Below are 67,857 nucleotides of genomic sequence, written 5' to 3'. Positions count from 1 at the left end.
CCAGTGCTCTCCCAAGGGTGGGTGAAGGGGTGCAGAGAGAGAACCTCTCGGGGCAGTGACTTGAGGTCACCTGCTCCTGGTGGCCTGAGGCCCTGGGTACTTTGGCCTCCACAGGGGCTGGGTCCCTTGGTCTCCCCTGCAGGAAGGCCCCACAATGGAGGAAGTAGGAACAGAAATGGGAAGTGGGAGGGTGTGGTGGGGACCAGGAGGGGCTTCTGGCCTTGCTTTGACCCTATCTCCCTGTGTGACCGTGGGCAGATCCCTTCCCCTCTCTGAGCCTCATTGTTCTCAGCTGTAAAATGGGACATTTCATTAACAGACTACTCCTCCTTGCTCTCAAACGTCAAGGGATGATCCAATCTTCCCAGTGAAGGAACTGAGGCTCAGAGAGGGACAGCGTCTCACCCAAGGTCACACAGCTCTTCGTGGAAGAGCCAGACAAAGATCTGATGCCGGACTGGAGAGGGGCCACCTGTCCAGTCATAGGCATCCTCTCACGGGCCAGTTCCAAGACAGCTCTGCCACCGGGCCGGGTTCAGCCCAACCTTTGGGACTCTCCCAAGACCTCGCTTTTCCCCAATCAAGCCTGTGGCTTGTACCCAACATTGCGCAGGTTGTAGGCTTGCGGGTGGACCCCCAGATGCCAAGAAGGTTTTTTTTAATGGGGAGATGTCAACCAGCCCTGCAGAGGGACCCTGGTGACCGAATCAAAGGGGCAGGAGTGGCTCCAGCTGGCTCCTTCCTGGCTCCTCCTCTGAGCACGGAGAGGGTGCCCGGCAGCGACGGTGCCAGAAAGGCTCTGACAGAGACTTCACAAAAGCCAAGGGCAGGGCCCGGGCTGGGGCCAGGCCCGAGACCAAAGGACTTTTAAAGCCCTCCCTGTACCAGAGCAAACAAAGTGCACTGACAGCCCACGTTAAACACAATGTTTTTGCCAAGAGTTTTTCAAGGGATTTTTATAACTTTGTTCTTGGCATTGTTTGGCTGCCAGGCGCCGACTTAATGGGCAGCTGGCTATGCCTTCGCGTCCATTCCCTTGCCTCCTCGGGAATTCTGACCAAGTGAGAAAGCGGAGCTGACAAATTGCTTTCAGGCATAATGACACATTTATGAATACCAAATGTAGTCATTAAGGCAGTTGACCTAGTGTTACATTTTGTAGACATTTAACGTTTATTAATTTTGATTTCACAGTTTTCTTTTCCCATTTGGTAGCCAATAAATAATTTAAGGTCTCAGATATGTTTGCAGGCTGCTTAAAAGCTCAGACACCCCAAGCCCTAGTGTGACTTTGCATAGGGAACGGGACTTCCCTGGGCCTCAGTTTCCCCATCCTGCTCACCAGCAGTTGGGGGGAGCCCTGCAGAGCCGACCCGCCCCGGGAGGAGCGTTTTGGAACCACAGCTGGTCAGGCCAAGGCCAAGGCCGACAGGGGCTGCCGGCAACGCCCTCACGGAGAGACGCTCAGAACCACACGAAGACAGAGACGAAAACCTGTCTCTCACCCTTGAAGAGCAAAGCAATAAAAAATGTTATTTTGCCAGTCGGTTGAATTCCATTTGCGTGGTTTGGAGTGTATTTTCTAGTTAATGAACCTGCCACATTTATGACTTCTCTTTTTCAACAGAGAGAAAGGGAGGAAGAAAGGGGAAGGCTGCAGTATCTCCCCCGTACATCGGGTGGCTGCCCAAGGCAGGGCGGGCAGGGCCAGGCAGCTGTGGACCTAACAGCCTGGTCACCACGAGCTCTGCCAAGAAAGCGTCTGTGCAGCGCAAGCACAGAGCGCCCTGGGGTCGGCCCCAGGGAGGGGTCCTGGCATAAGCTGTGGCCCCAAGGGAGCCGAAGGGCCCCTCCCCGCCCCCGAACCCGAACCCCACCTCCGGGTATCTGTACTGGGGCTGCTGCCTTCCTCTGCCAGGTGGGCTCCGAGGTTGCCAGCTGACCAGAGCCTGCTACCCTAGTCAGGTACGTTTGGGAGACAAGGCCAGAGAGACAGGGACACACCCAGGGGAAGAGGAGAGGAAGGGAAGCCCCTGGCAGACTTGCCCACCCACGAGGGGCATAGTGATTGGGTCCTGCACTGTCCATGTTGGGGGACCAGTGACTCCAGCCACAGACACAGCATCCCCTCTCCTTCCCCCGGCCCGGTACGGCCCCCTGGGCTATTTAAGAGGCTGGGCAGCCTTCCAGGGAGCTGCCCAGCCCAGCATCACCCCAGCGGGGGCCATCTCTACCCACACCAGCCATGAATTGCAAGAGCAACTCACAGGAGGCGACTCTGCAAGGCTGCTGGGGGGTGGGCTTTGGCAAGCAAGCCCCGGTCCAAGCCGGAGAAATCCCTTTTCCTCCCTGAGCTCTGCATCCATCACTCCTGTCTCCCTCTGGCCTCCGCCGCAGGCCTAGCTCAACTATGCAGAAGTGACTCGTGTCCTCCTCCACTCATTTGTACACATTTATCCACGTCTGCCATGTGCAAGCACTAGGCACTGGGTGGAAGGGAGACAGCCATGAACAAGGCCGACCGCAGCCCCTGTGCCCTTAGAGTTCACAACGCTACTGGAGAAACAGACAAGGGCAGCAGTCACAAGAGAATGACCCACGCTCTGACGGGAAATGCATGGTAGAGACACCTCACCAGGACGGATGGAGTGTTCAGGGGAGACTTCCTGGAGGAGGCGACGGCTCAGCTGGGAAGGGAGGAGGAGACTCCCGGAGGGAGCCTAGAGCCAGGATGGCCCATTCAGCTCCACCAGAGCCCAGGGTGGGCAGAGGCTGCCCCAGATGGGCGGGCGGGACAAAGGAAGCCGGACCTCGAGGCCTCTACCCGCAGCACCCACGTGGCCACTGGGAAGGAGGAGGGGAGCCGCCAGAGCGAGTCTAAGTCCTGATTTCAGGCTGCCATGTCCTCAAATCTTCCACTTTCCAGAGCAGCCCGAGAAACTGAAAATGACCCGTGCCTGGACCTCCCCGGGGATTTGCCTTTTGAGAGGGATCAGAGTCTGGAAAGCCCCGGGTGGGCTCCACTCCATTCTCCATCCTCTGTCCCAGGGAGCCCTCTGCCTCCTCTCCCTCCTCACCCTGGTTTCCAGGCCCAACTCCCAGGCACCCATCTTGTGGGTGATCCACACGGGGGCTGCTGTCCCCCCATCAACCTGGAGCACACCAGGTCTTACACAGCCACCCCCACTCTTGGCTAAGCCAGGCACTGAGCTCAGTGTCCCCACGGCGCTATGGGGAAGGAGGGACACTAGGCCCTCCCGGCTGAGTCCTCCCACGGGCCAGTAGGGGCCAGGAAAGGAGGAATAATGGATCAATACACCCCTGACCTGGTAAGAAGGTCACATTTTAATAGGGGTGTGTAGAGACAATGCCTTAGCCCCGAGGAGAAGAACTAAAGATGAGGTTGAGGAAACTGAGGCCCAGAGAGCTTGGAGACCCAGAGCTGGTAGTCCCTGCCCCAACCTGGGTCCAAATCTGCCAGATTCGAGAGTCTGTGCAGCTAACCACTAGACCATCCGGCCGCAGAAAACCCCAAGGCCTGCCTGCAGGCTGGGCGGGCCAGGAAATGGGCAGCATGTGGGGGTGGGCACCGCAAGGAGCTGGCACGCACAGGCCCCGTCCACAGCGATGGCCAAAATTCAGCTGGGGGTGACAGCTGCCATGTGGGAATGTAGGGCCTTGTGTTATGAGATCATCAGATTTTTCCAGAAAGCAGAAATTCAGGTTCTTACATGAAATACCCTGACTTGTAAAAGCCATCTAATTAAAACAGGTCAAATAGGACATATCTACCTCCAGCTCGCATGAATTCGTTAAATAAATACTTAATTAGCACCTATGATGTGACGGGTAGGGCGACCAAATAGTCCCCATGTGTCCAAGACTGTCCCAATTTTAAAACCAAAAGTCTCGCATCCTGGGAATGGCCTCGGTCTTTCAGGGAGATACTACGCTACGCTTTGGTGCTACAGGGGCGGGGGCTGCGGGGACAGAATGAGACAGAGCCCCCACCCTGTAGGAGTCACACAGTGGGAGGGAGAGATACAAACACATACCCAGAATAACACAAGAAAATGATGCAGGGTTGGGAATAAACTCAACAGTGACTTGGGGAGGAGAGTGGTCACTTCGGCCAGCGCAATCAAGGGGGACCGCTCTGAGGAGGTGACATTTATTCCAGCTGAATCCTGTATAATAAGAAGAGTCAAGGAGATATCTGTAGTAACAAAGATACATTGGCAAAAATATGAAAAGATGTTTGCATGAGTTTATTTATGGCAGCTCTATTTGTAAAAGCAAGACTGGAAACCACGCAAATAGCATCTCAGGGGAGGGGCTGGACAAACACTGGCTCGGCCACACACAAGCCCCGCGCAGCTGTAGAAAGAGACGTGGAGCATCTGCCCAGCCCCCCACGCAGGGACCAGTTCTTAAGGATACATTGTTAAGTGAAAAGTTTATAGTAAAAAAGTGTGTACAATGTGCCATTTGTCTAAGAAACTGTGTCTGTGTGTGTGCTTATGTTTTTAATAACTAAGCCCAGGAAGGGGACGTTCAAGTCCTGGCTCGAAGCAGGGCTGCCAACACCCCCTCCGCCCCAGCAAGCCCAGCGTCCACAGACGGGGAAGCACTGTGTCCCCACCACGAGGCCCCAGCCTGTGTAGACATGGACTTTCATACAGAGAAATGGGGAATTGGGACCCACGATTCAGTCTGCCACAAAGAAGCAATGCTAGATTAGGACAGGACTTCTCAACCTTGGAAATACTAACTTTTGGGCTGGGTAACTGCTTGGGGACCGGGGGGTGTTGTCCTGTGTATCATGGGATCCTCTATCCACCAGGCACCAGTAGCATCTCCCCATTTGTGACAACCAAAAATGTCTCCCATCATTGCCAAATGTCCTTTGGGGTGGAAACCACCCCGGCTGAGGGCCACTGGATTAGACACCACCATTATAGGATAAGTTAACGCACCTGTGCAACGTCAGTGCCGGCTAAACTCACACGAAGAGAGAGCCGGCTACTGTGAGCCTCCCCATGAAAGCACCTGCCTTACCTTCGATGTATGCCTGCAAAATATCTCACCTGACTCTGATGAAGCCTCTAGACCTAACTGGCATTTTGCAGGAGCAAGGGACAGGAGAGCACATTCAATGACACATTGGAGATGCATTCAGCAAACTCCAGACCGAAGCAAACTCCAAAGCATACACAGCTGTTTCGTCGTCACATCAGTGGCAGGATGGGGGTGCAGGGTGATGGGTCAAATAAAATTTAAGAGCCATATCAACAAATTGCAACATCTGGATTATCCAAAAAACAAAACAAACTGTTAAAAGACGATAACCAAAAGTTGGACGGGAAGAAGGGAAGCACACTAGGCACTGCGGGAAACCAGATTGGCCGTGTAGGAAAGAGAATGACACAAATGATACACATCACAAATTACTAAGGCTTTAACCTAATAGAACGTGCGTTCTCAAAGAACACAGAACAGATGAGGCAGAAGCCATAGTCAAGCGTAAAACGGAAGAAGATTTAACTGCACGAAGAATCCACCTGACTCCGGAGAGGGGCAGGAGCCCACCGTGTTCCAAACAAAAAGTCAATAAAAATAAATGGAAACTTTGCCATTAAAAAACTGTATGGGCCAGTGGGGGAAATCTGAACACTGACCAGATGTTGGATGATATTAAGGGAATATGGTTTATTTCTTAGGTGTGACAAGAGCGTTGTGGTTGTGTTTGGGGGAAGAGTCTTTATCTTTCAGAGATGTGCTATTTAATAAAATGTCTACAGACTAAATGACAAGATGTCTGGTTTTTGCTTGACGACAATGCAGTGGGGGAAGTGGGTAAGGCTCTGAACAAAACAAGATCGATTGGCCGTGAGTTAAAGGGTGATAAGGAGGGAGGAGCTTCCTTGTTATATGGGCTTTCCCATCCTACCTGTTTGAAAGTTTTCCATAATAAAAAGTAAAAACAAACACAATAGGATGGAGGTGAGAACTTTCTAGACAGGGGTATCAGAGGCCATTGCCAAGGCCCCGAGGCGGATATGGGTTTAGCCAGTTGGAGGGCACAAGCAAGGCCCGGAGCATCGGCCATGTCAGAGGCAGGGAGGGGCCTGCCCTGTGGAGCCTCAGGGCCGGTGCAGGACAGTGGAGTTTGCGCTGATTGTCAAGCAGCGCTTACAGAGCTGTGGGCAGGGACCGACCCGTCCCGCCTTCAGAAGAGCCTGTGGATTCACAACATGTGGTCCACGCACACCATGGACTACTACTCAGCCATAAGAAGAAATGAAGAAATGCTGCAACCTGGAAACATCGTGCTCAGCGCATGCAGCCAGACACAAAAGGCCACATGGTGCGAGATTCCATTTATAGGAAATGTCCAGAACAGGCAAATCCGCAGGGACAGGAAGCAGGTTAGTGGTTGCCCGGGGCTGGGGAAGAGGAGAATTGGAACCGACTGCTAATGGTACCAGGGTTTCTTCCTGGCGGGTGGAAATACTCTAGAATTAGATAGTGGTGATGGTTGTGCAACATAGTGACGATACTAAAAACTGCTGAATTGTCCCCTTTAAAATGGTGAATTTTATGTTATAGGAATTACGTCTCAATAAAAACATTTTTTTGAAAAATGATCCCTTTGGCTGCTGTGTGGAGAGTCAGCGACAGGCGGGGAGCCTGGAATCGGGAAGAACAGCAGGAAGTGCCACGGTCGTCCCTGTGAAAGGACAGGGCAGTGGGGCGGGGAGGTGCCCCCCATTAGTTCCCGGGGACTGTCCGGGGGGAGGAGGCGGAGCAGGGCTGACTCCCAGGTTGGGCCTGAGCACGTGGGTGGGCGTGGCAGGCTGGGCTTGGGGGAGGAGCAGGGTTTCCTGGCCCCCCTGGGGTGGGGAGGGGCCGTGTGACCAGTTCTGGCCAACGAGTGGTACGTACGCTGCTGGGATGTGCAAAATGCTGGGCGAAGGTGTTCAGTTGCCGACGTGAGATGTTCTGGAACTCTCTCCGTGGCAGGGTGGCCAACAACGTTCACGGTGGTGACCGCTCCACCAACCTGAGTCCTGGAGTGAGATGACATGAGCAAAGTCCCCAGCAGACCCACGATGACTATTTAATGAGTGACAAATACGTCTTTGTTGTTGTAAGTCCCTGAGATTTTGAAGTGGCTCTTGTCACAGCACGACCTAACCCGCTCTGACTCACACGAAGCCTGCACGACACTGTCCCAGGTTCCCCGTGGCTCCGCTCCCCAGCGCCAAGGGCAGCGTCGAGCACACAGCAGAGGCGGGATGAGAGTCCCTTCAAGCCCTCAGCCTGGTCCCTCTGTGCCCAGGACAGGGCACGTGTGTAGAAGGGACCCAAAAAGCGCTGCGGCATGCAGTCCGGGGGTGGTGCCAGAGCAGGGCGGGGTTGAAATCGGGTGGAAGAGAGAAAGCAATTTGAGAAAAAGCAAATAACAGGGCTCACCCAAGTGCTGAGTTGGATATAACCAACTGCCACTGAACGTACCCCATGTCAGCCGTGGCGCCACAGCCGTCCAGGCAAGGGACAGCAGGTGGACGGACCCAGGGGGAGGGCACGTTAAGGGGGGCAGCAGGCGGCACCAGCATTTCTGGGTGCAGGAAATGCAGCCTCATCAGGCAAAGGCAAGAAGGCTGGGGAGGACCCGAGGAGCCAAGGGAGGTGACAAGACTCCCCCAGGAACGGCCCGGCCTCTCTGGGATCTTCCACGAGCCAGGCCCCTGCAGGGAAGAGGAATGTGTTACTCTCCTGTCTTCAGCCCTGCCCCTCTTCATCTTTGGGGTATGACAATGGCTCTAAAAGCCCCTGTTACCATGTACACTTCTTGCTGAGAGGGATCCAGAGCTGGTGACACGTTAGCCCCTCCCCCTCAACACCCCCGAGAGACCAGGACTCTGAAGAGCTTGGGGAGAAGGGGCAGCCCTGTGAGAGCATGATGCCACCGAAGACCAGACGTTCGGCTCTGCCTCCAGCCGGGGGCAGAACCAGGTTCTTAGCACCAGCCCCTCCACCTGCCTCTCTGTCCTCCCCGCTCCTCCCCGCCCCCACAGCTGTTTGAGTCGGTCACAGGCAGGCCAAAGCCACCTTGACGCTCTGCACCACCCACCCTAAGGCTCTGCTTTTGGGAAATCAGCCAGGCCCCTGACCCAGCGGCTCTGAATGCCGCGGAGGGAGGAGGCATGTGTCCAGGCAGCAGGCATTTGCCACCAGCAGTTGTCACTGCAGATGGCCTGGGAGGCCCTGCCTTCCCCAGGAACAGAAGAAATCCAACCCCAGCCCGAGGCACTCACCCTCCAGGGAAAATTGTTGCCAAGAGAAAATCCCAACCCCACCACTTCCTAGCTGCACACTCCTTGGCAAACTACATCATCTTTCTGAACCTCAGTGTTTATATCTGAAAAATGGGGATTAAAAATATATACCCACCCCAGGAATATTATCCAGGTAAAGCTCCTGGCATATAAGCATTTTCAGTACGTGTTGTGGGTGGTGCTGTTGTTGTTATAATTATCGCTATTAATGTCTAAGAGGAGCCTCTCCTCGCTGCCGGACTCCATGAACAGCTCCACGGCGCTCCCAGCTGGACCAGGCTGGAAACAGGCAGAGCCAGGTTCAAGCTCAGCTCCACCGTGACTGATGAGTGACCTTGGGGCAGTGGCTTGAACTCCCCATGCCTCCTTCCCCACCTATGAAACAGGGATATTGACAGTACCTACCTTCCAGAATTCACTGGCTCAAAGGAAGCGTCGAATGCCTACCGGATAAATGAAAGAAGGAACGGAAGGGGGTGAGCCAGTCGGTGCTTTCTGTCACCAGCAACTAAAGCCCAACCCCAGCCAGTCCGTGGGGAAAGGAATGTAGCAGCTCTGATCACTAAAAGGCCAGGATGACAGTGCTGGCGGCAGACACAGCTGGCTCCAGGGACTAGACTGCTTCCTTTGACTTCTTAGTGCCCGTTCTCTCTCTCTCTCTCCCCCTCCCCTTTCTGCACATGTGGCAGGGGCAGGGTGAGGCCACAGACAGCTCCAGCTCATGTCATCCCAGCTAATGGCTTCAGAGGGACAAGAATGCAAAATCCCAGAGAAGAACTCGGACTGGCCCAGCCCGGACCTCACAGCTATTGTGTAAGGAGCGGGGGGTGCAGGGAGGAAGAGCTCCCACAGCCAGAGCAGGTGGGGGATGTTCCCCCAGGGGAGGGGGTCCTGTCACCAGGAGCAGCGGGAGGAGAGATGCAGGGTACACACAAGCAACATGAGTTTGTCAGGGGTTCCCAGGAGGGTGGTCGGGCAGATGCCAGGGCAGGGCTGCGGGCAGTGACCACAGAGGGAGATGAGAGGGGAAGAAGAGAGGGGAAGGGAGGGGATACAAGGGGGAGGAGAGGAGAAGAGAGGAGGCAGATGTGGAAGGGAAAAAGGGAAAGGGGTGGGGCCTGGACCCCCGGGGCTGAACCTCTGAGCTCAGCATCTGTATAGGACCCCAAAACACACATGTCACTGTGTAGCAGCCACCCTGTTTGCATGAGGCTAACACCACTCTAGCCCCAATCCCCCTTGCCACAAGCTGACCCTTGCCACGGTGATTAGATAGACCAGGTCTGAGCTGATCCATTTGTGTCATTCTCCAGGCACAGGTATTGGCTCTGAAGTGGGCCAGTCAGCCCACCTCATGGCTGAGGACTTTTGCTGGGATTCTGAGACATAGACATCTCTCTCCTTCTGGACTAGGAGGTGTGGCTGGAACTATGCAGCCCTCTTGCCACCATGAGGAAGACATCCTCCAATCAAAACCATACCAGGAACAGAAAAGAATAGAGAAATGGGGAAACAATTGGGCCCTTGATGACACTATTGAGCAGCTGAGGCAAACAACGCTGGAGGCTGACTTACCACTGGACTCCCAGTGACACGTGCTCAAGTCCCCTTTGTGGTTTAAGCCACTATGAGCTGAGTTTTTCTATTACATTTCTGCATGGGCAGCAGGAAAGCTGAGGGAAATGAAGATGAGCTGCCACCCCCTCCCTGATGCCACAGGAGCCAATGGTTGGGGGGCATCTGTCCTAGTCAGGTTCTGCAGAGAACCAGAACCCATAGGTTGTGTACACATGTGCAGGGAAGGAGGGAGAGACACTGATTGATTAAGGAATTGGCTCATATGATTATGGACTCTGGCAAGCCCAAAATTTGCAGGGCAGGCTGGCAGGCTGGAGACCAAGAGAAGAGCTAATGCAGCAGCTCAAGTCCAGAGGCCGTGTGCTGCAGAATTCCCCTCGCTCAGGGGAGGTCAGTCCTCTGTTCTATGCAGGCCTTCAGCTGACTGGATGAGCCCCACCCACATTATGGAGGATAATCTGCTTTACTCAAAGTCCACCAAGTCAAATGTTAATCTCATCCAAAAACATCATCACAGAAACATCCAGAATAAAGTTTGGCCACATATCTGGGCATCGTGGCCCAGTCAGGTTGACACATAAAACTAACCATCACAGGGTCCCCAGATGCATCTTGTTCAACTCCCTCATTCGTAGAAGAAGAAACAGAGGTTCAGAGAGGTCCAGGGGTCTTCCCAAAGTCTTACAGCAATGTAACAGCAGATCCTAGCTGCCTCCATCCTGACCCCCAGCTCAGTGTCCTCTGGACAGCCCCCCTGCTCCCGCATGGCTCCTAGGAACCCAGGGACCATATGAGAACAGCAGCCACAGGCGACACACCTGAGTACGTGGCCTGAAAGAACAAAAGCAGGCTGGCAGGGAATTTACATATCATTTACATGTTGTGCTCTAAAGTTCAACATATACAGAAATTCCCCAGTTCTGCCTTTTTCCCTATGGCCTCCTAGTTTCAGCTGCATCTGTTTGGAAGGACCCCAGGGAGCACTGATGCTCTGGGTTGGTCACCAGCCACCTGCCGGTTCCTGTCCCCTGACGCTGGCCCTGAGGCTGCATGAGCCACAGGTCAGAAAACCCTTTCTTCAATCTGATCCAGGCTTTCTGCTGTGCAAATGCACCTCCACCCCGTGGGAGCTGCTTTCAGGTGGTGCACGAGTGGACATTTGTTATTTTAATAGTCATGTATTCATTTTTATGTTGCTCTGAATTTATGACTGGGGATGCTGGTTTCCCATGTACGGTGGTGGTATAAAGATTCTCTTTAAACTAAATTTCAGTTTTTAAAAGTGAGTCAATGGAAATAAAAATAGTGAGTAAATAATAGGACAGGCAGTATGTCAATATGGCCAAAACAGAGATGAAATGACTGAGATTTTTGGAAATGCTGGACCGGTTGAAATGTCTCCTGCCACCATGTCAACCCAGTTCCACGTGACCTCTCGTCAGTGGGAGTGAAGGCAAGGGGAGGTGGTCGCACATGTCGGGAGGAAGTGCCTCGTCAGCTTTGAGACACCTGGCCCAGGCTCCATGGCATGTCCAGCCACCCTGCCCTAGAATGGGGGAGTCCCAGGAAAAGGGTCCCACCACCAGTTCTTGGGATCCGGCATCCACCAACGGAGCATGTCACCAGGACCCACTTCGTCCCATGCCTCCCAGCAGCGGAGTCATATTTTCCCACTCAGACCACCCACCAACACGGAAACAAGCCATTTCTCTATACATAAAAGCCTGCAAGGTAATTAATATCCCCACCATTTAACTCGGCTGTAATACTCTCACTGTTAATAAGCTAGCTAAGAGCTCCACTTGAAATTAATAACTTGCAAATGACCCAAGAGCCCTAGTTTCATACCTTCTTTTTTATAAAAAAAAAAACAGAATTTAAATAGAAAAGCAATTTTCATTTATGAGCCAGTATCATTATTCATAACTGGAGAATTGTAAGGAGTAAAAGCCTCTTCCACTTAATTAGAGTCTCGAACATCACAGGAAAAGGGGGCAGACCGTATCTAGCACCGGGGAGAAGGAGGCAAGGAGTACAAACCAAAAGGAAAAAAATCCTCCCGTGTCTACGCGGCGGCCTGAGGAGCAGGTCCCGGCACCTGTCCCTCTACTGCAGGGACGGAATCTGGCGCTTGCAGTCACCGCAGGGCTGAGGCTGGCAGGGGAGAAATATGCAAAGATACCAGCATGTCATACCCGTGTCCTGAAGTCACAAGCGATAAAGTCTAATCTTAAACTACAAGGGAAGCTGGAAGGCGGAGGCGGAGGCAGTGAGTGGGGAAGCAGAGGTGAGATTAGGGGCTCCGGGAGGAGGAGGGAAGAGCTGAGGTGGGGGGGGAGCAAGAGAGACAACCGCGTGCTCTGTCCCATACCGATGGCCTGCCCCCCCCCCCCAGCCACTTTGTCCTGGGTGCCGGACACTTGGCATGTGTGATCTCCTTTAGCCTCACAGTAATAACCCATATTTGGTACAGGTGAGGAGATGAGTCTCAGAGAGGTTAATGAATTTGCCCTGGGGTTGCCCAGCCAGTGAGCAACAGAGCTGGGAAGCCAGCCCAAGTCCCTCTGATTGCCTGCCAGGCTGAGCCACCAGCGCCCGCCATCTGCACAGCAGCTCTGCTAGGCTCGTCCTCCCCTCTGCCCTCAGGCGGTGAAGCAGCCTTCATCATCCTCACACTGCGCAGATTTGGATACCGAGGCTCAGAGTAGCCAAAGGCGAGTCTTGGCCAGGGCCAGGGCTGGGAATTGAACCCAGGCCCTGGGACCCAAAGGCCCGGGCTTGCCTCGTTCCAGGGCACAGACGTCAGCAAAGTTGATGGTCGAACCAAAACACACGGGGTTCGACTGAGTCCCTGGGGGCGGCATCTGGGCCTGGCGCCCTGCAGGTCCTCTGTCCCGACGGGTCCCTGCCAGGCTCCCCAGGCCTCTGTCTGTCCCCCATGTCACTGCCCCACAGCTGGCTGGAAGGTCCAGAGCCCACCTGCACCCTCCCCCTGGAGCTCACGGGAAGACGCGTGGGTGACACTGTTGACACACAACCCACGTCAGCCACACACACAGCGACACCACCTGCTGCTGGTTTGAGTCTTTCCCACGGGCCAGGCCCCATCTAAGCCCGTCACCCGGATCACCCCGTTAAAGACTCACTCTAACCAAGTGCGTACTGTCCTCCTTTCAGAAGTGAGGAAACTGAGGCACGGGGAGGTCAGGCTACAAAGTCACTCGGCCAGTCAGCGGCTCAGCGTCCACAGCCGGCTCATAGCCCCGAGTGTGCGTGGCCCCCGCACTCATCCTGTAACAGAAACAACCGCGGCCAGGTGCCCGCCGAGCGCCATCTATGCCCTTCACCTGTGTCGCCCCGCAGTCCTCACAGGACCCCCAAGGGAGGTGCTGTTGCCATCCCCCGTGTTATAGGGGAGGACTGGGGCACAGAGAAGGAGCGTGGCTGGCTCAAAGCCACACCGCTGGAGGCAGAGCTGGGATTCAAACCCAGAGAGAGTGGCTCCAGGGTCTGTGTTTTTAGCCCCTTCGCCCTCACGCAGGGACCCTGGGACCCTCGAGTCATCCTGTGGCCCTCCCAGGGTGTCCAGCCGAAGCATTTCTGCTCACCCGCCCCTCCCCTCCTGAGCTCTTGCTCCCCTACCCCTGCCGGCCAGCTGCCCCCTGGCTCCTGCAGGCTGAGCCCCTCCGCCGCCGCTGCCCTCCCTCCCTCTCCCGTGTGCCCCCTTCCTGCTGCGCCCCCTCTAAGGACTAGAGCAGACTCAGAATGTCTGAGCTACAAAGACCTGGCAAGTCTCCACACCCGCACCCATTCTGCAGGCAGGAAGACCAAGGCCCCAAAGAGGATGACCTGACTTGCCGAAGGCCACATGCCGCTCCCACTCTGCTGGACTCAGGCAGCTTGCTCCACAGCCTCCTGGTGCCACCCGAGCCGGCACCCTCATCTTCCCCACAGCTCCTCCCCGGCATGGCGTGGAGTGAGACCTCCTGCCAGGGTCCCAGGAAGAGCTCCCAGCAACAAGATGCTCCACCAGCTGGCAGGGCCAGGTCCCCACATGGACCACCTGCCGCATGAGGCTCGCGGCCCAACCTGGGCTCCACAGCTATGGTCTCTTCCCAACTGTTTGCAAGACATGCCCTGTTAGCTCTCAGGCTGGCAGGGGAGGCACGCCCAGATGCCTCAGCCAGGAATCAGTTCCTGTTCCTTTTGAGGGACCAGATTCCTTAGGCGGTGGTTCCCAGGCTCTGAACCAGCTACCTTGGAATCACTCCTCAAATACAAAGCTTCCTGGGCCCCATTCCCCAAAGAGTGCGATCCAACAGGTCTAGGGGAGGGCCCAGGAATCTGTATTTTAAAAGCCCCTGTCACCACCCAGGTAATTCTGGCAAGTGGGCTTTGGAACCTCTGCTCAGAGCTCTTCACTCACAGAAGGTCAAACTTAGGGGCAGTTTAAGGACCTTTTAGCCTAGCCCACCCATTGTACAGATGGGAACACCGAGGCTCGTGGGGCTTGTCCTCAGCCACCAAGTGACTCAGTGACAGGGCTATGACCCAAATCTAGGTGTCCTGGCTCCCAGGCCAGAATGCTTACCCTTCTGTTAAGACTTCTTGGGGGACAGCAAGAAAGTCCTAGCTCAGGGCAGGAGGTCATGCTTGGCATAGAGCAAGACCTTCACAGAAAATTGTCACACAGGAATGGAGAGCATTGAATTAGGGATAGATGCCACCTCTTTCTGCTCATCTCTCCCCCATTCCATGAGGTCCTAGTGGAGCTTAGTCACAGTGCTCTGCACAACCCATTCATAGGAACACATGCTGTGTGGATGTGACCCTAGGCCAGGCTGCACAGAGCTCTCAGCCCCAATCACACTGATTGGCTCAGGCACGAACACCTGACCCAAGAAGACCAATCAGAGTCTCTCCTGAGATTTGATATTTGAACCCTGGCAGGGAAGATCTCTCTTCCTTTTGGGGAACAAGTTGTAGGGGTGAGACTTGGAGCTACTAATGCCCTTCTTCCCTGACACTTGGAGAAAGCCCATGTCAGAACACCCACAGGGAAGCAGACTCAAAATATGGAAGATGGTGTGCTGAGAATAGCACCTGGGCTCCTGGATCTAACCTTGCCTGAAGCTGCACAAGCCTGAACACTCAGTTACATGAACTGATAAATTCACTTTTTGGCTTAAACTAGTTTAAGGCGGGGTTTCTGTCACTAGCAACCGAAAGAGTGCTGACCGACAGAGAGGCTCTGGGCAGACCTGTTCGGAGGCAGAAAGTGGGGGCAGGAAGTTTAGTTGCCCTCAGCCTCCTCCCACGTGACTTTCTAGGGAGACCCTCCACCCCCCGCGCTGGTGAGGCGTGTGTCGGTCCGTGAGGAAGGCACGGAGTCTTGGGAGACGCCACCTGAAGACAGACGGCCAGAGGGAAACGCACCGGACTGACAGCCAGAACCTCTGGGTTCCTCCGCTCCTAAGCGGCGTGACCTTGACCCGCCACGTCTCCGTGTTAATCATGGCTTTCATTTGCCGTGCTCTGATACTTTGACACCAGGGCCCCTTGCTGACCCTGGAGGGTTAGCCAGGTCCCAGAGACTGCAGACAACTTGCCCGTGAGCCCACGGCCTGTAAATGCAAACCGACCAGTCCAGAGCCCACACCCTGTCACCTGCTCCATCAGGCTGTCATCCTCCAGACCACTGTCCACCTGCCCTAGTCACCCAGGGCCAGCCCTCAGACAACGAGGGGCAGCCCCTGTGCCCCAGAGCCCACTGAAATTGTTCGAAGTAGCCAACCGTAGCCGGCTTACCCTCCTCATCCGTCCCTCCCCCCGGAAACCACAGTAAAGGCTCTCGCCGCAAATGCCCCCACCCCCTCTGCCTCCTGGCTGGCCCCGGTGCTTCCCTATGCGGCCCCCCATGGCTACAAGTCCCCTCCCTTTGGGATCTGTGACTATAACACACTATTCTGTCAACGGCAGTTGCCTCCTAATCTACTGGCCTCACTATACCTGAATAGTAATAAAGCCTGTATTTGTAAAAGTCCTCTGAACCTCAGTTTTCCTATTTATAACCCAGGGTTGCAGCCACCCACCCTCCTTCATACAGTCTCGGCAGGAACCAGGAGTGATAATGTCGTAAAAAACCTCAAAACTACTACGGAGGGCTCTGCATGCGAGAGATGGTACGTTCAAACCCAAAGACGGTCTTTCAAGGAAACCACCGTCAGATTGCCTTTGGAGCAGGTAGGGCTGGAATTATCATCCCACTCTCCAGATGGGTAAACAGAGGCACAGCAAAGTAAATGATGTGCTCAAGGACACACACCTGGTTTTCCAAATATCCAGGACACGGGAGAAAGTGTAATCGGGGCCAGCTGGGGTTAACCAAGGAGAGCATCTTGGAGGAGGCGGAGCAGTGGGTAGACAAGCACACGCCACATGCATGCACATGCATGTATGCACACACACACGTGTGCACCCTCTCTTCTGCCAGCCCTGGCTGAATTAAGAATGCATGTGGTGTAGAGCACTGGCTAGACAATTTCCCTGTCACTCCCGCTCCTAATTTCTCCTGCCTCGTCCTTGGACACAAATGGGAATCTCTTTTAGGTTCACAATTAGGCCCCTTCTGCAACGGGCATTGTTGCCACAGCTTCCCACGTGACCCTCCCTCTCCCCAAGCTTCTCGGTCGCCGTTCTCTCAGCCCAGCGAAGCCTGACAAATCCCTCCTGCAAACGTGCATGTCTCGGGCTCAGCATAACCTCCCAAAATAAAATACAAACCCTTATGAAGTGATTTCAGGTGACTCACAGGGTTCTGTTCGCAGCGGCATTTCTGGCGTTGCTTTCTCCCCAGATCATGAACATTCCTCACCTGCAGCAGCCATGCAAGACAAGTCCAAAGACAGCCAGGGAGGCCTGCTGCTCCAAAGACCCCAAACAACCGGACCCCGATGATGAGACACTCCCCACCTTCCCACCAGGCATGTGTTGGGGGCCGGGGAAAGAAGACATCCGGTGTCTTGTGCAGACAGAGAGTGACACCACTTATAGTCATCGTTGGTGCAGGTAATCGCTGCTTCCCATACCCCCACACTGTTCTAAGCACTTTGCATTTCTTCGCTCATCTAGTCCTCACACCAAATCAGTGGGACAGGTATTGTTACTGTGCCCATTTTACAGATGGGGACACTGGCAAAGACTGAGACATTCTGACAACCCAAGATCAGCACCCTCCCACGGCAATGATCACTGGAGCAGAGAAGTGGCTGCCCCAGTGGGTGGGGCATGCCATTCCAAATTGCCACAGTCCCCACCACCCCCTATTGTATTACACCCGTCTGCCTGGCTCATTTAAGTCACTTGCTCTGGCCCCATGGGTGTCTGAGTTTGCAGCCCCTACACCACACTGCTGCCCCCCGTGCTTCCTCCACTCCCATCTGGATCTTAAGGAATCAGAATTCAGGGATGCAGATCTATAGAAAGCTCCACCCTTCCTCTTCCTCAGACCAACTCCTCCAGGAAGGCTTCCCTGCTTAGTCTTCCACTCCACAAACGTCTGAGCTGAAAGAACTCTTGGAGGTCGTCTAGTTCTGACCCATCAGTGACAGATGAGGGCACTGATGCTCAGAGAGCCAGGAAATGCTGCTCCCCTTGGCCACACTCCTAATGGTCATCAAGTCCTGTCCACCAGCAAGGCCTCCGTGCCCATTCCAGTCCGTGGGGGAAGCAGGGCTGGTGTCTTTCTCGTGCCCATTTTACAGATGAAGGAACTGAGGTAGGACACTGGGTCTCTCTTTGCAATGCTTGAGGCTGCTCTCGCTTCCAAGGGCCAAGGCTGTTTTTCCTCCCATCATTCCCGGATCGTCCATCAGTCCCTGAGCTCTAGGACCAGGTCTGGGCCCCTCAGCTCGCCTGACAGAGGGCCTCAGGGAGCCCTGGCCTGGTGTTGCCCCTAAGGCTCCCACCCAATATTCCAGCCTGCCGTTCTACCTCCTCCTTGTCACATCTGCCCCAGCTACACGCCCCTTCCGGGCCCAGGTGGGGCCTGGATTCTGCCCCTGATTTCCCAGCTGAAGAAGGAGATCCCAGAAAGGCTAAGTGTGACTCAAGGTGACACAGTGACTTCTGGCAAAGCTGGGATCGGTACCTGACCCCAATCCCTGTCTTACCATGTTTTTCCCTCCACTCTGTGACCATTCCCCCTCCTTGGACCTCCCTCTGGGGACCCTGACCACCTGGGAGATGTCCCCTTTTCTGAGGTGGGCAGTGGAGTCTTGGACCCACCCCAAGATAGTCATAGTCATTCTCTTAGAGCGTTTGATACACATGCCCTGGAGGGTCCCTCAGCGCCCCCTCCCTCCTACTCCCAGCACTCTGTCTATCTCTGGATACCCCCAAGGCTGTCCATACAGCTGTGCATGTTGTGCACTGCTCGCCCAGCACGGCCACATGCTGCAGTGCTAACTGTCACTCATGAGGCATCACCACACGTCCTGTGCGGTGCAGCTGCCAACTGCAGGAAGTGCTGCAGCAGCAGCTCGCCGCTCCCGGGGACCAGGGAGCCTCTCCTTCCCCACCACGAAACTCCCTCCAGCAACCCAGAGGGGCCACCAGGACTGGCAGGAAAGGTCCCCTGAGTAGGGGAGATCTTGCTTGGCCATAATTAAACTCCACTGCTGCGCAGGCTGCAGACAAAAAGGAAGCCATAATGGGATTACAACTCTCATAAATTAAAATCATAAATTCAATAAAAGCCTCCTCGGCCTCCCTCTGGAAATGATTGGCCCACAGCAGCTGGCTTTGATAGGCATAATGGAGGGGCCGAAGGAAGACAGGTCAGTGCCACCAGGCGGGCTGCAGGCTCAGCTGCTGCAAGCCCAAACTGGCTGGCGCCAGGTCAGGGGACCCTTCTCCAGAGCACACTCCCACAAGGGCGGGCCACGACAGCCAGCAGTGCTCCAGAACCAGCAGTGGCTCCCTATCACCCCTCAATTTAATCCAGCCTAGCTCTTTACCAACTTCCTGCCTTAGGATTTGCTGGCTCACACCTCTGCCACCCATCACCTGGGCATCCATCAGATGGCCTTTGGCCTCAGATGTATGGGGTGGTAGAAAAGGCATATTTGACACAGGTAAGTTCTGGGTTTGAATCCCAGCTCCAGCACATGCAAGTAACAAGAGCCTGGACAGGCATGTGTGTCCGGGAGCATTCTCCCTCCCACCCTCCCTCCTGCCCCGAGAGCACCACCCAGCCACCCTTTGCACGTCCTCTCACCCTGCATTGTTTTTGGGTGCCGGCGTGCGCAGACTCCACGCTCATCACTGGGGAAAGGGCAGCGAGGCAGCGAGCTTGTGCCGCTGACGCTCCAACAGGGAGACAGACGTAAATCCATGAATAACGGATTGTAATGGCCGAGGGGCCACAAAGGAGACCCAGCCAAGTCGGGAAGGAGGCACGTGGTGAGAGAAGATTTTCGTGAGGAACTAAAGGCTGGAGCTGAAATCTGAAGGATAAGCCAAGACAAAAGGGTAAGGGGGCCGCAGAGACTCTCAGCCCGGGGAGAGTCCGTGCAAAGGCCCGGGTAGGAACTGCAGAGGGTCCTCGTTTTGTGCAGCCTGAAGTTTATACAGCTTGGGTGGGGGGCGAGGGCTTTAAAAAAAGAATGCAAAATTAGGCATAAAAGTTAATGCTTGCTTAGAATGGAAAAGTGTTAAGAATTATTTTTTTTTTTTTTTTGAGATAAGGTCTTGCTCTTTTGCCCAGGCTAGAGTGCAGTGGCATCATCATAGCTCACTGCAACCTGGCACTCCTGGGCTCAAGCGAGCCTCCTGCTTCTGCCTAGGACTACAGGTGCTGCCACCACGCCCACATAATTTTTTATATTTTTGTAGAGATGGAGTCTCGCTCTTGCTCAGGCTGGTCTCAAACTCCTGGCCTCAAGCGATCCTCCCGCCTCGGCCTCCCAGAGTACTGGGATCACAGGCGTGAGCCACCGCGCCCGGCCTGATGATACATTTTCTAAAGCTGACAAACACCACAAAATACAGAAAAAAATTTTTTTATTAACTGCCTGACACACTTCTTTTTTCTTACATTTTGGCTGCATACTCTTGGATTCCCTCTTGAAATGTCAAGATTTTGTAATATTATTTTCTAGAGAGACAGAGAGAGAGATAGAAGATAGATAATTCCTCCAGCACGGTGGTGTGAAATACACACACATGTATATATAATACATCTACATACATGTATAATAAACATATTTCGTTATGCAAAATGCACAAAACACTTGGCTTCACACACAGACGCAATTTTTGTCGGTAAAGCTGCTCTAGGTTTGCGCCTGACTGTGGCTGGCAGCATAATGCTCCCCGAAGCAGCCCACACCCTAATGCCCGGCATGTGTGAGTCTGTTGGGTGACACGGCACAGGGAAATTAAGGCTGCAAATAAACTGACCTTAAAATAGGAAGACTCTCCTGCATTATCCAGGTGGGCCAGTGTCATCACAAGGGTGGGTCCTTAAAAGCGGAAGAGCGAGAGACGAGGGAGAACCAAAGAGATGGCGGCACGAGAGGGACTCAGCCCAGCGTAGACGGAGGTCGGGCCCCAAGCCAAGGAATGCAGGTGGCCTCCAGAAGCTAGAAAAGGCGAGGAAATGAATTTTCCCTTTAAAGCCTCCAGAAAGAAACGCGGCCCTGCCAGGGCTGGCGCTGTGGCTTCAGCCCGGGGAGACCCATTGTGCACTTCGGACCTGCAGAGCTGCAGGTTAACACATTCGCATTGTCTGAGCCCCCGCGTGTGTTACAGCAGCAGTAGGAGCCTAACACACCTACAAATACGGGAATTCTGGTCAATCCCATTTTACATGATTACCACTGAAACAAATTATATATATCTCACACGTACGCTTGTCCATGACGCATCCTCAGCTCCCGTTTTGAGGAAAGCCCGATGGGAACCAAATCCTGCAGTTGCAAACGTCCACGGTGACCAGCTTCCCAGTCCATACGCATCACCCCTTCTGGGCCAGGCACCGCAGGACATGATCACCTCGTGCATCGACCCCCGGCCCTGCGTCTTCGTGTCCTGGCCTCGGGCAAGTCACGGGTGGCTGGTAGGAGCCCTCCTTAAATAGAGTCGGGGACTGTGACCCACATACGTTATCCTGTTGAACCTGCACTAAATCAATCCCCAGCTCAACTCTGCCTTAGATGGACTTGAAAACTGTCACGGTCACTCTAGTGCGCCCGACCAGATGGCACTAGAGTAAAGGTGGGGGAGGACGGTGGAGAAGCCTGCGTGGACAGACAATGGTCTTCACGGGTGACATTTGCAAATTTTGCAAACACACACGACCTTGTAGACCCAACGCTAGGGCTCCTCTCAGGGCCTCGGAAGGGACCTGTACAACAGAAGGCCCCTGCGCCTTGAGGGCCACCAGAGTGTAGCAAAGCCACACCTGCCTCGTCCAAATGACCCGAAGCAGGTGTGGTGTCAGGGGCACAGAGCCTCGAGGGGGGCCGGGACCAGACCAACCAGGGCTTCGTAGCTCAAAGCGGGGGCTTGGCCCGTCCGATTCCCCAGTGGTGAGCGGGGCAGTGCCAGGCTCAGATGGCAGCGGCTGCCAGGTGGGTGGGCTGGAGGAGAGGGGTGGACGCTGGGCAGGTCACTGCGGAAGTCCCAGCGAGGGCAGGGGATGATCGGGGCAGTGGGGAGGGTGAGGAAGGAGAAGCATGGAGAGCCACCGAGCAGGTGGCAGCCACAAGACTGTGTGACAGGCTGGAGGTGGGCTTGGGGAGGGGCAAAGTCATGGCTGACTCCAAGCTTCTGGCTGGGAGTTGGGGGGATTCCAGGGGTGGAGTGGGTGGGGGCGCTGAGGGAGAAGCCCGCAAGACAGAGACAAGCAAGTCTGTCCTCACTTCCCCACTGCGCCAAACCGCCACACTGGGACAGCACGAGCCCAGGGACGCTCCTGCAGGACCCCACCGGGCCCCAGGCCCCTGCTCACCCTGCCTCTTCTGCCCACCACCCCAGCTCTCTGGGGGGTCTCCATCCCTCCCACCCCAATGCCCAAGCCAAGCCCACAGTCGCTGTGAGCACTTATTAAGCCACTAATTAATTGAATTTTTCCCCCTCATTGCATGCTGTTAATTAGTTTCTTGTAGTAACAGAGACTATTATTCTTGGAAGTAATAACTTGGTCCGGGAGGCAGTTTTAATGCTACTTATAATTACTGGAGGAGGCAGGGCCTGGGCTCAGGTAGGCAGGGCTAATTCAGGAAAGAAAAGCAGTGAAGGCAACACAGTTCTCTCTTGTCTAAAAGATGACTTTCATTTTGTCTCAACATTCTTCTGCATTTTCCAGATTTTCTCCAGTGGAAAGCATTATTTTTATAATATCAAAAGTAAATTTTTTTAAGGCAAGGAAGACCTTGCCAGAAAAGGTGTCCAGAAAAGTTGTCCCTTGGAAAATGGAACTCCAGGGGGCTGGGTTGGGGCCAGCGGGGAGTGAGCACCATTTGCTCCACAGCTTCTGTTCCAGGCTGTCCTTTCTGTTCCCTCCCTGTGGTCCCACAGCTGGTGGGCACCAAAACCAGCATGCAAAGTCAGGGCTCTGGCTCCAAGTCCGGGGACCTACCACTGACGCTGGCTTTCTGATGGGTAGCGTGTCAGGGGAAAATCCAGTGGGAGTGAAGTCTTGCCCAGATCAGACGTCAGGAGGCCATGGGGAGGAGATGATGAACAAGCGGCACCAGAAACGGCAAATTGCAGGGCCAGCTCGGTGACTCACACTAGTCATCCTAGCACTCTGGGAAGCCAAGGTAGGACGATTGCCTGAGGCCAGGAGTTAAAAACCATCTCTACAAAAAGTAGAAAAATTAGCCAGGTGTGGTGGTGAACGCTTGTAGTCCCAGCTACCTGGGAGGCTGAGGCAGGAGGATCACTTGAGCCCAGGAGTTGGAAGTTGCTGTGAGCTACAATGACACCCCTGCACTCTACTCAAGGCAATGGAGTGAGACTCGTCTCAACAAAAACAAACAAGGCAACTGAACACCCCTCCTCACAACTCCCCACCCTTAAACAAAAAGAAACAAGTCAACAGAAAATAATCTAAAAGAGAAGATCGTGGGGGCAGAGAAATGCACCATAGATAGGATGGTCGGAGTCTCCTGGAGGAGGTGATGTTGAAGCTGGGATCAAAAGGATGAGGGAAGGAGAAAGAAACACCAGCCACATAGAAAGTGTGTTTTTGAGGAAGGTCTGTGTCAGCCTCTGAGGAGGGGCCTCGCCGGCCCGGCCAGGTCCCCGCCTCTTTCCCAGAGCCCAGCGAAACACACCGCTCACACCGATAAAAGCCCTTGTTAGCCTCCAGCGAGACCTTGATTAGTAACAAGGCCTTCACTTCATCATTAACCTGGGCAGTGGGGGGGTGGTGGTGGCAGGGAGCCACATCTCATTCTTAAAACAACCTGTGATGTTAAAAAGTGGCCAGACAGGCTGAAAACTCCCGACTCCTCAAGGGGAATTAATCTAACTCTTCCTCAGCTCTTCCAGAACAAAGCAGCCCCCTACCAGCAGCAGGGGCATCCTCTGCTGCTCCAGTAAGAGCAACCGTCCTTTGCTGCTGCTCCAGAGAGGAGCATCAGTCCACGCGCACAGGTGCAGCGGTGGCCGGTTGTGCTGAGCAGGCAGCTCTCCAAAGGGGAGGGGCCTGATTGGCAGCATCTGCCAGTTTCCACAGTGTAAATGCTCCCACCCCAGCCAGCCTCAAACTACTAACCTGCAGTCACAGGAGACAAGCGGAGAAGAGGTGCACGCTGGTGAAGCCGGCCCCAGCTCACCACTGCCTTCCCTGCACTGCACTTTACAGATGTGGGATCAAAGGAGGTAACGCAGGTAACCGTGGCGGAGGGCCCGGCCCCCAAGGAAAGCACAGGAGTCCTGGAACAGAGTTGGGAAATGTCCCTGGAGCATTTAGGGAGTGAAAATCTTGTTCAACCCTCTGGGCAGAGGTGGGATGGGTGAGGTGGGGGTGGGAGGGAGCAGGACAGAGAAGGTAGGAATCTATTCCCACCCCCAGCCGGCGCCCAGAGCAGCCTGCCCTGCTGGACGGTGGCAGAGCTGGAACCACGGCTTAAGCTCCCAGCACAGGGACGGCTGGGCGGGCGCACCCTGCACGCCCAGCCCCCAGCCCAGCGCGCAGCAGGAAACAGCAGCTGTGCAATAAATGTCTGCCGGATGAATGAATGAAGGAATCCCAGCGCCCTCTCCAAACGGAGGGGGGCCGCCTCCTCCCCTCTCTCAGCATCCCCAGCACACAGACCTGCCCACGCATGTCCCTGTCGGGAAGCCTGAGTTGTGGGCCGGGCTCTGGAATGATCTCCAGGCAGCCGCCCCCTGGGACAGTGGGAGAGTGTCTCGGGGCCTGCCACGGCCAGCGGTGCCGTTGGAGAGCAGGTTAGAGACAGCCCTGTGATTCATGGCAGCAAATGCCTGGGAAATAAATATCACAGTGCCCCAGCCCTTCCCACCTCAGCCTCTAATATCCTTTCCGCGGGAAGAGGCCTGATTATTCAGTGCCCGTGGTGACAGCTAACGAGTAAATCAGTGGCCTGGAGATGGCTCCCTGGGGAAATTGGATGTGGCTCCTGGTGACAGCCACTCCGCAGAGCTGCGAGGGAGTAGGAGGGGTCCTATGGGGGCAGGAGTGGGGGCAGAAACCCCCGTCTTCCTGCTTCCCATGAAGTGCCCCTCACTCCACCACCCCCAGTGTGGTCACCGTGAGCAGGAATGTCCCCACCTTTGTGCTGTCAATGGCCTTCCGGAGACGGAACCAGCTCACAGGTGAAACACAGAGGCACAACTCAAAGGGGGCATCATACGGTCTTGTGGGCGCTGGTCCCCCAGAGCCTGCCCCCCGGCCCCAGATCCTCCCTCCTAGGCCGGGTGGGTGGGAACCAAGTTCACCGGTGACGGTGATAATAGGTCACATCTGCTTTCCCAGTGTGAACACCTTAGTCTTCACTATTTGCCTGGCACGTAATAGCCCCTCCATAAATACTTGCTGACTAAATAGATGGATAAATAAAGGCATGAAGAAACGGCTACAGAACAGAACAGGCTTGGGTGTGCATTTTTCATCTATTTCTCTGCCTTTATGTCCCTAATCTTCCCAAGGACGCACCACCCCTTTTCTTCACAGCAGCAATGTGATTCACTGGGTCATACTAATCTCTTGCTTCAAGCGCTGCTTGGTTCTTCTTCCCCTCCTCCTCCTGTCAAAATGACACTCCCCTGACGTCCTCTTCCCCACTCCTGATGGTAGGCATCCTCGGAAGCTGACCCCTGTGTCCGCTGACCTCCAGGACAGCACAGTGTCTTTCCACGTCCCTGGAAGGTCCCTGGGGACAGCCTCGTGGTCAGAAACCCAGATGCTGGGGCAGGCAGGGAGACACTCTGGGGGCGAGAGGGCTTTCCTGTTGCCTTGGAACCTCACGCAGGAGTGAAGTTCTTGGACCAGTGCCGACAGGGCTTTGCGGAGAATAGGAGCCATGAACTTGGTGAGAATTAAAGGCCCAGTTCCAAGCCCTCCCCAAGGTCAGCAAGACACAGGAGCACCAACCCCGCTGCCTGCCACTCCGGCAAATCTTTCTCCTAATTATATCTGAATTATGCAAATCAATACCAATGTCGATAGACGATTTCCTCTAACAAGTTGAGAACATCCAAGAAGTGAAGACCCGGGGAGACAGAAACCCACCTAATTAGGAGTGAGTTTCTCTGGTTTTCTCCTGGCTCAGGGAATAAATGGCCGCACGACAACCCCAGAGAAGAGAGGCTCAAGGATGCAGCAGGGCAGAGGCCACACAAAACATGAAGACAGGCTGTGGGGCGGGGCAGCAGAGAGACCGGGGCCATGCTGAGAGCGTGACAGTGCCGCACCAGACACGGAACAAAAGGTGATCTTGGAAGCTCTTTCCACTGAGCGGTTTAAAATGCCCCAAAGCTGGACGTTGGGGGCCCAGGATCACAGAGCAGGCACAGTCTCTTATCCCTGGATGTGGGCTGAGAAGGAAAGAATGAATGAATGAATGAATGAATGAACATTACAGCTATCATACGCTGGGCCTTTGCTATGTGCCTCTACTAAGCACTTACCTCCATGACCTCACTTGATCCTCAACACTGAGCTAGGTGTTACTGTGAGCCCATTTCAGAGATGAAGACAGTGAGGTCAGAGGTGAAATGTCCTGCCAAGGGCCCGTGGCTGTCAGCAGCAAAGCTGGGGCACCAACGGTGGCTGTGCAACTGCACCCCACTGCTCCATGACGTGCAACTGGGGGATCACACGCAGAGCACGGGACAGGCAGAGAGTTGCCTAAGGAGGGATGGACGAGGGAACAAAGACACCCCCCTTAAAGCCCTGGCGGCTTAGGGCAAAGGGGCCTCCTCTTGAAATCTCCTCGTGCAACAGGGCAGTGCCAGGACCTGGTTCCAGGAACAGGAAGGTCATCCTGAGACCCAGCTTAACTCCCCTTCCAGTTTATGTCCAATCCCTCGGTTATGGCATCTCCTCCCGGGTAGTGACCAGAACACACCTGACAAGCCCTTCATGTGTCCTGTGAACTAATATTGTCTATGCTGAGGGCCCTCGAGGAGGCGTTACAGCATAGAGGTTAAGAGCCTGGCCTCTGGAGGCAGACGGCCTCCGTCCAAGTCCCAGCAAGTGCTCAACAAATGTTAGCTATTGTCACTGCTCAGGGCAAAGGACTGGGTCTCAGAAGAACAAGACACCATCACTGTCCTTGGGGGGCTCACAGTACACAGAGAGCAGGGGATAGACAGCCCCCTGGCAAGTCAGCTACGGAGATAAGCAAGGGACAACGGGAGACCAAGAAGGAAGCACTTCACCTGGCCTGGGTCAGCACTTTGGAGAGGCCCAGGGCGCTCAGGGAAGGCTTCCTGGAAGTGGTGACACTAGGGCTGAGTCATGAATGATAAGTGGTGCTCACCAGGTGGACAAGAAAAGCCATGGCTTTCCAGGCAGAGGACTCAGCCTGTGCAAAGGCCTGGGGGCATTCAGGATGTCTGCAGCAGGCAGCAGCGAGAGCCAAAGCCAGAGAGGGAGGCAGGGCCTTGCCTTCCAGAGGCCTCGAATGCCAGGCCAAGAGGTTAAGATTTCACTCCAGAAGGACCAGAGAGATCCTGAAGAGGAACAAATGAGTCCTGTCCTTTGGAAAGGTTGCCCTGCAGGTGGGTGGGGGATGGTGCAGGGGTGTGGAGGGGGCGAGGCAGGAGGTAGAGTCCTGGAGCTCAAGCCCCAAGCTCCCGGCTCCCAGACTCCCTCTGTGGGGACGGCAGTGGGATCCAGCGCTCAGCGGGACCAGAGGTTATTAATCGCTCCACGATGCTGCAGGCCATGGTCCATTTGCTGCTTTTCCTGGTCTGTTTTGAAACTGTGAAATGAGCCCCAGTCTTCAAGGCGGCCGTAATAACCACCCCGATTCTGACATTTAAATTACAGATGGCATTTTCAATTAAACAGGAGCTCTCAGCAGGTTTAATTTAGCTATCAGTTCTGGTCTGTTCTTTAAGTGCTTAAAAAAAAAGGCCAGCAGTGAATTCTAGGTCTCCTTCCAGGAGTCGGGAGGAGGGAGAGTCTTCAAGATGTGACACCAGCTCTCCTCGTCTGGCTCCCACGGGGACACACACGGTCCCCTGTAAACAGTCATGCTCCACTAAACTCACCCTCATGCGCACCCAGAGGCACTCACAAAACCAAACCTAACGCGGATCCAGCCCCCCAGCTATGAATGTCAGCAGCTCTGAGGTCATCATTGCCCCAAGTGTTCCGAGGCTGTGCCTCTCTCGTCTGATTGCAGAAACAGCAAGACGGAGATGCTGGAGCCAGATAAACCTGGACTGAAGTCCACGCTCCGCCACTAACCGGCTGTGTGACCTGGGCAACCTATTTAACCTTGCTCAGCCTCAGCTCTTTCCGCTGTAAACTGAGAATAAAGATGAGGCCGGGTGGGATAATGTCTGAAAGTGCCCAGCACCAGGGCTGATGTAAGCGCTGGCAGCCCTTGTGCCTCCCCTCTCTCCTTCCCTGAGGGCAGGGACTGGGTCACCCCTGTCCACCTGGGGCTCTCCCATTCAGGATTTCTGTTCCTCAGGTCCCCAGGTGTTGTGGGCTGGCGGGGTGCTGTCCGTGGTGCTGAAGCACACGTGTCTCTGGTCTGGGTTCTAGATGGGTCATCTCCCTCCTCCAACCTGGCCAGCTCACTCTATCATCTCACCCCACCCAAGGCAGCCACTGCAAGTGACCTGATAGCAATGGCTCAGGTTTTTCCCTAAGGTTCTGCCTCCCCACATCCCAAAGTGACTAAAACCCGGGGGCAGAGGCACCCAAAGGGAAAGCATCGCTGGTCCCTGACCTCCGGCCCGTTTTTTCAAATGAAACCCCTCACCTTCAGCTAAGCAGAAGTGTGGCTTCTGGGCTCCAGCAGGTTCCGTCTGAGGTTTCTGTTGCGCTGGGCTGATGCCTGCCCTCCTTTAGGCTTCTGGACAGGTTGTACACGGGCTGTCTTCTCTGGCCACGGTGTGCGCTGAGTCCCAGTATCTCAGGGGGAAGCTGGCTTTGGAGAAAGCTCAGGTGGCCACTTAGTGTGTATCTGCATGGCCTGCCTGTCCCCTCACCCAGACCAACTCTTGTTCAGGCAGAATTAGGGCTGAGGGAAGGAGAAGGTAGGATTATCACCTTCACGTTACAGTCTGGCTTAAAAGGCCCAGAGAAAACCAGAAATCCACCCAGTGTGTCAGGTCTAGAGCCCCCACCCACCCCCAAGGCTAGCAGACTGAGTGAATGTCCTCCCAGAGAAATCGGGGGCTGGGGGTGGGGACACGAGGCTGCAGCCCAGAGTCTGGTTAAAACCATATCCCCGAGTCTCCATGTCTGGGGCATGCTCGGAGTGTTGACAGAGGGTTTTACAAGTGAGAAAACTCTGAGTCTGGCAACCTTGCAGCAGCTGCATGTGGCAAGTACGACCGTCCCATTTCACAGGGAAGGAAGCTGAGGCTCACAGAGGAGGACTGACTTGCTCAGGGCCTCCCTGGGGGAAAGCAGCAGCATGTGGACCTGAACTCCGGGCTTGAGACACCCCATTCTCCTTGTTCCCAGGCCCCAGGCCGCCTGACTCAGGAGGGAAGGGGAGCTGGGGGGAGACAGGGGAGCCAATGCCCTCTCAGGGCACAAACACGGGGGCCTGAAACTGCAGCTCCAGGGACTCAGGCCCGACTCAGGAAGGCAAACGGTGTGTGCACCCCCACCCCTGCACACCTGCAAGTGAAAAGGGCCCTGTGGTGTTTCGGGACTGGGTGCACCTGGTCTCAGGTAAGGCTGAAGCTCTGTCTCCCCAGGTGACTCACCTCCTTCCACCCTCTTGCTGACCTTTCCAGCATTTCTAATTCAAGCCTCAGCCCTCTGCTCTCCAAACCTCTGCGCCAGCTGTGACCAGCAAGGCTCCACCTCCCTGCCGTGTGCTGCACCCCGGAAGGGCTGTGACCCCCACTCTGCACACCTCCAAACCAGATCAATACCAAAGTCGTTAGGGAGTACCTGGTGTGCGCCTGAAGTTTTACACAGAATAAATTTAACCCTGTGGGGTAGACATTATATGTCCATTTAAGAGAAAAAAAAATTAATTGGGACTAGGAGAGGGACATAAGCTGCCCGAGGCCCCAGCTTGCCAGTGGCAGGAACCAGACGTGAAGGCAGACACCTGCCTGCACCTTCTGCAGCCACAGCTGCCGCCCACCAGTGCCTGGGAGGTGGGGGCCGTAAGAGGGGGCTGAGGGGATTCTGGAAGGGCTTCCTGGAGGGAGCACCTGTCCAGTTCCTCCTGCCTGGGGCCCCACCCTCCTGGGACCCATGGGTCTGCCCTGCTCCAGGTGAAGCCTCCCCTCCGCGCCTCTTCCTCCCGGGGAAGGAAGCGGCTGGGGAGGGCCTGGGAGAGGCGTGATGAGGGGCGCAGAGGCAGGAGCTGCTGGGGGGCGTCATGGCAAAGACCTGAGACACAGGGCGGGGCGGAGGAGGGAGGAAGTGAAGTGCAGGGGCCGCTAAGAACACCAAGAAAAAGGAGTTGGGACCACCCTTAGCAGAGACACTCTATCTTCCCAGAGGGTTCAGGGACGTCAAGGAAAGATGGGAGGGGGCCATCCCCCCAAAGCTCCCCCAGCTCCGCCACCCCCTCCCTCCCTCCAGCCCCTCCCTCCTCCTCCCTCCTCTGATGCGCCCCCTCTGCCTTCCCCCACTGCCCTTGTCCAAAGTGGAAACACTCCCTCAAATTTCCAATAGGCAGTAAGAGGGTCCCTCCTGAGTCCCTTTCCTGTAGGTCCTGGGTCTGGGGACAGACAAAGCATGGCCAAGGGCTTGGCCCTGCTGGCATCCCGCAAAAGCCCTGTGGGCCACAGGAGGACGCCCTGGCCACCCCTGCTGCCTGTCCATCACAGGGCCTCTTGCCTGCGCCTCTCACAGAGCAGCCTCTGCGTTTCAAGGGCAAACGCTAATAAAATCTAGTATGTGTTCCGACCACTGCCTGTGCCGGGGCCGTGCTGAGTGCTTCACACCCCGTGTCCAGTTTCACTCTGGTGACTGCCCAGCGAGCAAGGGCCAATCCTTGTCCCCATTTCACAGATGAGGGACTCATGCTCAGAGAGGCCTGAAGCCTGTCCCAGAGTCACGCAGCCAGGAAGACACGGAGCTGGCCGCTCCACACCCAGGCCTCGGTGGGCACGTCAGTGCTCTGCTGCTGCCTCTCGGAATCCAACTCCTGGGGATTCTGTCTCCGGGGGTCCCCTGTTCCCTGGTGGGTAGGGTCCAGGCAGTTGGATCAGGCACCTGAGGACCCCGGAGAAGCCATGTCCCTGCTGGCTCTGCCATTTACGACTTCATTTCCTGCCTGGCTCCAGAGCCCTCCCGACGCCTGCACCCCAGTCCCCAATCTGGGTTCTTCTCCCAGCCCCTCCCCTCCGCACACCCCATGCACACGCACACGCACACGCACACGCACACACACACCACACACACACACACACACACACACACACACGCCTGGCGATCCCACAGCCAAGGGCAGGACCCAGGAGCAGGCTCCCAAGAGCCCCGTGTTCATTCCTCCCCCACACAGCCTGGTGTCCAGGGGCAGCGCAGGGCGCAGGAAGTGCAGGTCGTCAGCAGCGAGTGTGCAACCAGACACTCTCGTTTCCTGGGTTCCATCTTCTTCCCCCTCCTTCCTGATGGCAGGGGGCGGACATTCAAGCACAGGGTAGAGCAAGCCGGGATCTCTCTGGATTGGCGGGGGGGGGGGGGGGGGGGGCATGTAATATAAAAAGGCAAGTGCAATGTGATAACATGACTTTATATTGGGGAAAAATAAGCCAGATCCCCAGGTTTTCACAGCACAGGCTGGAGATAATAAAGCTTGGCAAACTCATGTTGGCCATTGGGGACATTTCCTGTGTGAGGAGGAGGCGGCAGTGGAGTGAGCAGTGCCTCTGTGGGCTGAGCCAGCGAGCTGGGGGCACAGGGTCCCCCATCACCCCCTCCCCAGGCTCCCGCTGACTCCCCTCTCACTGGACAGACCTCCAGCCCCTGCAGAACCAGAGCCCAGACCAGATGCGGCCCCCTTTCTCCCTCCCTCCCTCCCTGGCGACTCCCTTGGCCCCAGCTCATTAGCCCTGAAAAACCTGCTCAATCCAGGGGGAGGGTTTTCAGCTAAAATAGCTCCATCTCGGGCTGGTTTCTTCCTCTCTTCCCCACATCATTAGTGAAACTGCAGCCTCTGCAGCTCCCAGGCTGTGTGGGGTGAGGTGGGCCCCCCCTCCCTGGGGACCCCTGGCCAGGGAGAGGGCTGAAGCCCGGCACCCAGCCTGGGGAAGGGGCTGAGGGAGCAGATGCAGTGGAGGCCAAGGGGGAGGCAGGGGGAGTCCAGGGGGAGCCCTTCACACCTGCCCAGGGGGACGCTGCATCCCCCTCAGTGGCAATGGGGACAGCCATTGTCAGTGGCTGGCTGAGGGCTTGCCCTGTGCCAAGCACCAAGGTGAATACCACCCGTCCATGGTCGGGGATTTGAGGGTGGGACCTGTGTTGAGTTTCTGACCCAGCACCCAGTCCCTCTTCTTCGAGCCCCACCTCCTCAGCCCCCTTCTCTCAGCCACATGGCTACGTGGCTCTCACTGGGTGACCCCGCCAGGCCTTGCCATCGGGCACTGACTCAGAGGTTGTCTCATGAACCCACTGGGCTTAATGTGGGAAAGATGTAGGCCTGGGGGTGGCCTATCCCTTCTGGAGTGGGTCTGCCTGCGATGAAGCCACATAGGGATGAGAGACAGAGAGAAAGTTCTGAACACAGTGTTGGAGCCTCTGGATCCAGTGGTACCTGAAAGAACTCTGAGATGAATCTATACTCAGCTTCTCCATTATGTGAGCCCAAAAATCTGCTTTTGGAAGAAACCACTTTAAATTGCCTTCCTGTTATTTGTAGCCAACAAAGTAGCAACCGGTACAAGGATTATAGTCAAATCTGGATCAGGAGATTGAGGCCCAGAGAGGTTAAGCTACTTGTCCCAGGTCACACAGCTATGGATGGGCAGAACCAGTGCTCCAGAGTGGAAAGCTCCCAACCCCAACTTGTTCAACCTGGGGTTCCCTGGGAGCAGGGGAGCATTTTCAGCAAGAACCAGAGAACGGGGACATAAAGGTAACAGGTTGCCATGGCTACCAGCTCACTGTGTGGCCTCAGACAAGAAACTTCGCCTCTCTGAGCCTCAAGCTGGGAATAAAACATCTCACCCCTGCAGAGTGCTGGGGACCTGGGGCAGGCAGGTTGGCCACATCTTGCTCCCCACCCCAGAGGACTGGGGGGGGAGGCTGGCAGAAGCCCCATGGCTGTCAGACGCCCCCAGCAACACACACACACTCCACCTGGCTCAAAGACCAAATTCAATTTGATATAACTCCGCCAGCTCTGCAGTGCAGAATTCATCGGATGAGGAGCCTGCTTTTCAGGGAATAATTCATTTTTCCGGTGTCTGAGAGGAAAGTAATTGATCCAGGGGGCTGACACCGCCTTCCCTCCTTCTCTCCCTCCCCAGGATGCTCTGATTCCAAATGCAGACCCAGCACTGTTAGGTCAAAGTCACAGCAATAATAGGAGGGGGGCTCGGCTTTAATATATTGGATTATTCCACTTGGTGGTGACGAAAAACAAGATTTAATTCCCCGAGAAATGCCAGCCGAGAAAATCATTTTCCCTGCCTGCTTCTCCCTTCCTTTTTTTTTTCCTTCTTTTTCTTTTTTTTTTTTTTTCCAAAGATGTCCTTGTCTTTGTGAGGCTTTGCCCCACTGGAGGCCTCCCCACACGCTGCCCACAGCAGCTGGGACCCTGTTCTTCTGTCTTGGGAAAGGTAAAGGACCCCTCTCCTCCCACTCCCCTAAATCATGGGTCCCTGAGGACAGAGATTTCTATTCAAATCCAGATGCCACTGTGGTTCTTAGCAAATCGATAAATTATGACAACAAAGACCAGTTAGAACCGCAGCTCCCACTGACGGCACAGGGAGCTCAGAGCTGGCTTGGGAAGCGGTTCACCCTCCTCCCGTCCCTCAGGTGAAGAGTCCACGCACTGCCTCCTCCAGGAAGCCTTCCCTGACCAAGTCCAGGTCGGATGTCTCTCCTCTGAGTTCCCAAAATATAACAGGCTTCCCCCTCATAGCCCTTTTACCATCAGACTGTAGTTCCAGACTTGTCCATTTTATTTATTTAACAAACTTCTATGTAGCACTTTCTATGTGCAGGCCCTGATCTAAGTGCCTTACAAATATTAATTCATTTGTTTCTCATAACAGTCCTGTGTGGTAAGTAATATGATCGTCCCCATTTTACATATGAGGAAACTGAGGCTGGTTAAGTGACTTGGCCAGGGTCAGTCTCTAAAATGGGAATGATAATAGTGCTCAGGGGACTAAACAAAGCCACACACAAACGACGCTCTGAACACACCCGGCACACGCCGAGCACTCAGCAGGCATGAGATATCATGGACTATAAAATTGGACTTTGGGGATACTTCTGCCACACTCAGGAAATAAGAAAACCTTATCAATCCAAGTAAATGAAGCAAGCTCTGAGATCTGGATGGGAGGGTGGATTTTTCATAATCGTAGTAGTAAGATGGGTGAGTTGGCAAGAATTACCAAAAAGAATTTCACAAATCGCACACAATCCATTTGCTTCTGGGAGTTATCAAGATGTGGAAGAGTACGAGACAGGGACTTACTGGACCAGAAATTGTACTTGCTGCGAGTGTCGTTCGTTCGGCAAGCACGTGCTGAACGCCTTCCACGTGCACAGAGCAACATGGCGATGGGGAAGGCACAAGCTCTGGGGCCCCTCCGACAGAGGCCCGTCCCAGCTAGCCCTGCAGGCTGCAGCTCTATGACCTCGACAAGAGACCCACCTCTGAGCCTTGGCTTCCTCTTCAATAAATTGGGATGACAAAATGCAGCCTCCCTAGGAGGGCTGCTGCAGGGGGTGGACAAGATAACGCAGTGCAGGAGATCAACAAAGGTCAGTTCCCCCAGCCTCACCGCCATGTTCAGAGAATCGGGTGGGCGCCGGGAACCTCAGGCGCATTAGTGCCTGGGAGCATCAAGCCAGGCTGGCCGGTGGGGTTGCAGGTTCCATCTGTGCAGATAAGGACAAGGGACAAAGCCAGGTGAAGCCCAAGTGTTTCTCTCTCCAAACTCATGCTCTTAGCCTCTCTGATTCCCAGGAGGAGGGAAAGCAAGGTGGGGAGGAGACCCCAGAAAGGCAGGGGACGGTCCCAGGGGGCCCGGGATGGACATGGCCAGGTGGTCCAGGGCCTCAGAAAGCAAATGCCCAGTACGTGCAGGGGTCCAGCAACTTCCATGGAGCCTCCCTCCATAACTTGCAAATGTCACCTGGGTGGGTGATTCCCCGCTCTTCACATGCCCCTCCTTGGTGCCAGTCCCTTCCCTCATCCAGGCAGTTCTTCCTAACATCCGACTGAAGACTTTCCTGCTGCATCACCAATAGACCCCAGCTGAAGCACCCGAAGCCGGCTCCGGCCCGATTCCACCCTGTCTGCAGAGCCAGTAGCAGCTCCCAGCTCAGAGCACTAATCCTACTGGCAATTAATTGGCTCTCGTTGGAGCAGAATGAATACCATCTCATCTTAATCTTCTTCATTATTCTCCTTGTTCAGCAGAGTCAACACAAGATTAGGTTTAATTTACAGGGGCGGTGGGGGGGGAGGGAAATGGCAAAGTCGTTACTCACCAGGAGATCAGGGTTGGATCCACCCACCTAGGTGCTCTGCGCTCACTGCCTGCAAGGGGGCTCAAGGAAGGCCCGGGGCTCTGCTGAGGTGGGGACAAACTGGGGGGTCTAGGCCCCCAGACCCACTTTGGGCCAGACCAGCCCTTCCCGGTCTTACAGGACTCAGGCCTCCTACATGTTTCTCAGGAAACTCTGGGGTAAGAGCAGCTTTAAAGCCCAGCCCTGAGGACCCAGACCCAGTGCCAAGCAATGGAAAGAGACCAGGCTTTGGATTCAAATCCCGACTTCCGAGGCCCCTTGCTCTGCAGAGAACTGGACGGGATCAGCCCGGCTTGGGGACTGCCTTGACAATGCTGACACCTAGTGGCGCTCAGAGGAACTGGCCCTTCCTGCCCTCCTACAACCACAGCTGAATTACATCGTGAACACAAAATCGAGATTTATAAGGTAAATACACCAGAAAGGGGACGAGGGACTTTTCCCATGCCAAAACTGTTAAATAGAGCTATCCACCAAGAAATCTAAGGGGAAATTCATTCTACCTTCCCTGACCCCTCAATCAAAATTGCCCCCAAACACTTAGCGCCCCCTCCTTCTGCCTGGGGTAATGGTATACCCTTCCCACTCTTCCCCACCACGGAGCCCCTAGCTTCTAACCCTGCTCTGTCCCCAGCATGTGCCCACCTCTGATCCGATATTACAACGAAGTGGTTAAGACGAGCCGGAGATCCGGTTTCAACTCCTTCTCCCTGTGTGACCCTGGGAAAGTTACCCAACCCCTGAGTCTTAGCTCTTCTATCTGTAAAATGGGAACATCTGCATCTGCCAGAGAGGGCCACTGAGCAGATTAAATGAGTCTGTGCATTCAGCACTGGAATTGGCACCGTAAGTCCTCAGCAAATGCCTGTCGTCATTGCCATGATCACTGTCATCAGCATCACCGTCATCATCATCATCCTGCTCCTCCTACTATTACTCTTGGGAAGTTTGGTGTCATCAACCAGACAGTAAACTGCTGAGCCCTAACCTCCATCTCCCAGCTCCTGCTGGACAGAGCAAGGTTTATCCTCAACAGAAACTGATACACTCTACGGGGCTCTTGGGGTCACCTGCCTACACCTCCAAGCTCACATCAATCCCTGCCTACTTATTCATGGCTCCAGCCATGCTCACTGCCTTCCTGATCTGTCAATAAACTCATTCCCACCCCAGGGCCTTTGCACTTGCTGCTGCTACAATGCTCTGCCCTCAGATATCTGTATGGCTGGTTTCTCCTCATCAATCAATTCAAATGTCACCTCCTCAGAGAAGTCCTTTCTGATCACCTTGACTACAGTAGCTCTCCCACCCTCACCTCTGCTCTGTTTACTGCACTGTAGAGTGTCAAGTGCTGAAGTAGCTGAGTAGAATTCTAGCTCCGCCACTTATTAGCAGTGTGGCCTCAGGCAAGACTCTTAATCTCTCTTGTGCTTCAATTTTCTCATCTGTAAGAATGGAATTATTGATAACACTTCCTGAGGTTATTATGATAAAGCAATAGATATAAAGTCTTTGAGTGGTGCCTGGTATGCAGACTAAGGGCTATGTCATGTGGGCACCTGTCCTGTTCATTCATTTCATTGCTTGTGTTTACGTTTCTCCACCCAGGCTGCGTATTCCAGGGGAGCAGGGACCGTGTCTGGTCCATCCCTGCCCAACACGTGGTGGGCACTCAATAAATCAAATGATGAGAAGGGATCTCAGGAGACATGCAGACCCCCCTGCTGGCTCTGTCAAGAGAGGGCCCTGGGCTGCCCGCTGCTGGACAGCACACCAGTCTTTTCCTTACCATCTCAACAATCAATCGATAAATCAAATTAGCTGGTGTGCACCTGTAGTCCCAGCTACTTGGGAGGCTAAGGCCGGAGGATCCCTTGAGCCCAGGAGTTGGAGGCTGCAGTAAGCTATGATGACACCACAGCACTCCAGCCTGGGTGACAGAGCAAGACCATGTCTCAAAAAACGAAAAAAAAAGAGGCTGATATCTGCCTTCCCATAATGTTCCCATGTGGGTCCAGCTCTGGGCTGTAGAGGAGAGGACAGAAAAGCTGGGAGGGATTAAGAGCGTCCACCTTGGAGCCAATGAGCCTGGACTGGAGCTGGTGCTTCTGCAGCTACTGTGCGTGTCATCTGCCTGGAAAGCCTTGTCCTGAGTCTCCTCACACGCAGAGGGGATGGCAGTGCCCTCTCCCCCACACCCACCGCTGACGGGACTGCATGGGTGATGTAACAGGAAGTGCCCACCCCATCCAGCCCTCTGCTGGCTCAGAAGCAGCTGTCTCATCTTCCTGAACTAAACCCCACTGGTGTATCCAATTGCCCCTCCTGTGACAGGCACTCAGGGGGAACGTGTCTGGGGCACCCATTATTTGAGGCCCTCCGGGGGCTCCTCCAAGGGCTCCGAGACCACAGCAGCCTTGGGGCCTCTGGGCTTCTGGATACTTCCTCTGAGATCAGGCAATTGGCCGGAGGTGGCCTTGCCAGGCTTGTACCCTTCTACCCACCCCAACGCCCCCGTCCGACCACCCTGCCTCCCCTGTCCCTTGTCTGTCCTTCGTGGCCACTGAGGCCCTCTCCTGTCTCACAGTGCACTTGCTCCCACCCTCACCAGCAGCGCCCTTGGCCTTGGTTGTTGGCCACATACACTGCAACTCCTACATCTCCAGCCCAAAGCCCCAGATTCCCCAGGGACCTCTTTTCTGGATGCCCAATGGGCACCTGAAACTCCGGGGAGCTCCCCCACCACCTACACACACCCCCACATTCCTGCCCTGACACCCAGCCCTCAGCCCCTCATGCCCACTACCTGTCCCCACCCAGCCTCCTCCCACAGCCCAGCAAGGTTCTGGTCCTCCCCTCACTCGTCCCAGCTGGCTCCCACCCTGTCCTCAAAGCACTACCTTGCCTGTTATCCATTTATTCAAACAGGGGAGCTCATGGGTGAACCTCTTCCTCCACAGCTTCCCTAGTCCGACTGAGCCTTCCCCATCAGACTGTGAAATCCACTAGAAAGGACTGAGGGTGCCCTTGGGGCAGGGGCCATGCCTTCCCCTTTAGACTGAGCATGCTCTGAGGTCAAGGTTTTGTCTCCCCTGTCAGACTGAGGATGCCCCCAGAGCAGGGACTCTGCCTCCACCATTAGACTGGAGGACCCAAGACACTGGACATATCCCTCCCCAGGGTGTTGCCCCCTGGATGTGGCCAGGCTGCAGGTTCTTCCTGGGACAGAGACCCTGGGTCTTTCTCACCCTTGTAATTTCAGGGTCCTCACACAGGCTGGTGTTGGGGGTCTGGGAATTGTGAATGAATGAATGAGTGAATGAACGAACCAATGAACAATTGCAGGCAGACCCCAGCTTGACCCGTGCAGTCCCACCTGAGCAGCAGGGAGCATCAGGGTTCACAAGCAAAGCAAAGCTGCAGGGTCACAGTGATTTTATTGGTCTCCACTTCTGGAGAGGAGGAAAGATGTTTCAAGCCCTTCAAAGGTCCCCAGGACCAGCGGCTGAGAGTCCTGGGAAGCGGCTGGGTTTGAGAGCTGCTGGGGAGGGAAGACGAGAGTGCCCAAGCACAGAATCCAACACAACACCCTCCCCTCCCCAAAAGCAGTGCCAGGGGCCAGCCTCAGGGCCAAGCTTGGAAAATGACCAATGAGACCAGATGCTAATGACTCCTGTCCAATCCAACGCCAGGACAGCACGGCGTGGGCACGAACTGAAGAGGGATGACAAACTGGTCCTTTCTGTGCTCCCCCCTGCAACTCCCTGACCCGGGCCCAGGAGAACTGGTACCCAGATCCAGTGTCACCACGACCTCACCACCCTGCCTTCAGAAATGGATTGGGAGGCAGCAAGGCATAGGATAATCGCTGAGCCAAGAGAGGCCTGGGAGGCAGCCCCCCCACACTCTGTTCTGGCCTCTGGGCAGCTAGGGTGTCAATCAGGCGCCAGGCCCAGCTCACCCCTCCTTGGCCTCACAATCCCAGCCTTTGTCCAGCCCTGCCGGCCCGGGCCTGACCGGCTCCATACCGGCCCAAGGGCCCCTGGAAACCGGAGCAGCTGGAGCCCCACCAAGTGTTTTTCCAGGCTGGGCCCTCAGAATACAGAAAAGGATGGGAGGGGAGAGGTGTTCATTCATCCTTTGTTCATTCATTCCTTCCTTGGACAAATAATATTTATTAAGTGCCCACTTTGAGGTAGGCACTGTACTAGGTGCAGGAGATTCAGCAGGGCCCACGCCCTCACCGATCGTACATTCTAGAAGCCGGCTGCCGAGAAGGTGCAAACAGAAGCAAATGTATGCCAGTAAACCCCTCTCTCCCCACCTGGGGGCTGGGCTTGTAGCAGGGGGCGTGAGAGAAGGAGGGCTCGTGGCTTGGGGAAGGCGAGGATGTTACGACTAAGTTAAGGCCTATCTACCCCAGCTCTGCCCCTCCAGGCAGCTGGGGAAGCTTGGAGGAGGGTCGCTCAGGGCTCCACCCACACGCTGCTGTTGGTCACCCGGGCCCCAAACCAGCCCTTCCAGTAGACGGAGTCCTGCCCCCCGTGCTCGAAGCGGACGAAGCGGACTCCTGGCCCGTAGTCGGTGAAGGTGTGGGAGATCTGGGGACCGGAGGTAGGGAGAGTCAGCCCCAAGGGTCCCGAGTCCTCCCCCGCTCCCCCACTCGGGCACGCCGCCCGGCCCCTAGCTCCCCTGGGTTTCTCCGCGGGGAGTACGCACGTTTCCACCGCCCCCCGACCGCCCAGCCCAGGCGCGCCGTGGGTGGGGTCTCCACCGGCCCCACCCCTCGAGCCCAGGACCCACCCCACCGTCCCCGCCCCTCCAGGCTCACCTCGATCCAGCCCTCGCCGTCACTGTCCTGCGGCACTGCCACCTGCCCGCTGTTGAACTCCGCCAGCACGTCCTCGTGCTCAGACAGCAGCTTCACGGTGAGCTCGTACAGGCAGCCGGCGTCGCAGCGGCCTGAGTACCTGCCCCGAGGGAAAGAGCGAGCGCATCCTAGGAACCCGGCCTCATGTACACGGCCCCGGTACCACCCATGCTCCCATTTTACAGATAAGAAAAGCTAGACCAGACAGAAAATGGCCCAAGATCCAAACGCAAAGACGAAATCCCAGGTCGGCCACACTCAACCTTGGGGCCAAAGCCAGCCCTGAGTCACATTTTGTTTGCACCGCAGACTGATTAAAAAATATATATACACACACACATACACTTCTATATATATTACAAACACGTGTGTGTGTGTGTTTGCCAACATTTGAAACTCAGGAGGGGAGAAGCTGTGAACCCACGTGGCCAACCCCTAGTCGGGGGGCGGTGGCCCCGCGGCAGGGGCCCCCTCTGCTGTGGCTCCCTCCTCACTGTCTCGGCCCCGCCCGCGGCCTCACCAGTCCTTCACCACGATGGCCGGTTGAGTCGTGTCCAGCAGCTCCTCCCAGTAGCCCTCCGCCTGCAGATCAATGACCTGCGCTTTGCGACACCACCTGGGAGAACGAGAGTTAGGAAGGAAAGGACGCCCCCTCCCGCCCTCCCGGCTTCTCCTTACTCGAAGGAGGAGGCGAAGAACTTCTTGACGCTGTCATCGTGGGTGAATTCCACCCCACAGTCTCCAGGCAGCTCCTCCACCCTCCAGCCGTCCCCGCCGTGCTCCACGTCGCTCCAGCCCTCCAAGTCCTCTGTAGGGACAAGACAGGCCCACCCTGGTCACCCAGTCCCTGCTGAGGCTGGGGCAGGGCTTCTCTTGGCATGACAGAGGGGGGCTGGGTGAACGCGGCACTTCGGTGGCGTCGGGGTGGGCACGCGATGGATGGTGGGGCGGCACTTCCTGATTCTCCCTCCTGGAGGACTGTCGCCAGGGCCCGTGCCCAGCTCACGGAGGCTGGAAGGATCCGGGACAGAGACCCAGGGCGCAGGCGGCCGGCGAGGTATAGTAATAGGAATTATTGGGGCCACTCCGTGCTGGGCACTGAGCCAAGCGCTTTGCGGCATTTAACCCTGAAAAGGCCGCCACGGCCCCTTCACCGGCGGGGACGCTGAGCTCCCGCGGGGCCTCTCACCTTCCCCGCACGGGTTGCGCAGCAGGTTGCGCCGCCGCTTGCTCAGGAAGTAGAACTGCTGCCAGTGGTCGCGCTCGTCCTCCGCGCCGCCCTCGGGCACCAGCCCCTCCTGCTGGCACTTGAGCAGCCACAGCGGGGCGCCGTCCACCAGCTCCTTCCAGCGCAGGCACACCAGGCGGCAGGCCCGCACCAGCTCGGCGGCCGGCAGCTCGGCCAGCACGCGCAGCAGCAGCGGCTCGGGCAGCTCCGCCAGGTCCGCCGCCGCCGCCGCCTCCTGGTCCTCCTCCTCCGGGTCCTCGGGCCGCTCCTCCTCGGCGCTCGCCTCCGCGCACGCCTCCTCCGGCTGTTCCTCCGGCCGGCCCACGCTCTCTGCGGGCGGGACAGGCGGTGACTCCCCCAGCCTGTCCCCTCAGCGCCGACCGCAGTGCGCCGGCACCCGCCCCACCACCCACCCTGGCACGACCCACAGCTGGGGCCAGAGAGTCTGTGACTCGAGAGGCTGGTGCCCAGGCAGGAGGCACAAGGGACAGGGGCCACAGAGCAGCTCCTAAGTCCTAAAGAGTTGCCTCAGAGGCCTGTGTCCCCCAAGGGCCCGTAAGCCCCATCCCTGGGCAGATAACAGCAAGGATAATGTTAATGGCAGCCATCTAGACCATTGTCCTAAGGCTTCACACATGAACTCCTTCAATCCTCCCAGCCACCCTCTGAGAGCCTGCTCCCCTCACCTCCTCAGGAAGCCCCCCTGGACTTCGCCCCATTCCACCCTCTCCCAGCTTCCTAGCTTTTGTCCCCAGGTATGGTTGTTTGATGAGCGCCTTTCTCCAGACAAGACCAAGCCTCACAAGGGCGGGAACCGAGTCTGGGAAACCCTCTGCTTCACCCCCAGTGCCTGGCGCGCTGTCGGGGCACACGCTTATTGGGCACTCAGCAAGCGCCAGGCACCGTCCTGAGCATTTCAGTTTCCTTTCCGCTAAATCCTCACCCCATGTCCTCAGGGCTGCCCTCAGCCATTGCTGCCCCTGCTTTATGGAGGAAGACGCTGAAGCACAGGGAGGGGAAACAGCCGGATCACACTGCTAATAAGTGGTTGGAGCCCGGCTTTGAACCCAGCCGGCCCGGAGCCACCCTAAACCACCACAGCCTCGACAAAATAACTCGTGGAAGTAGGCACTGTTAGGATTTTGGTTTTGCAGATGAAAATGCTCAGCCTCAGAGATGAAGTGACTTCCTGAAGGGCGCACTGCTAGTATTTAGGGGAGAGGACACAGGACCTGAGGCCTGGGGTTGGGGGGAAAGAGTGGGGGCTGCAGGCCCAGCTGTCCAAAGCCAGCCTCTGTTGTGTGACTTGGGGATGGAGAGGGGCTTGTTAAAAGAAACTCCGTACATCAAACGGGGGCTTAGGAAACGACGGTTTCTTCACCTCTTCTTCTCCCATCCCTGGCCCTCAGTTTCCTCATCTATAAAATGAGGTGATCACTTTGTAGATGCCAGATTCACAGTGCTGATGCTCAAATCCCCTGGGGCGGGGGCAACAGCATCTGAATTGTAAGGAGGTGGGTATGTCAGCAGCACTGTCCCTTGGATCCCGGCCAGCTTCAGCTGGGCCACCGGAGCCTTGAGTAAGCAGATACGGAGTGCCCAGTATCTCTGGAGGAGGGAGCGCCAGTGAGAAGATGGGGCCACTCTGGGGGATGAGGAAGGCCACCGCTCTCAGACTAGGATGGGGGTTCCTGAGGGCTGGGCCCCGGAAAGCCATGGCAGTGGTGGGAACAGTCCGAACCCTGGCGGAGGGGACAGGTGGCAGGGCCCAGGCCTTCCAGCCCCAAAGCTCCTCACATGCAGCAGCCTCCTCACACACAAAGTCAGGCCCTTAAGTGCCGACCAGGGTTTACCTGTTTCTCGGAGCCCAGAGCACACAGTGAGTCCTTATATGCCTTACTGAGTGAATCTCACTGAGCACAGCACTGTCCCTCCATTAATAGCATTTTTTGGCCACATCTTTATGATATGGAAGTTTACACCCTCCCTTTCGGCAAAGAGGAACCAGAGGCCCAGAGAGGCTTAGCGGCTTCTCCCAGATCACACAGCAGAACAGCAGGAAGGCAGAGAGGAAAATACTGGGCCCTGAAGCCACATTGCCTGCCCACCCACGTGCCTACAGCTCTCTGGGGAGCTGGGCCCAGTGTCCTCACCTCTCCACCCCTCCCCCTGCCCTGCCCTGGCCCCAGCGGACACCTGATGCTCCCCCTAAAGCTGCACTTCACCCAGTCTGTTCTTCTGGCCCCCGGGCCTGGCATTCGAGGCCCCAGATCCGATTACAGCCCCCCCACCCTCTCTCGCACACACAACTCCCCACATTGTTGCTGTCGGAAAGTTATCTGGCCCCTGGAAGCTGCCTCTGAGGCTGATTCACTCACCTGGATGGGGCCCCAGAGTCCCAGGAATAGCTGGGCCCTGGGAAAACGCAGGGGCCGATTCTGGGGCTCTACAGAGGGTGTGGCAAGGGAGCTGCAGGAGCTGGGATTTTCAGGGCTGGAGACCCCCAGGCAATGCCCACCCTCAGCTGGGCCCATGAGGAAGGGGGAGGGCAGTCTGCAGGCAGGTCTTGTTCCCACCCTGACTCAGCAGGCAACCCCTACAGGCCCAGCAGGGAGTTGGAGGGATGGGGGGGCCCTTGGTGCCAGAGATGACTGGGCAGTCTCAGAGGGCCCCCAACTCTCCCTCACCGCTGGCCTGGTGCCCACGGAGCATCCTGCCCCCCAGGTGAAGGGCAGCCCCTCCAGATGAGGGAGCCCAGAGGGAAGGCTGGCATGGGTGGGGAGAGGCAGGTAACCCCAAGAAACCCATCAGGATTGAGGCCACTGAAGGGCCAGAGCTGGCAAGGGGAGGAAGATGATGAAGAAGGCAGCTTGCAGCCTCCATCCCAGGCCGCCCCAGCCCCCCCGCCCGACAGACCCTCAAGAAGCTGTCCTCCCATGCTACTTCCTGGGCAAATGGGACCCAGGAGTCCTTCCTCCCAGCCTGTCGCCTCTCAAGGCCTCCCGCCAGACCAAGACACCGGGGAGAAGGCTGTGCTCTTTTGAGATTGTCTCAAGGACTCTGCTTGCGTGAAAGTTTGTCGCGCTGGGTCTCTGGGCCCCTGGCTCTCTGGTGACCCCGCTTTGTGGTACCCGCGCGCCTGCCCCGGTCCCCCTCCCAGCTGGAGCGAGCGAGGCCAGGCGGCGCCGGCTACCTGGGTCCCCGTCTCCGTCCATCGCTGCGGAGGGCGGTCGCGAGAGGAGGAGGAGGAGCCGGAGCGCTGCGGGCTGCGAGCGGCGGCGGCGGCGGCGGCGTTGGTGGCGGTGGCGAGTCCCGGCGCTGCCCGCGTCTGGGTCGGTCCCGGCGGCCGCGCCTCTTAAAGGCCCCCGCTGCCGCCCCGCCCCGCCTTTGGCCCCGGGCCCAGCCGCCCCGCAGTCGCAGCAGTCGGCCGAGGGCTAAGGCTCCGGCTTCCTCGGCGGACCCAGGAGGCCGGGAAAGGTCAGCAGTCGGGTTTTCTCAAGTGGGGGGTCCGACTGGGCCGTCCCTCAGCTCCTGGGGGGTACTAGGAGGAGGAGGAGGCGAGGGGGGCAGCGCGAGTCTGGGTCAGGCGGAGGGCGCGGGAATCGAGCGGCGCAGGCGGAGTTGCGGGGCTAGGACGCCCGCTCCGCCCCCTCCCCCCAGGTAATTTTCCTGCGTTGCGGTGGGGGCGTGTCCCTGGCACGGCGCGGGGCGGGGCCGGGGCGGGACGGCTTCCCCCGCGACCGCAAGCCCGGGCGGCGGAGCCCTATCGCGCCGCGGCGGCCGAGCGCAGGTGACCGGCGGAGGGGCGCGCGGGAGGGCCGGGGAGGGGGCGCTGCCGGGCCGGGGCTGGCGGGCGGGCTCCGCGGCTCCTGGCCGCGCCGCAGTGCGCCGAGGGAGGCCCGGCGCCACCAACGAGGCCCGGGCCGCCGAGCTTGCCCCGGACGCACTGCGCGGCCGCGAGCGGCGGCGGGGGCGGGAATCCGGGCTCGGGTCGCCATTGCTGCGCTGGGGTCCGAGCCTCGACTTTCGGGGACATTTTAAGGCCACAGCGTGGAAGGGGAGGCGCAGGCGCGTCGGCGGACCTGGGGCTGGAGCCCAGCCGCGGGGATGGGGGTGGGGAGCTAGGAAGGGCCCTTCCCTGTCGCCCAGCTCGCGCCAGTTCCAGCTGGGCAGACCGTTTCCTCTGTGATCTTGAGAAAGTCGCTTGAGCCCTTTGACCTCCGTGGAAGGCAGTGATAATTATTCCCCAACATCACGTTGTGAGAATGGGAGGGAGGATGGTGGAGACAGGGCAGCCTGGAGTGCTCTGCGGGGCTGCGCATTATTTCCTCTCTAAAGACTGGCCTATTTAAAAAGGCTCATTCTAGAGTCAGAGAAGACCCCCCCAAGCCGCTTCCCCCCTGCCCCTGTCCGTTTGACCTTGGCAGTTCCTTATACCAGTCTGGGCTTCCTAAACCTCCTTAGAGGGCGTTGTGAGGTGCCATTGAAAAATCAGAGCTCAACATTTATTGAGCAAATGCTGTGTCTGAAACTCCTTAGACGGCGCCAGTGACCCTGGAGGTAAGGGGAGGAAACAGGCTTGGAGAGGCATAGTGACTCCCCCAGCTAGTAAACGTTAGAGCTGGGATGGGACCTCCACCACCACCAGGTGCTGCAAATGAAATGGTTTGGGGAGAGGGCCGGGTCTGTAGCATAGTTTTTCCATAGCCACAGGAGGGTGTCCAGAAGCCACAAGCCATGGCTGTGGGGAACATCAACGAGCTGCCGGAGAACATCCTGCTGGAGCTGTTCACGCACGTGCCTGCCCGCCAGCTCCTGCTGCGCTGCCGCCTGGTCTGTAGCCTCTGGCGAGACCTCATTGACCTGGTGACCCTTTGGAAGCGCAAGTGCCTGCGCGAGGGCTTCATCACCGAGGACTGGGACCAGCCCGTGGCTGACTGGAAGATCTTCTACTTCTTACGCAGCCTCCACAGGAACCTCTTGCACAACCCGTGTGCAGAAGGTAGGGCACAGAGGGGGTCTGGCGTGCCGTCAACACACACACTGTCATGAAATCAGCTAACATTTATTGAGCGCATACCATGAGCCAGATACTTTGGATGCTTAGCTTCTTTAATCCCCTCACAATAACCCTAGGAAGTAGACACTGGTAGTGCACACATTTTTCAGATGGGCAAGCTGAGGCCAAGAGTATTGTTCCTTATTCCACTCTTAAGATTATTTCCCCAGTGACCTTGCCTAGGAAGGGGAATGTTGGCCAATTGCGACTAATTGTGCTCAGGACACAAGACCAGGAAGTCAGAGTCACATTTTGTTGGCCTCCCAGACTCCAGGGCTAGGCCTGCTGAAACTGTCCCAGATGGAAAGGGCGGTTTTGCTTCTAGAAGAATGGGAGATCCGGTCTTCTTTCCAGCATGTTACAAAAACAGGTAAAACAAGGCATCCACAGTCATCCAGAAGCCCCTTCTTCCCTCGCTATGGTGCAACTCAGGTGGATACAGGGATGGGATGGGAACCTCATTCTCCCTCTCATGGCCGAATTCCAGAGCAAAATTATGAACTCCTCCAAGCTATCCAGAGTATTCAGATGCCTGCTTCACTTGACTCCCCAATAGCCGTGTTCTCGACCAGCATTTGGCAAACTATGGTCCTTTCACATGCCAAATCTGGCTGAGGAGTTAAGAATAATTTTTATCTTTTTAAAAAAAGGAAAGAAAATAACAAAAACTATGCAGTAGAAACAGTATGCGGCCCACAAAACCTAAAATATTTTGGCACTTTGCAGAAAAAGTTTCCCAGCCATTTTTCTAACTCCAATTTACAGAGGAGAAAACTAAGGCTCAGAGAGGGAAAGCAACTTACTAAGGTCACACAGCCCAGTATTGGTAGAGCAGGGACTAGACCTAGGTCTGTCTGGCCCACGTCAGAGCATTCTCCATCACGGAAGGGGTTTGCTCATTCACATCATCCTGTGTCTCAGGATTCCCAGGGAAATCGCTTACCTGTGCTTGGGACACAGGAAACAGTGAATACAAGGCAGGCACTGTTGATCTGCAGGGGCATGGGCAGCCACCAAGATCCAGGCAGAGGAGCAGGGAAGAAGGGACACTTGGGAGAAGGTGGCCACTGAGGGGCTTCCCTTCAGTGCGAACTCTGCTTTCCCACCAGAGGGGTTTGAGTTCTGGAGCCTGGATGTGAACGGAGGTGATGAGTGGAAGGTGGAAGATCTCTCTGGAGACCAGAGGAAGGAGTTCCCCAATGCCCAGGTCAAGAAATACTTCGTGACTTCTTATTAGTAAGAGCCGGGTCTCTTGGGGTGGAGGGAAGCCCAAGTCACTTCCCCCTGGGGTCTCTCCCACCTGGGGAGGGGCAGTCCTAGCCCCCCCAGTGCCCTAAAGGTGAGCCCCAGCCCCTCCCACCCCTCCACCCACCCCCAGCACCTGCCTCAAGTCCCAGGTGGTGGACCTCAAGGCCGAAGGGTATTGGGAGGAGCTGATGGACACCACACGGCCGGACATTGAGGTCAAGGACTGGTGAGTGCCTGGGGCGAGGGTCTGGGGGGGGGCCTGCCGCTCAGGCGCCCCACCTCCACCCTGCCCCCCATCTCCCAGGCCCTGATGGGCCTTCCCTCTCCCTGCAGGTTTGCAGCCAGGCGGGACTGCGGGTCCAAGTACCAGCTGTGTGTTCAGCTCCTGTCGTCCGCGCATGTGCCTCTGGGGACCTTCCAGCCAGACCCGGCAACAATCCAGCAGAAGAGCGATGCCAAGTGGAGGGAGGTGTGTGGGCCCCGGAGGGGCAGGGGACAGAGGGAGACTGCCCACAGCTGAGACTGCCGTCACACAGGCCTAGGTTCAGACCCAATCTCTGCTCCTTCTTGTCTTGGCTTCCCCTGCTCCGAGCTTCAGTTACTTCTATAAAATGGGTCTGATAGTGCTGCTCTCAGCAAGCTCGCGAAGAAGTCAGTGACATGATGCTGGGAAGGCCAGGTCCAAAAAAATGTTCAAAAGGTTAACTGTTACTAATTATTAGTATCAGTTATTATTTTCTAGACCAGAGTCAGCAAGTGTTTTGTTGTTGTTGTCGTTGTTTTTGTAAGTAGCATATATTTGTTATTTTTATTTTTTTTTAATTTTTTATTTTTTGAGACAGAGTGTCACTCTGTCACTCCCAGCTAGAGTGCAGTGGCGTCGTCATAGCTCACTGCAACCTCAAACTCCTGGGCTCAGGTGATCCTCCTGCCTCAGCCTCCCGAGTAGCTGGGACTACAGGTGCGTGCTATCACACCCAGCTAATTTTTCTATTTTTAGTAGAGATGGGGTCTGGCTCTTGCTCAGGCTGGTCTCGAACTCTTGGGCTCAAGCAATCCTCCCACCTCAGCCTCCCAGGGGGCTAGGATTATAGGCGTGAGCCACTGCTCCTGGCCAGTAAATGTTTTCTTAAAATGGAAGATACAAATATTTTAGGCTTTGCAGGCCACACTGTCTTTGTCACTACTACTCACCTATGCTGTTGTTGCAAAAAAAGCAGCTTTAGACAATATATAAAGAAATGGACTTGAGAGTGTTCCAGTAAAACTTTATTTACATAAACAGGCAGTGTGCCTGCAGGCCATAGTTTGCCGACCCCTGATCTAGACCAGCACTGTCCGATAAACTTTCTGCAGCAATGGAAAGGGTCTGTGTCGGCGCTGTCCAGTGAGGTAGCCAGCAGCCACTTGTGACTATTGAACACTTAGGAAGAGTCAGTTCCTAACACAACTGAGTAACTGAATTTTTTGTTTTACGTAATTTTAATTAATTTTAACTCAAAGAGCCACACGTGCCCAGGGATGACCGTGTTGGACATCCTTTAGCAGCCTGCGGTATCTTTCAGTTCCTGTAAGCCACATGGTAATCCTGTGGCGTGGACCCAGCATGATTTTGCTGCATGTTACAGATGAGGAAACTGAGGCACAGAGACGGGAGGTGGTCTGCTCAAAATCGCAGAGGGAGGACTAAAACAACATTCCACTGATTCCTGCTCCAGCACTAAAATCTCTGCCCCATCTTGCTCCCCTGGCCCCACAGGCAGTGCCACGCTCAGGGTCAGTGCCCTTGACCTCTCCCCCCTCTGCCTGCTCCCCACCCCAGGTCTCCCACACTTTCTCCAACTACCCGCCAGGCGTCCGCTACATCTGGTTTCAGCACGGTGGTGTGGACACTCACTACTGGGCCGGCTGGTACGGCCCCAGGGTCACCAACAGCAGCATCACCATCGGGCCCCCGCTGCACTGACGCCCCCTGAACCCCCATCCACCGAACGCTGACTGGTAAACTGCTGTCAGAGAAGGGCTGGGCTTGGGAAGGGGAGGTGGAGACCAGGCATCCCCAGCTCTAAGTTCACCCTTGCCCCCAGCCCCCATGTGCTGTGGGGGGCCAGATCGCCACCCAAGGTCTTGACCTGAGTGATGGCAGGGGAGGCCTTCGTGGGCCCCTTTAAGGGATGAACCACTTGAGGTTAGGGCAGTACAGCCTGTTCCACCGGGCTCCTCTTGAGAGTGGGTCTGCAAGCTTGGATGCCACCTAGATCTGTGTCTCTACTTTCCCCTCCTGGAACCTTTCTCCCTGTGTTGTCTGGGGGCCCCTGGAGCAGGGACAGGCAAGACATCTGGCAAGCTAAGCTGCCCTGAATAGTATGGACACAGGGGTGACTGACCATGTTACTCAGAGAGATCTGGGAAGTAGGAGCCGGGCTCTGCCTGCCTGCTCAGCAGTGGCTTTGGTCCACGGGCTCAGGCCCAGTCTGAGATGGGCAGACCCAGGGTGGGGTGGGGTTCAGGCCCAGTGTGGACTGTCCTCACTATCAATGAAGCCCCACAAGCCAGATCGATACCAGGTGGGGATAAGGCTCCCAGAGGACCCAAGGAATCCTGCACAGGGTGTCCCAGGGTAGGTGGGGGGCAGGACGAGGCTCTGATTTCTGAGAGCTGAATGTAGGAGCTCTCAGAATGAGAGGAGTGGGCTAGAGGGTGTTCAAGGCCCACCTGTCCACCTCCAAGGCACTGCCTGTGGCTTGGAGGGCATTCCAAGCCCCACCCTACCCTTGGAACTGCCATTCCCAGGACCTCCCTAGCCCACCCTGCTTCTGCCTCTCCCTCCTGCTGGAAGGACAGCAGTGTTCTGACCTTGTCCTGTTGCATGTGGCCAAATAAAAGGTGTTCCCAGCCCAGCCTGTGCCCTGTGGTTTCTGGAGGGGAAGGCAAACTCCCTCCGTGGTCCTGCCTGGACCTGCGGGAGGTGCGATGGTGTGGCTTCTGTTGAAGATACAGAGAGGGGTTGACATTTCAGGAGCCAGACCATCACAGAACCAGGGTTGTAGGACCCTCAACAAGTTGCAGACATCTCGCCCAGCAGCCCTTCAGTACTGCCAGCTTCCTCTGGAGGCCAGGCCACAAGGCTGGGGGCAGGGTGTGTGGATATCCCTGGGCAGCCCTTGCATCCATGTCATGCAGGGTCTGCAGTGCCACTCGGACACTGCTTCCTGGTTTTACTCTTCACCAAGAGCTTTGCTGACGTGAGATGAGGCCTGGCACATAGTAGGTGCGCAATAAGTACTCACTACATCTAATTGTCTCACTCAACGGTGAGCTACATTAGGGCTTCTGCCAGGCTGGGACCACCACCGACCTACTGTATGGCAAACTGGAAAAAGACACCCTTCCACAGAGAAGATGCAGCCCTGACTGCAGTTAACAATGCAGCCTGGGCCAGCCCCCTTGCACAGTGCACAGCCTGCACCTTTGTTGGTTGCCTGAACGAAGTGCTTGATAAATATGTGTTGATTGAAGGAAGGAATTCAAGACTAAAACCCGAAGAGGTTTTTACTGTTGAATTAACTGAGGCCTGCTGAGGTCTCGCCCTAGGGAAGGAAAGGGCGGGTGTCAGCTGCCGTCTCGGGGGAGGGGCCCGGGGTCCGGCCGGGCGCTGGCCCCGCCCCGTGCCTCCCTCGCGTGGAAGGAGCAGGCTGGAGCAAGTGGGCGGAGGCGGGAGCGGAGGAGAGGAGCGGCCCGCGGGAGGCGCGGAGGGAAGAGGTGGGTGCCGGCTGCGGGGCCGCCGGCCGCCTGGAGGGGGAGCCTGGGCTTCAGGGAACGCGGGCTGCGGCGAGGCTCGGGCTTCCGGAGCGCGGCTGGGCCCAGGACCCGAGGCTCGTCTTCCCGTGCTGGCCCCTGGGTGGCGGTGGCGGTGGCCGTGCGGGCGGCGGTGGGGGGAGGTGGGGGCGTGGTGCGTGACGCGGGGCGGGCGACAGCGGACGGCGCCAAGGCCGCAGGCTCCAGGCCGACTCCGAGCTCTGGTCCCGGGCCCAGGTCGCGGCCCAGCGGGGGACCGGCAGTGGGTGGCGGGCGAGGGGCGCCCGGGTTTCCGGCGCGGGGCTGAGCCGAGCCCGCGGACGCCGTGCCGGGCGGCTCGGACGGGTCGGTCGCCCTAGCGGGGCCCCCTGCGCCGGGTCGGGAACGCCGGGCCCTGCCTCTGACTCGGGGCTGCCCAGGCGCAGGCTCGGTGTCCGTGACCGCCCGGCCACACCCCGCGGCGGCGCTCGCCTGCGGGATCGGAGACGGGCGGAACTTGCCTCAGCTTCTGCTTCCCAGGGGCGGGCGTAGTAAGAGCCTCGAGGGCCCGCCCGGGGGGTCCCTGCAGAAATGGCGAGCGTGTGACACCGGTGTGAGGAGTGAGTGAGGTGGCTTCTTAGGGCTGGCGTGGGCTTTACCACCACAGAATGCCCTGGGATGGCCGCCACTCCCTTCCCCACCCCTCCGCTGGCAGGCTTCGCCCTAGGTGACAACAGAAACTGAAATATGGGGGGAGAGTGATAAAATGGGACCAGAGCCAGAGACCAGGCTTTGGATGCCACGGTGGTAAGCTATTTGTACCTAAAATGCCTCTAACTTGAAGCCTAATGACCTGTATTTGGTCTAGAGGGTGCTTTTAGAAGTTGTCAACATTTTTTAATTGACAGACTTCATATTTTTAAGTGTTTACAGTTGCTCCTGAAGAGAAGATCTAGCCACACTCAGGGTTTTTCTCATCAAAAGCGTTTTTCACAAGGCATAAGTACCTTTCTTACCGGTGGTTTTTCTTCTCTGCCATTTTAAAGTTCCCTTCCCAGGGCGGCAGCCAGAACGCGTTCCCACCCGCATGTTTTGTGGGATGGGTGCTTTAAGAAGACTGCACCCTGCTTATCTGGAAAGTCTCTACGGAAAAGCGGAAGCAGCCAGCAAGTTTCTCTGTCTCCCTGCATGTAGGTGAACATCCTGCCCACATGTGAGCAGATCCAGCCCATCTGAGTGGCAGTGCAGAGCCCTGGCTGCCAGCCCACTCCGACTGACCTGGGGCAAGTACCTGGGATTCCCGCAGGGCAACAGATTCACGTGAGGGTGGTGGCACTGTTTGGAAGTTTCCCAAAACCTGTGTGCAGTGCAGAGGTAGAGAGAGGAAGGTGTTCTTGGGGGCAAGTTCGTGCCCTAGTGGTGGCAGCGATGTTAACAGCAGCTCTCTGTGCCAGCCTGGGCCAAGTGCTTCACTACTCAGTCTTCCCGGCCCTTCTGGGGTCAGGACAGTTCCCATAGCCTTTTCACAGCTTCCCAGCTGGTCACTGCAGGCCAGGATTCGAGCCCAGGCAGTCTCCTCAGGCACCCTCCACCTGCTTCCTCTTCCAGCCATTTCCAGGTGGAGTCGCCAGACACCCAAGGCAGCCTGGCCCCGAGCTGTGTGGCCTTCTCATTGCAGTGTTTTATCACGTCACATCTGGCTTCCTGGCCAAAGCCAGCATTTGGGGAGAGGGAGGAGGGTGTTTCTCAGCACTGGCCCCACCACTGAACGAGCATTTATGAGTCCAGGGATGTAAAAAACATGTCATATTCTCACAGTGAGTTCACAGCACTAAAATAACAGATCACCAAAACCTCTCAGAGCTTGCAGGACTCGCAGACAACAGAGAGCCCTCCACAAAGTCTTATAGTTCACCCGGCCCACTGGCTCTAAAATTGAGCATTTTTTTTTAATGGGGCGAGAGACCTTTAAAAGAATTTGTCCCTAAAGACTGTTTTTATTGTACTCTTCCAAATGTGCGTGACCTGTGCCCACTCTGTCTGTTGAGGGCCTCCTGTGTACCAGAAGGACCCTCACAAATGCTGCTTGTCTAACCCCTCTGGTTTTCACGGAAGATGAGACCGTTAGAGAGGAGTCCCCAGCCGGGTTTCCAGGGATCAGAGGGCCCACTTCCCTGTTCAGGGCTCATAACCGCTGTCGCCCCCCGCAGGCCGTGGGTGCGCCCCACCCCCGCTCAGCCATGGCCCTGGTCAGCATCAACGAGCTGCCCGAGAACATCCTGCTGGAGCTGTTCACGCACGTGCCCGCCCGCCAGCTGCTGCTGCGCTGTCGCCCCGTCTGCAGCCTCTGGCGAGACCTCATTGACGTTGTGACCCTCTGGAAGCGCAAGTGCCTGCTCGAGGGCTTCATCACCGAGCACTGGGACCAGCCCGTGGACAACTGGAAGATCTTCTACTTCCTGTGCAGCCTCCGCAGGAACCTCCTGCGCAACCCGTGCGCGGAAGGTGGGCTGGGGGTGACGTGGGGGCTGCCACAGGGCTGGTTCCTTCCCACCCTGAGCCTCAGGGCTTTTGCACTACCTGGAATGTTCCCTCACACCCCTAACACCTACCTCACTCTTGGTTCCTCCTTTTTCTTCAGGTTTCAGTCCAGAGACCTGCCCTGACCCCCCAGCGTAAAAACGGCTCTCCCCACCTCCATGTCACCCCCATTCAGTGCCCAATAGCACTTTTCATAATTACCTTATCTTTCTCTGTCACAAACTTCAAGTTCCAGGGGCCTGATGGACCTTGTCTGCCACTCTACACAATGTCCACGGTGACACTTTCACATAGCAGGTGCTCAGGAAACGTTTGTTGAGTAAACAGACACACTGCAGATCCAGCTGTCCCCATAGTTCAGTCCAAGCTGCCCAGCGTTCATGTTCATCTCGGGCCTCTTGTGTCACATCTGTGTGAAGTCTTTACAAATGAATTCCCCACCCTCCCATGATCCTCATTGTACAGAGGATTTAGAGGTGACTGTGATATAGTTTGAGGTCCCTGTTTAGCCTGGAATATCCTATTTGCCAAGGGTTTTTCCCCATCATTCATTCAGCACCTACTGTATACCAGGCACCATGCTTCTTGTTGGGGCCACAGCAGCAGCAGATTATGAAGCATGGTTTGTGCAGTAAGAGTCCCTTTCATATCCCTTTTCTCCCTTTAGCCTCACGAGGATCCTGGGAGTTGGCCAAACAATTAGGATGGGCTCCATTTTACAGATGGGAAGCTTTAGGCTCCAAGATGAGTGACTTGCCCAGCTTCCAGGGCCTGGTCCTTGCCAGTAAAGGTCTTGAGCTCCTCCCAGAGACCCCATAGATAACACCCCAGACAATCTCTCTGCCTGCCCCAGATCCCACTCAGAAGCTGCCCGCTCAGCCCACACTGCGTGACAGCTGCCTGCGGCCCTGCCTTGCCCTGGGCCCGGCAATGGTCAGGTCAGGCCTTGCTCGGATTTCTCCCCGGGCCTGTGCTCAGCACCAGCCCAGCTCCTGCATGTTACTCCTCTGGCTGTCTACTGGGGGTGCCCAGGGCTCCTGGTATAGGGAGCAAGTGAGTCATTTGGAAAAGCGCCCCAGTGACTGTTCAGGACAGCCTGGGTAGAGAAGTGCCACTGTTTTCTAAGGTCCTCTAAGCTCAGTTTGAAGGGGATAACCCTGAAACCTGCCGAGCCCGCTTGATGGAGGTCCTTTCACAAATTGGGGGTTACCACAGCCACCAGCCCAGAGGGCGCGTCATCCTACTTAGCACTCTCACCCTGGGCAGAGGCCATCTGAGCCACATCAGAATAGTAGGTCCCCACGACCCTCCAACAAAACTGCAAATCAGTCCTCCCAGGGTCCCCCTCCAACCCTGGTTTGTAGTTAACCAGGGGCCTCTCCCTCCTGGACGTCAGGGGATGTCAGCAGTCAGGGAAGCAGTTCACACAGGGATGAACTCGCATTAGCCACTGAGGACAGACAGTACTGTCAAAGGCCCTCGGTAATTTAATTTTTCGAGAACTGATACTTGGGTATTTCCCATAGCTCCACAACATGGAAGTGAGGAAAGGTTTGGTTTAGAATTTCTGGTGACGCGTGTTCTTTTTTTCAGCCTCATGTTAGGAGCCAAGCCAGTTGGGGACTACATGGGAGGGAAGGGTCCCAGTAAGAGATGCTATGGGGACAGGAGGGAATGTGTTGGAGGAGGGAGCTTTGTGGGGGTGCTCCAAGGTGCACTTGGACTGGCGGGTGCTGACCTTGGCCACATAATACCCTCAGGAAGGAACTAGCTGGTTAACCCTTTGGCATCCACAGCCCCAGACATCTGAGTCTGCTCCCTCCTGCCCCCCAAGGGATTCGCTGATGCCAACCACCCTCCCTCCAGTCCTCCCAGCACCTAGTGGGGAGGGGATCTCACCTCCGCTTCCATTTTCCTAGAGGATATGGGATCATGGCAAATCGACTCCAATGGAGGGGACCACTGGAAGGTGGAGAGCCTGCCTGGAGACCATGGGATGGATTTTCCTGATCCCAAAGTCAAGAAGTACTTTGTCACATCATACAGGTAAGAAAGACTGAACCCAGGAGGCTTATGTGGAGGGGTAGAAGGTCAGGACACCTTTGCCAAGTCTCAGGCCTAAGGGAGGGAGGGTCTCTGTGAAGCTCAAGACAGGTGGCCCCCAAACCTGCTCAGGGTCCCCTGCTTCCTGCAGCAAGTAACTCAGTGGCTGGGGGGTGGGAATGGATGTCATCTGAAGGAGGCCAGGCGCCGACTGGGCACTTAAGTCAGGGGTGTCTGCAGGCGTCCCTAATCCAGGCACGTGAGGTCACAGAGGTGCCCTCCTTGGTGTCCCGGGAGACTGGGCCTCTGGACTGGAACCAGATGCCACCCAGGCACAAGTGGGTCACACTCCATGCATGTATTCCCCATGGGCCTGCACCACGGTAGAGCCAGAGGCAACATCAACCAGTGCTGGTCCTGCAGCGGTCAAGGGACACCCTGGGTACCCTGAACCAGCCCCTGGGTTCACCAGGGCTGCCGAGGCCTGGGCGAGGAAGGGCCTGTGGAACACACCAGGGGATGCAATCTCTCTCCCTGCTCCCCAGCACGTGCCTCAAGTCCCAGCTGGTGGACCTCAAGGCCGAGGGCTACTGGGAGGAGCTCATGGACACATTTCGGCCCAACATCGTGGTTAAAGACTGGTGAGTGGGGCGTGTGGCCTGTATCCCCACACTCTACATCCGTCCCTCTTCTCTTACTGTGATACTCACTGGGTAGGACAACTCATAGCAAGTGCCCGCTCTGTGCCCAGCAGTGTGCTGGGGCAGGGGCTGTCCCTAGAGCCAGCCACACCTGGCACACCCTCCCTCTGCCACAAGACCCAGTGCCGCTCACCCAACAGCACCGCTAGGCTCCCCACTACCCTGTGACAGTCAGCAGGACACAGTAGCCCCCGTTTGCAGATGGGAAGACTGCAGCACCCCCAGATGTGATGTCACTAACAGGCCCTGGAACAACAAAGGACCCTGGACTTGGTGGAGACTCACAGGCCTTCCTGCCTACCTGCCTCCCTTCTCCCCAGCCCCTTTTGCCTGTTCACCCCACGACTCTTTCCCAAGCTCCTACTCTGTACACAGAGCTGTGCAGGGGTCTGGCGTGGCCCAAGGCAGAAGCAGGACCCCAGTTCTAGCCAGCCCCCAGGGCCACCACCCTGGGGAGGAGGGGGAGGGAGGCTAGAGGGGTATGCAGAGGGGCAGCTGGGCTGAGCAGAGGGTGACTGTACCAGCCCCATCACACAGGTCACCCCTGGAATCTGCCACTGAATCTACAGCCCAGTCCACTGTAAGTGCAGGTGACACAGCTTCAGCAGTCAGGGACTCTACCTCTGTGGAAGGCCTTTTGCTTTATAAGGTCACATCTTGAGTAGAATGCCCAAAGGAGTTGCCCTTTTTCTCAGATAGGGTAACTGAGGCCCAACATGGACAGACTGCTTGGCCACAGTGAGGCCAAGGGGACACCGACGCCAACCGGGCCTGATGGGCAGGGCAGCGCCAACACAAGGGGGCTCCAGCCAAGCTCAGGGAAAGGAAACTCCACCTCGTGGGCCCCTGGGGCAGCTCTCGACCCCACCCTCCCCAGGTTCGCAGCCAGAGCAGACTGTGGCTGCACCTACCAAATCCGAGTGCAGCTGGTCTCAGCCGACTACATCGTCTTGGCCTCCTTCGAGCCCCCGCCTGTGACCATCCAACAGTGGAACGACGCCATGTGGACGGAGGTGAGGCCGCCTCTGCTTGCTCTGGCACCCCCTTCCCCCACGGCCAGGATGGCAGGAAACAAGGGGCAGCCCCAGCGCCTGGAGCCCCTGCCTCTGGCCTGGGCAGCTTTCTCCCACGGGACAGGCTCCTCCCTTCCCCTCTCCAGTTGAGGGGTCACCCCACCCCCTCCCCAGGCTCAGTGGTCACTTCCTCTCCCCTCAGGTCTCCCACACCTTCTCAGACTACCCTCCAGGCGTCCGCCACATCCTCTTTCAGCACGGGGGCAAGGACACCCAGTTCTGGGCAGGCTGGTATGGGCCCCGGGTCACCAACAGCAGCATCATCATCGGCCATGAGACGACCAGGAACCCAGCCGCCGCCACAGCTTGGCCCGAACCGCGGCAGGGGCAGGAGGAAGCTGCCCACCGGCCCTCCCCACTTCGTCTCCACCAGCCCTTCTGACAGTCTGTCCTCTGACAGCCAGTCATCCGTCCCCTGTCTGCGTCAGCCAAAGTCCTTCCAGGCAAGAGCTGAGCTGGGAGTAGGCAGTGAGGCACCGTCCCAGGAGCTCCTGCCCCACCTTCAGCCTTGGGCAAGCCCGCCAGCTCCTGGTACCAAACCGTCACATAGCTCTGATGTTTTGTCATAATAAACATTTTCAGTAAAGCCAGCCTGGGTTGGGTTTCCAGGTTGGGGGAGGGGACTGTGGTACTTTGGTAGAGAAGCAGCCCCTCCCCCAGGTTAATGTGGCCACACCTCTCCCTCCCCCTCCAGTTAGTGACAGCCCAGCTCAGCCCAGCCCTTGGGGCCCCTTTATTGAAACAACTCACAGCACAGCATTTGAGACAGACAGTGTTGGCCGGCTGAACCCCAGGAGGCTGAGGAATCAAGGTCCCAGCATCCTTCACGGCGCAGGGGAGGCTTCCTCCATGAAGGCAACCAGACCTGAGCAGCCCTGGGCTGGAGGGCGGGTGGTCCTTACATAGAGGCAGTAAGAGCACTTGGAATAAGAGTGACCCTGCAGCGCTGCCCTAGGCTGGGGCCCCCAAAGTCTGACAGTTCTAGCATCAGTGGGGTGGCAGGTGCATCCTCAGCTGCTTTTATGAGCTCGCTCTTCCACGTAGAGCTGCATCTAAGGGACAGAAACAGCCATAGTGAGCCAGCCAGCCAGGGCACCTACCCTGGGCCCAGCAAGGTTAAGGGAAAGGGGAGCGATGGGAAAAGGCTTACACCGGGTGTTCCTTAGTCCTCGCCCCCAAGCCTTGGTCTGCAAGCTCCCTGGCAAGGCCTCAGCACCAGCCTCACCTCCTAAGCATCCTCTAAATAAAGCTTCTGCGGTCCCCATGCAGCTCACCTTTAAAATGTCTGACGTCATGGTTTTTAGGGGTATCAGCCGGGGATCATGCATGTGGACATCCTGCTCATCCGCCAGGATCCAGGGGAAGTCCTGGGGAGGGGACCAAGGTGAGGGATGGAAGGGGCTGGACCCTGGCCTGCCCTCACTTTGCTGCCCCTCCCCCTCCAGGTGGGAGGCGTGGGGGGAGGTGGGCCTCTGACTTGAGGGAGCATCAGTATCACTAGGGAGCTGCTGGCGGGACAGGTCGAGTCTCTAGAACCCACATGACTTAACAAGTCCCAAGCGCCAATTCTGAAACTAGAGGGCCAGGACCCCCCTCCCTGGAGAACCCCCACTTCAGAAGAGCCAGGATGAGCCAGTGTCCCCAGCATGAGGCTCGATCTGTGCTGCTCTCAGCTGAGTGCCCAGATGGAATAATGGCCAAGCGTGTGGCAATACAGTTAACACATGAGAACCCGCTGGGTGCCAGGCTCTAGCCACAGCCAACGCCCCTGCCTTCCCAGAACTGTGGCATAATGTCTTCAGAGCCTCCCAGCGGCCTCCCTGCCCACCCCCCAGCCCAGTCTCTTTTCACCTTGATGACCTGGATCTTCTCCATGTTGCGAGTGGCAGCTTCTCTCGTGTGCACCAGGACTGTGAAGGTACAGCCTGGGGAGCAAAAGGCAGGTAGAGGTGGGCCGCCTGGTGCCTGCCGCTGGGCCCAGCCTCTTCCCACCTCCCTCGCTGGCTCAGCAGCCCCCGCCCCAGAGCAGAGTGTAAAGCCAATGCTAAGAAAAGGGACAGTCAGCAGGGAGATTAAGGCCAGATAGAGTCAATCAGGGAAGCTTCCTGGAGAAGATGACTCTCAGAAGGGTTCTGAAGGGCAGGAAGGAAGAGTCGAGGCTCAGACAGCCACACGGGGACCTGGGAACACAGACCAATCACAGGTAACCACGGAAATGGCAAGGGAAGAGGGGAGGGGAGTGGCCATACCTGGGGGGTTGTGGTCCAGGACAGCGTCACACACACTGATCTTCAGGATGAAGGCTCGGAGCAGCTGCTCCACGTGAGACAACAGGGAGTCTGAGCTGGGAGTGAGAGGTCTCCCATCACACGGTGCCCACCCTCCCACCACCAGCAGCACCCAGCCCTGGATGCAGACCTGGGGTCCAGAGCCCCTCCAGTGCCTCTGAGTGTTGGCTTCTAGGGCCTGGCTCCCTATATAGTCCACACTGTTAATGTCACCGGAGTTTACAACCTATGCCCGGCCCCACTCCAGATGAAGGCAGAATGTGCAGCCAGGCTGGACAACAAGGACACCAAGTCCGGAGGGGAAAGGGCTTGTCTGAGGCCACACAGCCAGTAGGGACAGGCTGGTGCCAGATTCTAGTGTCCTGACCTCACTGGAGGAAGCATGCAGTTGACCAGCTAACCCTTGTGCCCGAGGTCAACTTCTAGTTGACTGTGGACTGGACATTTGACTGAGAAGTCAGGAAACTAGGTCTGTGCCTGGGCTCTGCCACCACTCAGGCAACTCTCGGTAGTTCATGTCATGTCTCTGAACCTTGGTTTCTCCATCTGTAAAATGAGGTGCCATTCACCAACGCTGTGATTTTCCAGGTGTGACCCAGGGTGGTATCTGTGTAACCTGTGTACTGTTCACAGAGGCCAGTGCCCGTCTTGCCTCAGACACTAACTGGGTGAACCCTTGGCAGGTTGGCACATCTTGCCCTCTCTCTTTTCAGACCTTTACCAGGTTATTCAGGAACTGCCTTAAAGAGGTGGTGACGGGGGACATGTATTGCTAGAGATGGACCTCACATCAGCTAGCAGGCAGGGGGGGGACAGGCAGCTCACCTGATCGATAGCAGCGGAGGCTGGGTGATCTCAAAGACGAATTTCTCCACTGGGCGGTGCTCTTTATCCAAAATTACCACCACCACTTTCTCCACATCATTCTGCAAGGACAGGAATCCCCCCACTGCAGAGCTGGACACCCCACCCACCTCAACCCCTCCCTGCCCAAGAAGGGATGAGTAAGGGTGTACCCACAGCCCTGCTCACTGCTCAGGTCCCTGAGAGCCCAGAGAGCAGGTTTGAGAAGGTCAAGTTGGCACCCTCAGATGTGAGTGATACAGGTTGAGAAAGGATGCCTGGGACCCATGGGGGTCCTGGGAAGTCTGAGACTAGGCAGGATAGGAGGAGGAAGCCCAGACAGAACTTTCAGGGTTGGGGGCAGAACCCAGAACCCTCCAGGCAGCCCCTACTCAGAGCCATCTCTACTAACCCAGGCTCCCAGGCCTCAGGTACCCAGAACATATGCCTTGGGACCTGTCCCTGGGTGGGGGTGGTCTACAGAGTGCAGGGAACAGGCTTCTGGATGTTAGAGCCATGGACTCCCCATCCTGGAGCTACGCCTGTGAACATGGAGGGACAGATTGGGGATGAGGTGCCTGGAAGGGCTTGGTGCCTCCTCACCTTCTCCAAGAGCGGCTTGACGCAGTGCAGTGTGTCCTGGATATACTGATTCAGCTCCGGGTGGCAGGACATCTGCACACAACCCCACGTGGCTGGTGAGGCCCAAAGCACAGATGTGGAAACCACCCAACACCCCTCCAGGAGCCCAAGACCCCACCTCCCTTCAGACAGAGTCCAGCAGCTCCTTGGGGCTCTCTACCCAAGAGACCACTTTCCCTCAGGGGGCTAAGAACTGTGAATTTACCCGTGGAGAAAGAAATTAGAGGACAAGAATTCAATCTCAACACTAGCATTTAATATAGGATTAGGGGTTCCTAATGTGGGGTCTATGGACTATTCCAGAGTCTGAGAAGCCCCTAAAATTGTACAGAGAGTTTTGTGTCTTTTTTTTTTTTTTGAGACAGAGTCTCACTCTGTTGCCCAGGCTAGAGTGAGTGCCGTGGCATCAGCCTAGCTCACAGCAACCTCAAACTCCCCGGCTCAAGCAATCCTCCTGCCTCAGCCTCCCAAGTAGCTGGGACTACAGGCATGCGCCACCATGCCCGGCTAATTTTTTCTATATATATTTTTAGTTGCCCATATAATTTCTTTCTATTTTAAGTAGAGACAGGGTCTAGCTCTTGCTCAGGCTGGTCTCGAACTCCTGAGCTCAAGCTATCCTCCCGCCTCGGCCTCCCAGAGTGCTAGGATTACAGGCATGAGCCACCTCGCCTGGCCCTCAATTATTCTTATGTTTACTGAGTGCCTGCCAAGGGCCAGGCACTTCTAGGGACTGGAGATACAGCAGAGGCATGTTTACTGCCTGCCTTTGCCTTTCTACCTTCAACAACCCATTACAGTTTAGGGTGAATGGCAGGAGGGAGGTTTTCAGAAATTCCCTCTCCACACCCTGGTTCACCAGTTTTAGGAGCTCTTTCAAAATACCACCATGCCCCAGGGCAACTATAATCGAGGGTCTGGTCCCTGACTTCTGGCCAGGGGAATTCCCTTCTGAGGGGATGGTAAAAAAACACTTCAAAACTGGAAGGCAAGGGCAGGCCGAGGGTGGACTGGGCCTAAAAGTGGAAAAGTTCTCAATAAACCACCTTCTACCACTCTGTGGTTCGGAGACGACCCGTGGCCCCAGCCCCACCTGGGAGGCTCACCTGGACCGGCACATTGTACTTCTTGCGCTTCTGGAAAATGCCCACCGGGTAGACCTCGCGCACATAGAGGATCAGGTGCACTGCCACCTCCAGGAACTCGCAGAGCACGTCGGCCACCACTGCAGAGGCACAACCCGGCGTGCTCAGGGAAGCCCACGGGCCCAGGCCACCCCTCCCCCCGGGCCCGGAGGTCCAGCCTCCCTACCCTGGCCAAAGTTGAGGTCCTGTCGCGTGAGCGTAGTCATCCTTCCTGCTACCTGGGAGGTGCAACAAAGTAGGTGGTAGCTCCAAAGGCCTAGGAGCTGCAGGGCCCGCCTGCCTCCACCGCCCCTTCCTTCCCTTCCGTCTTGGGGGGATGGGACAGGACAGCCACACACAGGGCAGCTGGGAAGGACCCCCCACGCTGGCGTCATAACCTGGGGGCATCAGCGGCGAGCCGACCAGCCTCTGCCCATTGACCCCCCAGTGTCCCCTCGCCCCGCTGTCTTGGCGGGTTAGGAAAGACCCGTGTGCCCACAAAATGACAGGGCCGCGGACGCGGAGGGAAACAGCTGGATGCGCAGGGCCCCGAGCGTAAAGCGGGACACCCGGAAAGCGAGGCTAAGTTGGGATAAGACTCCGCCTCCTGCCCGGCTGGGTTCCCCGCCACGCGGCGGGAATCCCTCCCTCTCCTCCTCCTCCCCGGTACCTGCTGCAACCTCGGTTCCCGCCCCGGTTCGGGCCCCGGCCCGGGCGCGGGGAGCCACCGACTGCACCGCTCGCGCCTCCCGCTCAACCCGCGGCGCCGCTCGGTGACGTCGGCGGCGCTCCGACGGGTCCTAGCGCCCGCCTCAAGCCACGCCCTCTTCCCCGAGCTGCCCAGCCCGGGCCTCGCGCTGGGCGGCTCCGGAGCGCCGGGGCGGGGCGAGCGGCTGCCGGGGGCGGGGCTAGGCAGGGGCAGGGGCGGCCGAGCGGGCGAGTGGGCGGAAAACGCCGCGCCGCCTCCTTTCCACTTCGGGTGAGGCAAAAAGCACAACTTAGGGCTCCACTTGGGTTCTGATCGCTACGTCTTTTCCCTTCAAGGGCCTTTCTCTTACTTTAGCAGGCGCCGGAAGCGGGCGGGTAGGGGTTGTTGGCGGGGGCCAGGTGCAGGGCCCCAGGTGCTGGGGACTAAGGACAGCCGCGTCTTCTGCTATCGCCGAGTCGCCTACCCCACAGCTGCCCAACCGCGGACGCATCCGCTGGCTCGGGGGCGGGGACAGGAGGACGCGGGTGCACTGGGGCTGCCCCCGCCCCACCCCAACCTAAATGCAGCCTGGTGAGACTGCCCAACCTTCATCACAATAGCTGACCTTTGTTGAGTTCCAGCTTGAGCTCAGTGTGTCGTGGGTTATCTCAGAATAACTCCATGCGGCAGTTACTGTGATCATCCCCTTTTTACAAATGAGCCAAATGAGGTTCAAAAGGGACAAGTAGTCTGCCAAGTATCACAGCTTGGGGGGCGGGGAAGTGGGGGGGACGCGGAGGTGCTTTACTGCTCCCGAGCGCCCCAGGCATGGACTCAGTCTGGGAGAGCTCAAAGGACCCTCAGAGATGATGATGATATTAATATTAAAATAATTACCAACATGATCGAGCACTTATGTGTCAGACACTGACTTCTTTAATTCCCTCGTTAACCCCAGGAGCTAAGTATCCATTTTACAGCCCCATTTTATAGATGGTTAAATAGACCCAGAGATGTTCCCTAATTCACCAAAATCACACAGTTGAAATACAAACCCAGCTCTAATGCCTATCCTGATACCAGGGCTTAAACTTATTTTACAGCCCCCTTATTTTACAGATGGGAAAACTAAGGTCACAGAAGTGGCCACAGAGTTATTCGTGACAAGTTAGGACCAGAAGCCAAGGGGACTTTGTCTCTGACCTCCAGGGACATAAGAGCTTGTTAGGAGTCCTGTCCATCTGTACACAGATCCAGCCAGGCATGTTTACCATTTACAGCTCATTATTGGAGACCTGCACCCTGCCACCACCACCACCAGAAGCCTCAAACCTGCATTAACACACATCTGACAGGAAGAGAATAAGTAACCTGGCTGATTAAGTCAGGAATGTCAGCAGAGCATTTCTCCAAATGCAGCCCTAGGAAACCTGCATCGGAATCCCTGGGGAGCCTATTAAACACACAGCTGCCTGACCTACCAGATAGAGTCGGGGTGCACAGCAGGGCACTCGCCCTTTAACAAGCTCCCCAGGGGCCCGGATGCCCAGGAAGGTGTGGGGATCACCACAGAAGTTTGGGCTGTTCCCAGAGAATATCTGCATTTTGTAAATTTGCCATGCTTGACCCAAAGGGATGGGTGATTTTGTTTCAGGAATTGATGCACCTGGCAGCACATTTTGAGCACAGTAACCCTTCTCAAGACACGGGGACCTTGCCCACATCATGCCATTCCACACACAGCCAGCTGAGCCGCTCACCGGCTTGTAGACAGTGTCCCCTGGCTCCTGGAGGTTTGATTGTTCCACATGTTTGGTAACTTGGGGAAATTGAGGGTCCTTCTTTCTGGAGGCTGCTAGAGCAGTTTTTCCTTGGCCATAGGCAGTAGCAGTCTTGTAAAAGGGGTCTTTGGACCGGGGCCTGGGGTGAGGAGGCTCAGAGCCCAGCTACTCCTGTGGGGTGGCCTCCAGGACACAGTGTGAGGCACATGGCCCCCAGCCCCAGCCCTCTGTCCTGAGAAGACACAGTACAAGCCACCCATAGGTCTCCTGACATACAGAGCTAAGAATCTCAGAGAAACCTTGGAGCACAGAAATCCAATCCTCATTTTTCCTATGAGGAAGGACAGCCTTTTTTTTTTTTTTTTTTTTTTTTTGAGACAAAGTCTCGCTCTATTGCCCAGGCTAGAATGCCCATGGGGTCAGCCTAGCTCACAGAAACCTCAAACTCCTGAGCTTAACCAATCCTTCTGCCTCAGCCTCCCAAGTAGCTGAGACTACAGTCATGTGCCACCATGCCTGGCTAATTTTTTCTATATATATTTTTAGCTGTCCAGATAATTTCTTTCTATTTTTAGTAGAGGCGGGGTCTCGCTCTTGCTCAGGCTGGTCTCGAACTCCTGAGCTCAAGCGATCCTCCTGCCTCGGCCTCCCAGAGTGCTAGGATTACAGGCATGAGCCACCGTGCCCAGCTTAGAAGGACAGCCTTTGACACTGGGGTACCCACCTTGTCACCTAGAAACCCATGGATGAAAACATCTGGGTTTGGGGTCTTGGACTCAGAGCCCGTCACAAACAGGTTGGCTGGGAGGCAGATGAGGAAGCATTCAAACTGATCTGACCCCTAACCCCCAAAAGGCTTAAGTCTCCTCATTTATGAAATGAACAGGCTAGACAGATGTTCCCTAAACCTCTAATGGCCTCAGGTCCCATGGGGGCCAAGAAGCTGGGGATGAGGCAGGGCCTGAGTCAGCACAGGGCCATCAGGGGAGCTCTGTGGAGACTCATCTATCCATGGGGCTCCACAGCATCTGGTTTTTCATATCTTAATCGCATCAGCATGATGGATGGTCATGGGATCCAGATTACATTATGGGGTTAATTTATTACATTTTGAAAACCTATTTGCTGGGAGACTGTTTTTCAAAGTTATTTGCATATTTTTCACCATAATGACAATATGTAGGAAGGTGGCTGGGAGGGAAGGATGGATGTTTAGGAGGAGAGAGAGCTTATTTGCCAACTGGAACAGGTCCCTGAGGACCTGCAATGGGGACGGAGAGAAAATCACTCCCAAGAGACAGTTAAATGGAAACTGAGAAGCTGCAGATAGTGTGAGCACCAGCCCGGTAAAGACTGAGACCTGCAGGGGCACAGGAGGAGTCCTGGGGTTTGCTGAACCAACATACAAGGAGCGAACTGGGTAAAACAGGCAATGAAGTGCCCGGGTGTGCAGGTCCCTAAGATGCTCCCAAAGCCCCCTCCCATACCCACCAGCCTGATCACAGGACAGATCATCTATCCCACCCCTGCCTAAGGTTCCCGGGACACCAAACACATGGCTGGGGTGGGGACACATATAGTGAGCCACATATAGCCTGGTGACAATCCCTCTGATAGATATCCTGATGTTCAGGGACCCAGCCAGTTGGAATGCCCCTGAACAGGGACCCAGCCTCATTCATTCTTCAAGTCAGCACCTCATCCAGTGCCTAGCCAAATTCAAGTTCTCAATGTGTGTGTTAAATGAGTGGATGAAAGAATGACAGAAGAATGAAATGCCGGAGAACAGTGCCTCATTACCACTTGCCTGACTTGAATCCCAACTTAGTCTGAATGAGGAGCAGAGACATGATTTCAGTGCTTGGGCTTAGGTGGTGGTGTGCAGAGAAGAGCTGTTTTCAAAAACAAAGCAAGGCTTGTGGAATGTTCCCTATGGTGCCCCCCACACCCACCAGGCCTGCTCATGTGTCCAACCTGCTCCTTGTCTCCTCAACACTGCTCCTTAACCAGCTTTGTGGCCCTTCCCTCTCTGAACCTCAGTTTGGTCATCTGTAAAATGGGATAATTGTAGTTTCAACTCCATAGGGTTGAGCAAAGAGTAAATGACACTATGTTTGTAAAAATATAAAGTGTACAATGCCTGGCACATAAATGCTCAATTAATGGCTGATATGACAATGATATTAAAGATCTATACACACTTTTTAAGCCCCCAGAGCAAACACTGTGGATAAGCCATCATGCTTTTCAAAACCCTATCCAAACCATCCTTAGCTGCACCCCCCTCCCCATTGCCATTTCTCAAGGCAGCAGGCAACCCCTAAGGTGCCCTAGAGAGGACAAGCATCCTCAGGGCATGAGATGCCTAAAAACAAGGGGCTTCAGCCAATAGACAGCTCCTCTCCTCCCTCATCTGACCTTCTGGTATGAGTCCTGACCTGCAAAGCTGTCCCAGATCATGGGGTCCACTGCTGACCTGGACTCAAGCCAGAGCCCTGACCGTAGGCCAGGAACACGGGTGGCTTCCAACACTTCAGCCAGAGCAAAGCCCCCATGTGTCATCCCCTCTGTGGGGTTCTGCTGACTTCTCCGTGTTCCTGACCCCTCATTGGTCAGGGAGACCTTA

The 67,857-nt window shown here is 56.3% G+C and overlaps 4 protein-coding genes across 12 annotated transcripts; 2 read left to right on the top strand and 2 right to left on the bottom strand.

The window, feature by feature from the left end:
* Positions 1–38,719: 38,719 nt before the first annotated feature.
* On the bottom strand, positions 38,720–45,086 carry FBXO2 (F-box protein 2). Its single transcript, XM_045546139.1, has 6 exons — positions 44,617–45,086; positions 41,385–41,753; positions 40,874–41,003; positions 40,716–40,811; positions 40,157–40,295; positions 38,720–39,926 (listed from the first exon to the last, which is right to left on the bottom strand). Exons 1-6 carry the CDS (start codon positions 44,636–44,638, stop codon positions 39,792–39,794), a joined length of 891 nt encoding a protein of 296 aa, XP_045402095.1. The 5' UTR covers positions 44,639–45,086; the 3' UTR covers positions 38,720–39,791.
* LOC123634475 (F-box only protein 44) lies at positions 44,818–50,630 on the top strand. 5 transcript variants are annotated; one of them, XM_045546136.1, is made up of 6 exons: positions 44,818–44,900; positions 46,131–46,425; positions 47,592–47,718; positions 47,861–47,956; positions 48,064–48,199; positions 49,553–50,630. In XM_045546136.1, exons 2-6 carry the CDS (start codon positions 46,161–46,163, stop codon positions 49,694–49,696), a joined length of 768 nt encoding a protein of 255 aa, XP_045402092.1. In that variant the 5' UTR covers positions 44,818–44,900; positions 46,131–46,160; the 3' UTR covers positions 49,697–50,630. The 5 variants fall into 5 exon arrangements, with proteins under 5 accessions (XP_045402092.1, XP_045402090.1, XP_045402093.1 ...); XM_045546134.1 differs by lacking the exon at positions 44,818–44,900 and adding an exon at positions 45,138–45,213; XM_045546135.1 differs by lacking the exon at positions 44,818–44,900 and adding an exon at positions 45,170–45,213 and having other exon boundaries at positions 46,137–46,425.
* A 762-nt stretch (positions 50,631–51,392) lies between these two features.
* On the top strand, positions 51,393–58,455 carry LOC123634473 (F-box only protein 6-like). Of its 5 annotated transcripts, none has more exons than XM_045546128.1 (7): positions 51,393–51,492; positions 52,702–52,790; positions 53,718–54,012; positions 55,968–56,094; positions 56,637–56,732; positions 57,670–57,805; positions 58,008–58,455. In XM_045546128.1, exons 3-7 carry the CDS (start codon positions 53,748–53,750, stop codon positions 58,245–58,247), a joined length of 864 nt encoding a protein of 287 aa, XP_045402084.1. In that variant the 5' UTR covers positions 51,393–51,492; positions 52,702–52,790; positions 53,718–53,747; the 3' UTR covers positions 58,248–58,455. The 5 variants fall into 5 exon arrangements, with proteins under 5 accessions (XP_045402084.1, XP_045402085.1, XP_045402087.1 ...); XM_045546129.1 differs by having other exon boundaries at positions 51,445–51,492; positions 52,554–52,790; XM_045546131.1 differs by lacking the exon at positions 51,393–51,492 and adding an exon at positions 51,709–51,765.
* Positions 58,456–58,575: 120 nt separating this feature from the next.
* Positions 58,576–63,588, bottom strand: MAD2L2 (mitotic arrest deficient 2 like 2). The gene is made up of 9 exons (XM_045546132.1): positions 63,433–63,588; positions 62,950–63,001; positions 62,745–62,863; positions 61,600–61,671; positions 60,979–61,079; positions 60,115–60,209; positions 59,717–59,790; positions 59,140–59,232; positions 58,576–58,917 (listed from the first exon to the last, which is right to left on the bottom strand). The coding sequence occupies exons 2-9, from the start codon at positions 62,987–62,989 to the stop codon at positions 58,876–58,878; spliced, it is 636 nt and encodes a 211-aa protein (XP_045402088.1). The 5' UTR covers positions 62,990–63,001; positions 63,433–63,588; the 3' UTR covers positions 58,576–58,875.
* Positions 63,589–67,857: the final 4,269 nt, after the last annotated feature.

This window comes from Lemur catta, chromosome 3 (genome assembly GCF_020740605.2).
Source record: "Lemur catta isolate mLemCat1 chromosome 3, mLemCat1.pri, whole genome shotgun sequence".
NCBI lineage: Eukaryota > Metazoa > Chordata > Mammalia > Primates > Lemuridae > Lemur > Lemur catta.
Note: the sequence above shows the minus strand (reverse complement) of the source record. Positions and strands in the feature narration are given on the sequence as shown.

Coding starts and splice junctions, on each gene's coding strand:
- LOC123634475 (XM_045546136.1), top strand. CDS start 46,161: ATGGCTGTGGGGAACATCAACGAGCTGCCGGAGAACATCCTGCTGGAG. Junction 47,719..47,860: donor TACTTCGTGACTTCTTATTA/GTAAGAGCCGGG, acceptor ACCCACCCCCAG/CACCTGCCTCAAGTCCCAGG. Junction 48,200..49,552: donor GCGATGCCAAGTGGAGGGAG/GTGTGTGGGCCC, acceptor TCCCCACCCCAG/GTCTCCCACACTTTCTCCAA.
- FBXO2 (XM_045546139.1), bottom strand. CDS start 44,638: ATGGACGGAGACGGGGACCCAG. Junction 41,754..44,616: donor GGACGGAGACGGGGACCCAG/GTAGCCGGCGCC, acceptor TCCCGCCCGCAG/AGAGCGTGGGCCGGCCGGAG. Junction 39,927..40,156: donor ACGGCGAGGGCTGGATCGAG/GTGAGCCTGGAG, acceptor TCCGGTCCCCAG/ATCTCCCACACCTTCACCGA.
- LOC123634473 (XM_045546128.1), top strand. CDS start 53,748: ATGGCCCTGGTCAGCATCAACGAGCTGCCCGAGAACATCCTGCTGGAG. Junction 56,095..56,636: donor TACTTTGTCACATCATACAG/GTAAGAAAGACT, acceptor CCTGCTCCCCAG/CACGTGCCTCAAGTCCCAGC. Junction 56,733..57,669: donor AACATCGTGGTTAAAGACTG/GTGAGTGGGGCG, acceptor CACCCTCCCCAG/GTTCGCAGCCAGAGCAGACT.
- MAD2L2 (XM_045546132.1), bottom strand. CDS start 62,989: ATGACTACGCTCACGCGACAGGACCTCAACTTTGGCCAGG. Junction 60,210..60,978: donor CCTCCGCTGCTATCGATCAG/GTGAGCTGCCTG, acceptor TCTCACTCCCAG/CTCAGACTCCCTGTTGTCTC. Junction 59,791..60,114: donor CCTGGACCACAACCCCCCAG/GTATGGCCACTC, acceptor TTTGCTCCCCAG/GCTGTACCTTCACAGTCCTG.